At 40.0% G+C, this 72,089-nt stretch overlaps 1 pseudogene and 1 gene segment (V, D, J or C); both read left to right on the top strand.

Moving 5' to 3' along the window:
* The first annotated feature begins 2,077 nt into the window (after positions 1–2,077).
* LOC132779201 (signal peptidase complex subunit 2 pseudogene) lies at positions 2,078–2,791 on the top strand (annotated as a pseudogene).
* A 47,368-nt stretch (positions 2,792–50,159) lies between these two features.
* On the top strand, positions 50,160–70,148 carry LOC132779199 (Ig mu chain C region membrane-bound form-like). The segment is given in 7 exon segments: positions 50,160–50,250; positions 60,531–60,833; positions 61,513–61,845; positions 63,252–63,593; positions 64,542–64,874; positions 68,813–68,988; positions 69,677–70,148. Coding segments are annotated over 7 exon segments (1,572 nt in total).
* The last annotated feature ends 1,941 nt before the right edge of the window (positions 70,149–72,089 follow it).

Raw genomic sequence — 72,089 nt, 5'->3', positions numbered from 1 at the left:
TGAACCATACTGCAAACATGGTCCACCTTAAATTTACTATATTGTAAGTTCTCTTCTGTCCAGAGATGATCATTCCTTGGATTTGTTGCTTCTCAAGGAAACCGAGCCCATATTAATACTGACTTCTCTTGCGCTGCCCACTTTATGCAAAACCAAGGGCATTTTCTCATCCTACTTATTTCCTGAAAGTGTCTCTCCTCACATACATTTCTTGCTGTGGCTTCCCAAGTCCTTTCTAGATCAAACTGCATCTGCCACTATGCCCCCGTTGTGGCCAATACTTATTGCACTGGCTGCCTCTTCCTCAAGTGCGTTGGGTTGGACATTCATTTCTTCCCTTGTGAAATTTCAAGCAGTGGCTTCATGTTCTTTCTTTTGAAATCTCAATCCTTTCTCTTGTGTCTTCTCTTCCCAGGTGTTCACTCACAGGTGGTGCTAACCCAATCAGGTGAAGCATTGAAAAAACCCGGAGAATCCCATCAGATGACCTGTGGCACCAGTGGATTCACTCTCAGCAGCACCTGGATGAACTGGGTCAGACAGAAACCTGGCCAAGGACTGGAATGGCTTGTGTGGTATTATGGTACTAGTTCTGGGCAAAGCTACTATTCTTCCACAATCCAAGGTCGATTCACAGCCTCTAAAAGTGGTTCCAACTTTTTACTACATATGAACAACCTGAAAATAGAGGACACCGCTGTATATTATTGTGCAAGAGACACAGTGAGAGAGACCACACCAGACTCCAAGCAAAAACTCTTTTGTGCATTCATCTAGGAAAACATTACGTCACCAGGCATCAAAATAGACTCACAAACTGTAAACTCATACAAAAGAAGTGCTAGAAAGAAAACATTAAGGAATAGTTATCGACAGTGAACAGCTGTGGTTCATTGACCTACGACCAACTTGATGTAGGTTGTGGAAGAATTCTTCTGTTCAAAACCAGCAGGGAAGATAAGCAGTTTTCGTATTACATTCATTTTCTTATAGGATGTGTGTATTTTGAGGCATTTGAAGGCAACTCAAGGTTTAATTTCCCCATTATAGCATTATGGTTCTAGAAATATGCCTCTGTCAGTACTAGGAAATGGGGCTGATAGTTGTTATGAACCTTTTAGCTATGAGGCATATCTCCCTCTATGAGGCTTATCTCCCTCTATGTCCCACCCCGGAGTCTGAGATCATCTGGGGAGGCCCTGCTCTCGACCCCACCACTGTCACAAGTGAGGCTGGTGGGGACGAGGAGCAGGGCTTTCTCAGTGGTGGCCCCCCACCTGTGGAACTCACTCCCGGGGGAGATTAGGGCATCATCATCCCTCCTCGCCTTCAGGAGAAGGGTGAAAACCTGGTTATGGGACCAGGCCTTTGGGCACTCTGGCAATTAAATCAATCAATCAGGCAAGTAAGACCAGCAGGATGGATGAATGGAACGAAAAACTAGATCTAGGTGTTAACAAACACTGACCATGCAAGAGGAGAAACTGGGTTTGTATTTGGTTTTAAGGATTTTATTGATTTTATGGTTATATTGTATGCATGTCAACTGTGAATTGTTGTAATTTTGTGTAATTTTGTGTACGATTGTTTATGATGCAGGCATCAAATGGTGCCTTGCTCCTGTAAGCCGCCCTGAGTCCCCTTCGGGGTGAGAAGGGCGGGGTAAAAGAACCCCCAAATAAATAAATAAAAATAAATTGGATCTGAGATTCTTTTAAAATGAAGTTCATTAAATGCAGTTACAACAAAAGAGACAAATGTGCCAACAGTAACGTCATTCAGTATTCCAGAAAACAGATTATAAACTTTTGTTTCCCAATTGCATCTGTTGTGAATCTTGCAAGCCTGGTGTGGAAGTTGCATCAGCAAAAAGAGCAGCAGTAAGGACATCTGCAAACCAGGGTCCTCGACACACCTGTAAACCATATTTAGGCCAGGCACCTAGAATAGCAATGGCACCATAAAGACACTGGACTGCTGCCAGTTTGATTGACAATGATTTTGCTAATTCTCTAGAACCAAAGTGGATAGTTTGTCAGGTTCAATTTGGTTTATCAATATTTTACTTGATAAAGATATGGTTATTTTTGACATCTGCCTGACCTCTTGCAATCCTGACCTCATACAAGCATTAGGGCAGGCAGATGTCAAGGTTCTCTTGGAAAAGTACAAGTATGTGGAGAACTTCTGCCTGACTGATGGCCACCTCATCAATTGCACCATCTCCTACCTCTTTGCCATTGTGGCTTTAATATGGGATTACCTTCACCCCTTCCCTGAATCCAAGCCAGTCCTTGACATATGTGTAGTATCATATTATGGTATTATGGGGATTCTGACCATCTATACATCATATAAGAAGAAGAGCATCTTCCTGGTAGCACACAGAAGAGATCCAGCAGGATGGATCCCGATGACATCTGGCAGCTTTCCTCAAGCCTGAAAAGGTTTGATGACAAATACACCCTCAAAATTAAGTTCATCAGCAAGTGAACCAAGCAGCAGAGGAAGCCAAGTCCATCGCCAAGTTCTTTGATGAGAACGGCACCTTAGTCATGGAGGCCTTAGAGCTGAAGGTCTCCAAGCTCCACGACAGCCTTCTCATGGAAAGGAAGACCAAGTAGGCAAAGCCCAGCGTCCGCCTTGCCAAGTTTAAGCCAATAAAGCAAAATAGCAATAAGGAAAAAAAACAAGCATTAGGACAGGGAGATAGAATACCAGCAAAAGAGCCCAAACTAGCCTTTAAATGAGCTTGAATGGCCATGAGAAGCTTGAAGCCTGAAATTATTTTAATAGTTTCAGGGCACCAAGTAATGGCTTCAAAGTGCCATTTTGAACACTTCCTGCCTTATGTCATTACCTAACATATTTTTATAGCTATAGATCTCTTTATAAATATAGGACTGTGTGTTTTAATAAGCCTAAATTGTTCTATCATCTGTGATGTTGGAGTCCTGGGCTATAATTACTGGGAGAGAATTATGATGATAACTATAGGAGATATAATTGCTCTTTCCAGTAATCTCAGCCATAATCAAAATTAAAGAATATATCCTCAGTGCATCAGTGATTCAGATTGGTTTGGACCTTGGGTGAACCCATTTGAGTCTTCTCCTACACATACATGGAAGGGGTTAAGTGACTGTAGTATTGACAATTTCCAAGTCATAATGAATTCAAGCAATTTTAGCTATGAAACATTAGACAAACTGTTATCATTGGGCAGTCAAGTGAATTCTGCCTGGTAATGTTTCAATGTATGCAGTCTAAGGATTGAATAGGAGATGTGAAGGTTCCCATGAGTCACCTAAGTGCTGAGAAGGGCTGTATACAAATATAGTAAATAAATAAATGTACATATTGAATCAGTGCCCTCGACATCTCTTGTATTTGATGATTCATTCCTGATGAAAGTGTACTATTATTCAGGCATCATTCAACCCAATGAGTCAGGCTCAGTGCCACAGACCTTAGGGTGGACCATATAGCATACATGGGTCTCTTCATCTTGCAGAAGTGGAATAAGGTAAGGTGCCTTCTTCTCTCCTCCTACTATAGAATTGCAGTAACAAATACAAACAGTAAATTCTCTTCTGTTTAGAAATGATCATTCCTGGGATTTCTTGCTTCTCAAGGGAAATGAGCCCATATTAATACTGACTTCTCTTGCACTGCCCACTTTATGCAAAACCATTTTCGCGTCCTACTTATTTCCTGAAAGTGTCTCTCCTCACACACATTTCCTGCTGTGGCTCCCCAAGTCCTTTTGACATCCAACTGATTCTGCCATTATGCCCTCATTGTGGCCAATACTTATTACACTGGCAGCCTCTTCCTCAGGTGTGTTGAGTTGGACATTCATTCCTTTCCTCTTGAAATTTCAAGCCATGCCTTTGTTTTTTGAAATCCTAACCCTTTCTCTTGTGTCTCCTCTTCCCAGGTGTTCACTCTCAGGTGGTGTTGACCCAGTCAGGTGAAGGACTGAAAAAACCCGGAGAATCCCATCAGATGACCTGTGGCACCAGTGGATTCACTCTCAGCAGCACCTGGATGAACTGGTTCAGACAGAAGCCAAGCCAAGGATTGGAATGGCTTGGGTATTATTATGGTACTGCTTCTGGGCAAAGCTTCTATCCTTCCACAATCGAAGGTCGATTCACAGCCTCTAAAAGTGGCTCCAACCTTTATCTACATATGAGCAACCTAAAAATAGAGGACACCGCTGTATATTATTGTGCAAGAGACACAGTGAGAGAGACCACAACAGACTCCAGGCAAAAAGTCTTTGGTGCATTCATCTAGAAAAAACATTATGTCACCAGGCACCCCTTTTTGGGTATCAGCCAGCACGTCAATGACTTAAATCTAGAAATAGTTTTCTAAGATCTACAGAGGCACTCACTGGAACACCTCAGCAAGCGAGAGTCCAAAAGTGGCAGGCTCAAACCCAGAACCTCAACCAATGGCTGATACCAAATGAGAGACTCCCCCCTGGGCACACAGAGAACTGGGCAACTTGGAAGGTGCTGAACAGACTGCGCTCTGGCACCACGAGATGCAGAGCCAACCTTCGGAAATGGGGCTACAAAGTGGAATCCTCGACATGCGAGTGTGGAGAGGAGCAAACCACTGACCACCTGCTGCAATGCAACCTGAGCCCTGCCACATGCACAAGGGAGGACCTTCTTGCAGCAACACCAGAAGCACTCCAAGTGGCCAGATACTGGTCAAGGGACATTTGATCAACTACCAAACTCACAAGTTTTGTATTTTGTCTGTTTGTTTGCTTTGTTCTGTTAGAAATGTAATATGTGACTAGTTGTCCTGACACGACAAGTAAATAACCAGGCATCAAAATAAACTCACAAACTGTAAACTCATACAGAAGAAGTGCTAGGGGGGAAAACATTATGGAATAGTTATTGACAGTGAACAGCTGTCATTCATTGGCCTACGTCCAACTTGCTGTAGGTTGTGCGAGAATTCTTTTGTTCAAAACCAGCAGGGTAGATAAGCAGTTTTCTTATTGCATCCATTTTTTCTTATAGGATGTGTCAATTTTGAGGCATTTCAAGGCAACCCAAGGTTTAATTTCCCCATTGTAGTATTATGGTTCTAGAAATATGCCTCTGTCTGTACTTCCTTTACTTAGGCAATCCCTTGTAGCTGGTCGCAGCTGACCTCCAGTGAGAATGTTCAAGGGCCAGGGCTTCCTTGTTCTCAGTGTCTATACCACAGTTTTTAAAGTTTGCTTTAAGCCCATCTTTAAATCTCTTTTCCTGTCCACCAACATTATGTTTTCCATTCTTGATTTGAAAGTATAGTAACTGCTTTGGAAGATAGTGATCAAGCATTCAGACAACATGACCAGTCCAGTGGAGTTGATGACGGAGGAGCATTGCTTCATTGCTGGTGGTCTTTGCTTCTTCCAGCATGCTGACAATTGTCTGCCTATCTTCCCAAGAGATTTGAGGATTTTTTGGAGGTAACGCTGATGGAATCATTCTAGGAATTGAGTGTGACATCTGTAGACAATCCATGTTTCACAAGTACATAGCAGGGTTGGGAGGATAATAGCTTTATAAATAAGCACTTTGGTCTCCCTACGGATGTTCCAGCCCTCAAACATTCTCTATTTCATTCTGAAAAAATGCTGCACTCACAGAGCTCAGGTGTTTGTTTTGTTGACAATTTCCAAGTCATAATGAATTTAAGCAAATTTAACTGTGAAACATTAGACAAACTGTTATCATTGGACAACATTAGACAAACTGTTATCAAGTGAATTCTGCCTGGGAACATTTCAATTTATGCAGTCTAGGTATTGAATAGGAGATGTGAAGGTTCCCATGTACATATTGAATCAGTGCCCTAGACATCTCTTGTATTTGATGATTCCTTCCTGATGAAAGTGTAATATTATTCAGGCATTCCGTTTCTTCACATAAGCACTACATATTTATAAGGAACACTGTGAGACACACACACCGGATTCTTAATATCACTTGCCTCAGTGTGTTGGTCTAAAAAATCATGACAATTCCCACTGAAGCATAGAAACCCCAATAGTGGCCTTGGCCATATTCCATTATTTTATCTTAGACCAATAGTTCCCAACCTTTTTTTAACCAGGAACCACTTTGACCAGAGACCACCTTGACCAGGGACCACTCTCCAACATTAGTATCAAAAGGGTTATGAATCAATTTTTGGTTAACCTTAGCTAATAACCAAATAACCTTTGGTTATTTGGACTGCTGATTCAGAAAATTGCATTGGATAGACCACATCAGCTCTAGTTTCTGATACAGAACATATGCCATCCAGTATACACCATCTGCTCACCCACAGAAAACCATATTTAATGATATAGAGCTAAAGGAGCGGAAAAAAATAAATAAGAGGAAGAAGGCTCACAGACCAGATTTTTGTCCTCATGGCCCACTGGTGGTCCACAGCCCACAGGTTAAGAACCTTACTTTACTTAGGTGATCCCTCGTTGTCCAAGTAGGATTGTCTTCCAAGATTGGTGTACTGGCAGTGACTGTGGAGCCCTATTCTTGATCTGCATGTTCTCCCGCAGTGAATGCATTGGTTTCCAGATGGAAGGCGGTCTCGGTTGGGGTTGGCTTGACATGCCTTCCTCTTGGCACATTTCTCTCTTTGGCCTTCCATTTGTGCCTCTTCAAATTCTACAGCACGGCTGGTCACAGCTGACCTCCAGCTGGAGCACTCAAGGGCCAGGGTTTCCCAGTTCTCAGTGCCTATGCCAGGGTTAAGAACCAATGTCTTAGACAAAAGCAATGGAAACCTCCTGTGAATGGATGTAGCCAAGAAAACTCTATGACAGGATCCCTGTAAAGTCGAATCAGCTTGAAAGTACCCAGCAAATTCATATCCCACTCTGCAAAAAATGTATTTTCAGAATCAGAACTGAATGGGATCAGAGTGGTACAGCTCCTTGAATCACTGTCCATGAGAACACATTTCTCATTCAAATTATTTCCTGCAGTTTCTTTACTTCTGTTTCCTTTGGCATTCTAATCATAACTGTGCATGGCACCCACTTAGATATTTCTCTGAGATTTCAAAAAATATATCAGAAGCTAGGTTTCTCCTCCTTCTGGAGCCAAAGGGTACATCTACACTATGGAATTAATGCTGTTTGACACCACATAACTGCCATGGCTCAGTTCTATGGAATCATGGAAGTTTTAATTTGGTAAGACACCAGCACTTTTGACAGAGAAGGCTAAAAAACCTTGTAAAACTACAACTCCCATGATCACATAGCATTGAGACATATCAGTTAAAGTGGTGTCAAATTGCATCTATTCTGCAGTGTAGATGCACCCAAGATCTTTCCCCAAAGATGATAAATTCTCAAAAGATTATTTTACTATCCCAATGCAACCTGTTTTGTTACAACCTTGGCAATGGTCAAAATTCCTAACATCTAGAGAATTGGATCGCCTAAGAGCAGTCAAGCTCTCTTCCAGTAGGTGGAAGCAGAGCCATTATATATAAAGTTTAACATTCAGTTTCATTGATCTAGCTAGTCTCTCATTAAATCTCTCTTTTTGCTGCAGTAGCAACTAGCCAGCAAATTCTACCAGCTTAATTTCAGAGTTAATGCCTGAAGAGAAAGAAAAATAATGCAAGTCAAAGGAGAGCAAGGCTTGAACATGAATTAGACTGGACTTGACTATGGATAGCATTGACATATTATTTAAAAACCTGCTATTGCAATTGCAGTAGGAATGCTCTTGATTCCTTGAGCTGAAATCTTAGAGAAATGTCCAAATAGTCCACATAAAGTCACAAAGTCAATGTAGACACTATCAGCCCTAAGAAGAGAAACTACATGAAACCATTTGGATGAGAAATGCTTTTTTGTGGACAGTAATTCCAGAAGCTCTACCACTCTGATCCCATTTAAACACACTTATATAGAAATACATGGCCCCTCAAATAGAATTTTAGCTCAGCTCCATGAAATCATGGGACTTTACACAGGGATTAGGCCATTTCATCTTCTAGGAGATAGAATGTAATAGATGAGCATGGGTGTCAATTCCATCTCTTCTCTAATGTTCAGTTGTGTATTGAACACCAGATAAATAAATAACACTGACTGACACACATGACTGAAAGTTAAACTCGGCTTGCCCCTGAGGTCTCCATGATGGAATCCAAGTCAGTGTCCACAATTACATTAGAAATTGAAATAATTCATTGTAGTGCTTCTTCAAATTGTTTCCAAGGTGATTCTATTAAAGTACTTCCTTGGCAAGATTTATTCAACAACAGAGAGGAAACAAACAAGGACATCTCAACAAAAGTTTGCTCCAGGCACTGTCAGGCCATTATATGCTAATCAAGGTGGTCAGTTGAAACATTCACACCTAGCTCCAGCAGGCAAGAGTCCTTTGTCCCACCCTGGTCATTCCACAGATATATAAACCCTTTTTCCTAGTTCCAACAGACCTCACTACCTCTGAGGATGCTTGCCATAGATGCAGGCGAAACGTCAGGAGAGAATGCCTCTAGAACATGGCCATATAGCCCGAAAAAACCTACAACAACCCAGTTGCTTTTTACTTTTGAAAATGGAGCCCCTTTTCTACAAATAACAACAAACAGCCAGGACTTAAAAGGCTTTATTGTTGTCGAAAGTACTTTTTTTTTTCCTGGTCAATGTAATCTTTTGAAGCAAAAAGTGTCTTATGTTGTTCTTGCAGCTGGGATCCTCCAATTGTCTTGCATCTTTTGTATGATTTTGCATGTCATGTGACTCTTTGTTCAGCAAATAAAATTATCACTTTCATGGACGCTTCCACAGTTCTACCAAGCCTTGCCTTTCCTACCAACAGAGCCATTGTGTCCAGCTTCCCAACACCATGAACTCTTTTGTTTGGATTCTCTCAGTGATTATCTCCATTTCTTGTGAGTCTCTAGAATTTGTGGTGAAATCTCCATTGATATTACTGAAGGCCTTCATCCCTTCTGATTTTCATTCTCTCCTTCCTTTAGGTGCCCTTTCTAAGATCCAGATTATCCAACCAAACTCAATGGCAGTATCTCCAGGGGAAATGCTCAGTCTAAACTGTAAAGCCAAAGGCTTCTCTGTTAAAGATCGTATCTATCTGCACTTGGTCCGTCGTCCTCCAGGGAAAAGGATGGTATGGATGGGATTCGTAGATTGGACTGGTCTCGTATGGCGCAGTATCTATGCCCCATTCCTCCAGGGACGGATCACCCTCTCTGCAGATACTTCCACAAATTCCTTCTCCTTGCAGCTGAGGTTCTTGACAGCTGAAGATACTGCCATGTATTTTTGTGCAAAAGCCACAGCAAAACAGAACAGAACAAAAACCTTCCTTGACAAATATCAAACAGATGCACAAGCACATGGGTTGCAGGATTAATACAGTTTGACACTACTTTAACTGCTGTGTCTTAGTCCCTCCTCCACTGCCCCGAATTCGATAAATATGAATTGAAGTATGTAAACATTTATCTGAATGGTGATAAATTAATAGTTGTTCAGAATGGTGAAAGGAATAAATTCTTGTAAAGAAGCATTTTAGGAATAGATACACCATTTTACTTATTTTCCTTCTTTTCTCTTCCTTCCCAACAAACAGGGTCTTCATCCCAGAGTCAGTTAACAGAATCTGAAAGAGGAATGTTGAAACCTGGAGAAACACTTGAACTGACCTGTACCATTGCTGGAGCCTCTATCACTAGCAGCTATTGGTAGCATTGAGTGCAGCAGGCTTCTGGGAAAGGACTGGAATGGATGGGAGTATGGGCTGTAACTTCATAATATTCCCCAGCTTTATGCGATTGACTCACCATCTCTGTGGATCCTTCCAATACCAAGTATTTTCTCCAGCTGTCCTCTCTGGTTGCTGTCGACAGTAGCATGTACTACTGTACAGTATAAGGAAAACAGTATAAGGATTGTACAAAAATGGGAAGTGGGCTTGAACAATACTATGAGAAGAGAATAAGATTCCTGGTTCTCCTTTTAAAAAAAACAACAAAAATATTATTTGGTTCTTGAAGGCCCTCCAAGCATCCTAGAACCAATAGCATCTTGATAAGCACATACACGCATCCATTTTTATCCAACATCCCAGCATAACAGTTAACTAAACTAAGAATTCCTTTAATCAAAACCACAAACCAGGAAAATGTTACTCTATATTACAGACAGAAGGGCAAGAGATGAACCATCATTGGTAGTCAAGTGTGAACACATACTTCAAATTAGATGTGTTATAATGACACAGATTCAAGAAAGCATGATACATTGGCTCATTGCCCTAGGGTTTTTGAGGTAAGAGACATTCTGGAGTGTTTTCCATTGCCTTCTGCTGTGCACTACTAACATGAGTTAACCTAGGACCTCATCCCACTTGGAAGGGAAAGCAAAGGGAATCATCTGTTTATTGTTGTGTTTCGTCCCTTTTAATTTTTAAAATAAACGGATAATTTATTAAACCCCTTCATATGTGTTGGACTCTGTCCATTTCTAGATAAATGATCTTCTCTTTGTACTATCTCATGGGAAAGTGTAGTCTCCATCCATTCAGTTTACTTTTATTTTGTTGTAGATCAGTCACCGGGGCTGATTGACACACATGATAGAAAGTAAAACTCAGCTTGACAATGAGATCTCCATAATAGAATCCAAGTCAGGACCCACATAATTAATTAGAAATGGAAACAATTCATTGTGGTTGTTTTTCTTTGAATTGTTTCCAAGATGAGTCTATTACAGTACTTTCTTGACAATGTGCCATTGTCTTTCTGAGAATGAAGGAGCATGACTTGCCCAAGGTCATCTAAAAGGTTTCCTTCATTGATTAAGGGACAGCTTTATATGAACTAATAGGGATGGTAAATGCTAGATTCATCCTGGGATGGTTTAGACCACCATTACCCTGGCCAATGCAGAGGTGAGAGGAAGTCCTGTCCATCCAACAGTGCTGAACCTGGTTCAACATCACCAGACAACTGCCTTACAGTTCCCTTCACACAGGGTGTAGCGATTTGAATGATGAACCCCTGCTCAGCTATGGAAATCAGTTTATTTATTTTATTGTCGTGTCAGGAGTGACTCCTGGTATGAGAGAATTGGCCGTCTGCAAAGACGTTGCCCAGGGGACGTCTGGATGATTTGATGTTTTTATCATCCTTGTGGGAGGCTTCTCTCATGTCCCCGCATGAGGAGCTGGAGCTGATAGAGGGAGCTCATCCGCCTCTCCCCGGATTCGAACCTGCGACCTGTCGGTCTTCAGTCCTGCCGGCACAGAGGTTTAACACACTGCGCCACCGGGTTTTGAGTGTATTCAGAGGAAGTTTTTGATTCCAATCCTGTAAGATTAAGAGACTGTAACTTATCCAAGAAGTTACAGTCTCTTAATCTTACAGGATTGGAATCAAAAACTTCCTCTGAATACACCTTGCCCAGAAAACCTTAGGATTAAAGTCTCCAGAAGTCACAATTGATTTGAAAGATCACAATGATAGCAACAAAAACGTATTTTAGCAAAATATATCCCTAAATGCCAATAGGTTTCCATTTCAGTGGTTTCAGCTGAAAAGTCTAGAGATATTCTGTCACTTTGTGGTTTTTGGTCTATACTGTAGCAGATGTTTCCTGGTATTAATCTTGCTGTGTTAATTTGTTTCTAGGAGCCCCCCGGTGGCACAATGGGTTAAACCCTTGTACTGGGAGGACTGGCGAACAACAAATTGGAGGTTCGAATCTGGGAAAAGGATGGATGAGCTCCCTCTGTCAGCTCCAGCTCCCCATGCAGGGACATGAGAGAAGCCTCCCACAAGGATGGTAAAACATCAAAACATCCAGGCGTCTCCTGGGCAACGTCCTCACCGATGGCCAATTCTCTCACACCAGAAGCAACTTGCAGTTTCTCAAGTCACTCCTGACATGAAAAAAAATTGTTTCTTCACATCTTTCGTTTTATTTTGAGAAATGCCTGTTGTAAATCCAAAAGGTTTTGTGTGTCTGGCTGTCTTCTGAATGGATTTGGGACAGAGGGTCCAGTGGAAGACAATAGGCTTAGTAGTGTATTCTGGAGGGAAATTGGATGTATCTATGTATTTGTAGCAATCAGAATGGTCTCAATAAAGTGTGATACTTTGCCAACTCTTTGATTCTATGATTCTATGACATCCATTGTACAATTGCACAGCAGTGTCAAAATAATGAATTTATTGTTTGGATAGTTTCATGCTCAGACTGATGGTAAAGTGAAATAGTTGAAATGCTGATGGAAATTCTCAAGAGATTGCTTTCCATGTAGCCAAATTAGAAAGACATCATCAAGAACTTGAAGGTAGAAGAGAGGTTTTGTGGTGCATATGCTGAAAACTACATTGGGGTAGACTATTTACCCTCCATAGTCATATCACCTCAAGATCACACAGGACTAAACCTATTATTGGGCACTAGGACCTGAATTGTTGCTGTTTACTTTTTTATATGGAGCCCCTTTTCTACAAAGACCAACAAACAGCCAGGACTAAAAAGGCTAAAAATAAATATATATTGTTGTCGAAGGTACATTCTTTCCTGGCCATTGTAATCTTTTTGAGGCAAAAGGTGTCTTATGTTGTTATGGCAGCTGGGATTATTTATTTATTTATTTATTTATTTATTTATTTATTTATTTGCAGCATTTGTTGCCCACCTTTCTCAGCCTTACGGCGACTCAAGGCAGCTTACAGAAATTGGCACAATTTGATACCATACATTCAGAAAGTGCAAATAAAAACATTCAACCTAATATTATAAAAACCATATAAACCATTAAAACCATTAAAAACATCATCACCAGTGTCGTCCTGTTAAAATTACTGGCCAGCAGCATCGTCTAGTCATTCCATGTTCATTCCTCCTATTTCATAATTATTTATTTCGCTGCCTTTCCAAACGCTTGTTCAAAGAGCCAAGTTTTTACTCTCTTTCTGAAGGTCAAGAGGGAGGGGGGCAATTTAATATCCCTAGGGAGGGAGTTCTGCAAACGAGGGGCCACCACTGAGAAGGCCCTGCTTCTTGTCCCCGCCAGACACGCTTGCAAGGAAGGCGGGATCGAGAGCAGGGCCTCCCCAAATTATCTTAAATTCCTAGATGGTTCATAAGGAGATATATGTTCAGTCAGGTAAGCTGGGGCAGAACCATTTAGGGCTTTATAGGCTAAAGCCAGCATTTTGAATTGTGCCCCGTAGCAAACTGGCAGCCTCCAATTGTCTTGCATCTTTTGTATGATTCTGCATGTCATGTGACTCTTCATTTAGCAAATAAAATACTTGCTTTCATTGAAGCTTCCACAGTTCTACCAAACCTTGCCTTTCCTACCAACAGAGCCATTGTGTCCAGCTTCCCAACACCATGAACTCTTTTGTTTGGATTCTCTCAGTGATGGTCCTCATTTCTTGTGAGTATCTAGAATTTGTGGTGGAATCTCCATTGATATTCCTGAAGGCCTTCATCCCTTCTGATCTTCATTCTCTCCTTCCTCTAGGTGCCCTTTCTGAGATCCAACTTATCCAACCAAACTCCATGGCAGTGTCTCCAGGTGAAATGCTCACCTTAAACTGTAAAGCCCAAGGCTTCTCTGTTTCAGGTGGTTCGTATTTGAACTGGGTCCGTCGCCCTCCAGGGAAAAAGATGGTATCGATGGGATTCATAGACTGGACTGGTCTCATATGGCGCAAAATGTATGCCCCATTCCTCCAGGGACGGATCACCTTCTCAGCAGATACTTCCACAAATTCCTACTCCTTGCAGCTGAGGTTCTTGACAGCTGAAGATTCTGCCACATATTATTGTGCAAAAGGCACAGCAAAACAGAGCAGAACAAAAACCTTCCTTGACAAATGTCAAACAGATGCACAAGCACATGGGTTGTGGAGAACAAACCCTACGAGGAGCAGCTTAGGGAACTTGGCATGTTTAGCCTGAAGAAGAGAAGGCTGAGAGGGGATATGATAGCCATGTATAAATATGTGAGAGGAAGCCACAGGGAGGAGGGAGCAAGCTTGTTTTCTGCTTCCTTGCAGACTACGACGCGGAACAATGGCTTCAAACTACAAGAGAGGAGATTCCATCTGAACATTAGGAAGAACTTCCTGACTGTGAGAGCCATTCGGCAGTGGAACTCTCTGCCCTGGAGTGTGGTGGGGGCTCCTTCTTTGGAAGCTTTTAAGCAGAGGCTGGATGGCCATCTGTCAGGGGTGATTTGAATGCAATATTCCTGCTTCTTGGCAGGGGGTTGGACTGGATGGCCCATGAGGTCTCTTCCAACTCTTTGATTCTATGATTCTATGATTCTATCTACACTGCAGAATTAACACAGTTTGACTACTTTAACTGCTGTGTCTTAATCCCATAATTCCTCTCATTTTCTGGATGGGAAATAAGACAGACAGCTACAAACTAGAAACATCTTAGACTGAAAATATACTAGAGAATACACGAGAAATGATAAGAAATGCCAATCAGTTTTCCAATATTTAGTGTTTACATTTCTATCCCTAATCTACTTACATTAAACCCTAAAATACATGGAATTTATATATGAAATGTGAATTCGAAGTATTTTGAGGGATTCCAAGGTTTAGAAACCTAGAAGAAGCCTTCATCAATATCAGATACAAACAGTGTAATAATAAGTAAACATGTGCTGTATACTTGAGTATAAGCCTAGTTTTTCAGACTTTTTTTAGGCTGAAAAAGTCCCCCCTTTTTATTATTTTACTCTGTTATAAATATGAGAGGTAGATCATGTTTTCTGCTGCCCGGGAGACTAGGACGTGGAGCAATTGCTTCAAACTACAGGAAAGGATATTCCACCTGAACATTAGGAAAAACTTCCTAACTGTGAGAGCTATTCAGCAGTGGAACTCTCTGCCTCAGAGTGTGGTGGAGGCTCCTTCTTTGGAGGCTTTTAATCAGAGGCTGGATGGCCACCTGTCAGGGATGCTTTGGATGCAATTTTTCTGCTTCTTGGCAGAGAGTTGGACTGGCCCACGAGGTCTCTTACAACTCTAGGATTCTATGTATGAGATTGTGAGCTATTGTTGGGTTTTATCTCTTAATAGCTTGGGGCATGAAAATCACAGAGGAAAGTAGACCAGAAGCAAGATGTACATGGCATCATTCAATAGGGACCATTGCCTCTATGATGCCACTTTATTTGCCCCATGCAATAAAATTCTTAAAATGTGTTCTACATTACTAAATCTGCAACAGTCCTCCCTGTTTGGCTTTATTACATCAAACTTCTCATTCGTTATCCTCCCCATGCACATTATTTCACTGTCTTCATGGCCCTGACCGTTTGCAAGCCTACACTTCAGTAAAGTCTAAGAATAGGAAGAACTGGTGCTGAAATTGAGCAATGTGTCCCCCTCAATTGGCTTTTTCACATAACTTTTTAGCAAAGCAAACTTTATGCAAATTTTCTCTTAGTCTTCCAGTTCAAATAGTGGCCCCAGCCAATGGGGAAAAGTTTAGTTTGAGACTTAAGGGTTCAGTTGAAAAGCAATATTAAAATTTCCAGTCTTTTCATTCTATTCTCTCCCTTCTAGAGTTGAAAAAATATGACTTTTCTTTTCATTCCCTTTTTCCTCCTGACTCTGTTCACAGGTATGTGACTTTATTATTCTCTTAGTTCCTCCTTAGTTCCAATTCATATTCACTCAAAATAGATGAATATAAATTGAAATATGTAAACATGTATCTGAATGGTGCTAAAATAATATTTAACAAGAATGGAGAATGGATACAATTCTTTTAAATAAGCATTTTAGGAATATATGCACCATTTTACCCATTTTCTTTTGTTTTTTCCTCCTTCCCAACCAAATAGGGTCTTCATCGCAGATCCAGTTAACAGAATCTGGAAGGGGACTGTTGAAACCTGGAGAAACACTTGAACTGACCTGTACGGTTTCTGGAACCTCTATCACTAGCAGCTACTGGTGGAATTGGGTGCGGCAAGTTTCTGGGAAAGGACTGGAATGGATGGGAGGATGGACTGCAACCTCATACTATTCTACAGCTTTGCGTGATCGACTCACAATTTCTGTGGATTCTTCCAACACCAAGTACTTTGTCCGACTATCCTCTGTGTTTGCTGCCGACAGTGGCATGTACTACTGTGCAAGGGGCACAGAGAGACAGACTTAAGCAAGGATTGTACAAAAATGGGAAGTGGGCTTGAGCAATACTATGAGAAAAGAATAAGATTCCTGGTTCTCCTTTAAAAAAAACAAAAATAATATTTTTTGTTGCTTCTCTACTTGATCTTGAAGGCCCTCATAGTATCCTAGAACCAATAGTTTCTGGATAAGCACAGACACACAACCATTATTATCCAAGTTCCCAGCAGGACATTGAACTGAACTAATAATTCCTTTAATCAAAACCACAAATCAGGGAAATATTACTCTATATTACACACAGAAAGTCAAGAGATAGGCCATCATTAGTAGTCAAGTATGAACATGTAACACAAATGTTATAATGACACAGAATCAAGTAAACATGATACATTGGCTCATTGCCCTAGAGTTTTTGAGGTACATTCTGGAGTATTTTCCATTGCCATCTGCTCTACACTACTAGCAAGTGTTAACTTAGCACGCCATCACACTTGGGAGGGAAAGCAAGAGGAATCATCTTTTTATTGTTGCATTTTGTGCCTTTCCATTTTAAAGATAAATGGATAATCTGTTCAGTACCATCATATGTGTTGGAATCTGTCCATTTCTAGATAAGTGATCTGCTTTCTGTACTATCACATGGGAAAGTGTAGCCTCCGGTGTCCATTTCATTTTCTTTAATTTTTTTAATATTCCATCTTTAAAGTGTTTACAAAGGGGGTCCTAGATTGTCACTCCGTCATTGTCTTTGAAATGTCTTCCACCAATACTAACCCTAGAAGCCATCTGAAATTTTTAAGACTAAATCCTATTGTTAATCTTGAAACTGATATATTATTTAAGCAGTCTGGAAAATCTCATACTTAAAGGATTGTTTTAAAACATCCTCAAAGCTGGACATTGCACAATAAATATATAATCTAGTAACTAATTTATAACCAAGTTCATGCAAAACTATAGCATAGCTGATGTCACCTTTCAGGGGGTACATTTTTAGTGAGATTGTTATCTTTTAAATGCTCTACTCAGACATTTTTATCCATTCAGGCACTCTAGATACTCTTTGTTTTATGTTATTATTGCTCCTTAATGTTGTTTTTTTGCTTGTTATTTTTATAACTGCTAACTTTGAATAGGTTTGAGGAAGGAGATACAGAAAAATCTAGGAGACCAAACTGGCATTTCCTCTAGCTCAGTGTTTCTCAACCTGGGGGTCGGGACTCCTTGGGGGGGGGGGTCACGAGGAAGTGTTAGAGGGGTCACCAAAGACCATCAGAAAACACAGTATTTTCTGTTGGTTATGGGGGTTCTGTGTAGGAAGTTTTGCCCAATTCTATTGTTGGTGGCGTTCAGAATGCTCTTTGATTGTAAGTGAACTATAAATCTCAACAACTACAACTCCCAAATTTCAAGATCTATTTTCCCCCAAACTCCACCAGTATTCACATTGGGGCATATTTAGTATTTGTGCCAAGTTTGGTCCAGATCCACCATTGTTTGAGTCCACAGTGGTCTCTGGATTTAAGTGAACTACAACTCCAAAAGTCAAGGTCAATGCCCAACAAACCTTTTCAGTATTTTCTGTTGGCCATGGGAATTCTGTGTGCCAAGTTTGGTTCAATTCCATCATTGGTGAGTTTCAGAATGCTCTTTGATTGTAAGTGAACTATAAATCCCAGCAACTACAACTCCCAAAAGACAAAATCAATTCCCCCCCCCCCCCCGAAATCCCAACAATATTCAAATTTGGGCGCATCAGGTATTTATGCCAAATTTGGTCCAGTGAATGAAGATGCATCCTGCATATCAGATTTTTACATTACGATTCATAACAGTAGCAAAATTACAGTTATGAAGTAGCAATGAAAATAATATTATGATTTGGGGTCACCACAACATAAGAACCTGCATTAAGGGGTCGCAGCTTTAGGAAGGTTGAGGCACACTGCTCTAGCTTGAGAACATCATAACCTTACAGAAGACTTCAGCTTTAAAGCAGTACTGTCTTTTCTGTCCTTAAATATTTTTCCTTCTTAAACATGATGCTAGATCGGGGGTTTTTTATGCAAATCTGCCACTCAAACTCCTTCCCTTTAAAGAGGATTATCTCATATTGCTTCATTATGTGGTTGAGTTCTATTTATTCTGTGTGAAAGAAAGGAAGAGGAACAAAGGAGGAAAAAGAAGGAAAAGATGAAATTCATAATGATTTCCTTGCTTTTCTTAAGCATCTCACCAGGTGAGAATCAGATGGATTGCGTAATAGCTTGAAAAAAACAAGGATAGCTTTGTGTAAGCAGATTTATGAGAAGAATGTTTTCTGTCCCAAACTTCTTTCTCCTTTGTAGGTACCTTCAATCCCTATTTCTTAAAGCCATCCTGAAGTGTCAGGGAACTACAGTGACACTTTAGGGATTTGGGAGACTAAAGGAGGTCCCAAACACCCTAGTTTTGGACCACCACTCAAATCAGGTAGAGGTCCAAAACTTTGGATCAGTGTTCTGCCTTAGCCCCAGCAATATTATATAGGTTAAGCAGCACTCCCCCCCCCCCCTCCACCATAAACTTTCTTGATTTGTTTCCTCCTGGGATCCAAGCTCATGAATCTGACAAAAAGGGACTCTGATGTGGAACTCTAATTTCTGTCTTTTTTTTTTTTTTTGAAGGTGTTTCCTCTGCTCAGCAATTGACCCAGTCTGGGTCACTCGTAGTAAATCCTGGAGAGTTATTCAAGCTAACCTGCATTGTTTCTGGTGTTGAAATAAGCGGCTGGTTTTGGGGCTGGAGCCGACAATCTCCAGGGAAAAAGATGGAATGGATGGGCGGAATTAGTAGTACTGCAGCAGAAGCCAAAACCTACTACAATACAGAATTCAGCCATCGAATCCGCATCACCAGAGACACGTCTAAAAATGAATTTTATCTTCAGTTGAGTTGCCTGAACACTGCAGATACTGCGGTTTATTATTGTGCAAGAGAAAGAAAAGGACACGATGAACTGGAGCAATGAAGCATCTGGACAAAAACCACAAGGAAGTTCAGACATTTGCAAACTTATCATATTTTATGGTTGGTGGCCCATTGTCAAACATTTCTTCACTGTTTCTCTGCCAATGAAGCCAAAACAATTTGAAAGAGATAGACACTGAGTAAATCAGTTTATGAATATGAAAGCCGGGCTGTAGCACAGCTGGTTAATCACCAGCTGAAATAGATCACTGCCGACTGGAAGGTGATAGGTTGGAAGCCCAAGTTGGCTTGAGTACCTGACTGTTAAGCCTAGCTTACTGTCCACCTAAACAGTTCAAAAACAACTGAGCTGTGAGTAGAGAAATTAGGAACCACTTAAAGCAGGGAGGTATTTTACGACACCATAAACATGCCAGCAGTCAAAAAGCAAGGAGGAAATACAATCAAATGACTCGGTGTCATAGTGGATGAAGCGACAGCTCCTCACTGTGGCCAGAATCAAGTATAACCTCCTGGCACCAGGCACCAAAGTGGAAATGGCAAAAATTCCTCTATCTGTCTGTATGTATGTCTAGAAAACAGCATTGAATGTTTACCGTGTATGTGTGCATCGTGATCTGTCCTGAGTCCCCTTCGGAGTAAGAAGGAAAGAATATAAATACTGTAAATAAATACTGTAATTAAAAGCAACCTACATCTTGTTAGTCCAGACTGGAATAATCAATGAATCTGCTGAACTTGCTTATGTGTTGACTCACTATGCATTCATTGATTCAGTGGAACCGGATTAACTGTACTCTGCTTTGCTCTGCTTTACTTCAATTCATTGTAATATGCTCTAGTTGGGACTGAACAACAGGATCCCAGCTGATGATATGAATTTACTTATTTACAACCCATTTTTCCCTGACCCCATCCCCAACTTGCCTTACTGGGCAGCAACTGCCTTCACACTGCCTGTTGTCTTATGGTGAACCCATTAATTTCACAGAGTTTTCTTTGACAAAGAATACTCAAAGGTAGTTTTGCCATTTCCTTCATCTAAAATAGAGTCTACAGGACTTGAAGTTGTCTCCCATCCAAGTAATAACCAGTGCTGATTCTGATAAGCTTTTAAGATCAGATAGGATTGGGTGCCATTAGGGTATTTAGGGTATCTGGGACACGTATGTGTTAATGAGAAGTGTGTTGAAAGAAATCCATGTCAATGACATGTCATATGGTATGGGAAGCAGTGAATGATGGCCTTCAATGTTTCAGATAACTTGAAGATGGCACCAGACAGCAATAGAATGCCCCTCAGCAGTCACTTTTCTTACAGCCTCCTGACAAACTTCATCACACTTAGCAATGTATTTGTCCTAGGCTGCTTGCTCATCACACAATCCATCACACAATGTCCCTCAACTTCTGGCAAAGGCCCCGAGCCAACTGGCACGGTAGCATCCTAGACCACTTCCTCGTCAACACGGGAAGGCTCTCATGTTGGCTGCCTCCAATCGAGCCAACACACTTGTGCTGGTACAGCTGTACCAGGAGCTCCAATTTCATTTGCTTTGTATTAAATGTTTGCTTGCAGTCCAAGGTTTCAGGAATTCTGCAGAAAGGTGGCTTCCTTTGGTTGCAGTCGTAGGGCAAGTCACCTATCCATCATCGTTAAGTTTTGATTCCGCCCCTTCTTCAGGGCAATTGGGAAGGGAAGAGATCCATTTTTAGTTAGTCTCTCATAAGAATGCTAAACTATAGGACGTAGACCAGCTCGTCCCGTAGAGAAGCTTCTTTTCTCAAGAACACCTGGGGAAACAGAAACAGAAATTCCAGGGGAAAGGTCCCAAGGCTCTGGCTGAGAGCTCACAGCCTCTTAGCCTCACAGCAATCAGAGGGAAAACAACCCTGAGGTTTTCAAAGAATTCTCTGAGGGAGGACAGCACTACAGATCCACGGAACTCCATCTGAAATGTCTACAAGCCTCGGCTGGTAGGTCTACTCGATACCCAGACATATTTGGAATGGGTAGTAGGACGCACACCGATGAGGCATAGATAGTAAACATAGATAGGAAAAATAGGGGGTTTTTTTTCCTACAGAGAAAGTACAGTTAATTAAAGTCAGATACCAGTCCATTGAGGACTAGACTAAGAAAGCCTTGAAGTGTTGTTTGAAGATTTGTTGTTTGTTCCATAATAAAGACTTTGTTGCATCATTAAAGACTCTAAAGACCATCACTTCAGAAAAATCCCTGAGAACCTCTCTTTGAGGCGCCCTGGCTTCCCGTTGGGCTTAAAGTATACGTCCTATAGAAAAGTACAGCTGTTACAGGCCCAGCACTCGACAGAACAACACTTCTTCCCTGGTTAGGTGATGCTTCCCCGTGTGATAAGGAAGCATCGCGGTACAGAGCACCGAGTCACCCCACGCACCTGCCATTTTGCCACATTTGCCGGCAAAATGACACCGGAGGCATGTAACAAGGTCCTAAGAATGTGTTATGTGCCCCTGCTATGTGCGTATGTGCCCCTGCAAGGAAGAACAAACGATTTAATAAGTTTTCACTCTACCACCCAAAACCTTCTAAATATAGGAAGTCTTTGAGGCCATGTCATGTAAAAAGAAAGTCTCCTGCAGTAGGGGGGCATCATAGTATTGGAAGAGACCACAAGGGATGTCCAGTCTAACCCTCTGCCAAGAAAAGACACAATCAAAGTACTCCTGACAGATGGCCATCCAGTCTCTGCTTCTCGGCTGTCTTTCCTCATCATTAACCCTAATCAGGAATGGGAAGACAGGTATGGATTTTAGAGGGTATAACCTTCCAGTTACTCAGCTGCCTTTCTCTCATATCATGAAGACCACAGTTATGAGTGCATAATATAGAGTGATTTGTATTCACAACCCCACATCTTAAATAGTGTAGGGAACATTTAGCAGTGTAAAAATTTGCCAGTTCTAGTTTATCAGGTATCAGTCACTGTGAGCAATGGTTCTGTTAATCTGGATGCAACAGACTGCTTGTTCCACTTGTACTCGTGTCAGCAATCTCTGAAATGAGGCATAATTGCAATAAGGGACTTGATTCTGATTGTGACACCAGAGGCCACTTATAGAAGCGGGGTGGGAACATCAGTCCACTACGCCCCACTCACTAAGAGAATATATCTCCATTACTCAAATGATATCTGGCTATTTGGAATGAAGTGGGGAGCAGTTAGGCTAGAAGGTACAACTTAATGAAGTTGTTGAGGAGAGTCAGAACAGGTGCATTTTTAAGTGTAACTCCAACTCTCTCTCTCTCTCTCTCTCTCTCTGTCTATCTCTATGTATATCTATCTATTTGCATGCATGCTTTGAATAGCATAGAGAAGGGTTAACAGAATTGTGTCTGTCTTTGCTCCTGTCTGTCCCCTCGCTTTCAGTTCCGGTGATTATTGGATTTGGGGGGGGGGGTGGCTTGTAATGGAAAGAAAGGATTGGTGATAAAGCTTCAGTGGAGATACATTTTCCCCATGATAATGCTTTCGTGGGGATTTTCCCTACTTTTGCTTCCTGTTGACTCACCCTGTTCTTAACTATGAGTCATTTGTAAGTCAGCTGTTTGTAACTCAGGGACTGCCTTACATAGCGTTACATTGTATTATCCATTTTTACTCTTTCTAATTTGCTGAATTGTTTTTTTTTTTCCCTGAATTTTCAAAGTACTACTTGCACAACCTGAACTGAGCGTGGACTCCTTTCATAAAGGAATTTATACATATGTAAGACACCAAGTACATTCTGAGTGGTCGTTTCTGGTCTCTGGCACCATGAGATGCAGAGCCAACCTTGGAAAATGGGGCTACAAAGTGGAGTGGACAACATGCGAGTGTGGAGAAGAGCAAACCACAGACCACCTACTACAATGCAACCTGAGCCCTTCTTATAGCAACACCAGAGGCACTCCAAGTGGCCAGCTACTGGTCAAAGGGCATTTAATAGAATAACAAATTTGCAAACTTTGTATTTTTTTAAAAAAAATACAATACAACTGTTTGGTTCGCTCCTGACACAATAAATAAATAAATAAGCCATCCCTGACAGCAAAACAATAACCCAATCCCACTTATATACTTTCTTCTTCACCTTCTATGCAAACTGAGAGTAGACATTTAAGGCTTCCTGAATGCAAATTTCAGAATCCTCCTGCTTAAATGGACTCACCAAATGTTGCACCATGAGCTAGTCATTTTCTATCTATTCTGTATCACATTTGGGTGCAGGAGGTGGGAAGAACACTGTATAGAAATGAGATTCATCCTGCATTTTCTTCTTCTGCAATGCATCTCACCTGGTGAGAATTCATACTGGGAGAGGGGAGAAAAGTGTTGGACATAACACCAAGAACAAAAGAATGATGTCTCTACTTCTTTCTTTTTTGTAGGTGTCCTTTCCAGTCCACAGCTCACCCAGTCTGGCCCAGAACTGGTGATACCTGGAGGGTCTTTCAAACTGACCTGCACCATAACTGGTGTCCAAGTTAGTGGCTATTATTGGGGCTGGATCCGACAGACTGTAGGAAAGAGTCTAGAATGGCTGGGCAACATTCGGAGTACAGCAGCTGGAGGAACTTCCTACTACAACACAGTCTTTGGTAGTAGAATCACCATTACCAGAGACACCTCAAAAAATGAAGTATACCTTCAGCTGAACTCTCTGACAGCTGCAGACACTGCTGTGTATTATTGTGCAAGAGACACAGTGAACCAAACCAAAGGAGCACCCATGCAAAAATCTCACGTAGCTGGATCATAAATACTGTAGAGTACATGTAGTCTTATAAAAAAATGCCAATCCTAATGTATCAAGGATTGGTGCCTGTGAGCAATAGTTTGATTGATCCAGATGCAATAGACAATTCCATCCCTCCTTTATCAGCAATCTCCACTGTGAGGAGGAATTGCAACAGGGATCTTGATTTTGGTAGTCACATCAGAGATTATTCAAAGAAGGAGGGTAGAAACATCAGCGTGCTGTGTCCGAATCAACCTGAAAACAGACCTCTACCACTCACAGCAATTGATATATTATAAGTTAAAATGTGGTGGGGGGAGGAGCGGGTTGCAGTCAGGCTATTTACTAGACTAGTACACAGTTAAAGGTAAAGGTAAAGGATTTCCTGACATGAAGTCCAGTCGTGTCTGACTCAGAGGTATGGTGCTCATCTCCATTTCTAAGCCGAAGAGCCGACGTTGTCCATAGACACCTCCAAGGTCATGTGGCCAGCATGACTGCATGGAATGCCGTTACCTTCCTGCCAGAGCCGTACCTATTGATCTACTTACATAGGGTAGTATAGATCCAGCCTAAGTTTGAATCAAGAGCAATGAATCCAAAGAGCCATTCAAGCTAATCTGTGTGCTTTCTGGGGCTGAAGTGAGCTTGTGGTATTGAGAATGGAACCAACAGTCTCTAGAAGGAAAGCTGGAATGAATGGATGACATTGGGACTACTGCAGCAGGAGACAAACCATATTCTAAGTAATTGCTTGATAGTCAGATCACCCCCAACAGGGACAAGTCAAAACTGAATTCTACTTTCAGTTGCAGTCCCTGCAAAATATGGAGGCAACGGGGCCACATTGAGACAAAGCAATTAATAACCATAAAAAGCATTTGGAAACTATTTGCTGGCTTTTCATATTATACCATTCTATGTTCTTTCAGGGGAAATTATTACTATGGATACTTAGATAACAGCTAAGATAACCTTGACAGCCACCTCTCCACAAAAGGCAAAATTGACACTGAAATACAACACTGCCTGAGCTCTGCAATTGCAGCATTTTTCCAAATGAAGCAGAGAGTGTTTGAGGACCAGGACATCTGTAGGGAGACAAAGGTGCTTGTTTATAAAGCTATTGTCCTCCCAACCCTGCTATATGCCTGCAAAACATGGACTATCTACAGACATCACATGCAACTCCTGGAACGATTCCATCATCATTGCCTCCGAAAAATCCTGCAAATCTCTTGGGAAGACAAGTGGACAAATGTCAGCATGCTGGAATTAACAAAGACCACCAGCATTGAAGTGATGCCCCTCCATTAACTCCGCTGGACCGATCACATTGTCTGAATGCCCGCTCACCATCTCCCAAAGCAGTTGCTCTTCTCCAAAGTCAAGAACAGAAAACGGAATGTTGGAGCAAAATAAAATAATCAGTGCTCATATATGTATAAATCAGAACTTCCCTTTATCAAATACAAGGATAACTTTCTTTAACAAGACTTTCATAATATTGCACTAATTTTTATTCCAGTTGTGCATAGTTCGGCAGTGGCACATTTTATTTTACTGGGATAAGGCTGCCATCTGCTGGACTAGTTAAATATCAAACATGTTTATTCACCAGGTACCAAATAAGCAAGATCCGCATAGTCAAAGCAATGGTATTTCTCATAGTCACCTATGGATGTGAGTGCTGGACCATAGGGAAGGTTGAGCGAAGGAAGAGAGATGCTTTTGAACTGTGGTGCTGGAGGAAAGTTCTGAGAGTGCCTTGGACTGCCAGAAGATCCAACCAGTCCATATTTCAGGAAATAAAGCCCGGCTGCTCTTTGGAGGGAAGGATAGTAGAAGCCAAGATGAAGTACTTTGGCCACATCATGAGAAGAAAGGAAAGCTTAGAGAAGACAATGATGCTGGGGAAAATGGAAGGAAAAAGGAAGAGGGGCCGTCCGGGGGCAAGACGGATGGATGGGATCCTTGAAGTGACTGGCTTGACCTTGAAGGATCTGGGGGTAGTGACGGCCGACATGGAGCTCTGGTGTGGGCTGGTCCATGAGGTCACAAAGAGTTGGAAACGACTGAACAAATGAACAACAACACCAAATAAGCAAAGTCCTGGAAGAGTGAAGCCAAGCCTCCAAACTCAGAGACACTATACACAGGGTTTAGAAGTACAAATCATATGGTTTCTTTTAATACATTTATTTTGGGGATAATAATGCCATTAAAACTTCCTATTAGCCAAATGATGACTGATAACTGTTATTTATTTTGTTTATCGTATCAGAAGTGATCAGAGCATACAGTTGTAAGGTATTTAAAAAGCACAAAGTTTTAAAACTTGGCATTATTAAACATCCTTTGACCAGTGTCTGGCCACTTGGAATGTCTCTGGTGTTGCTATAAGAAGGTCCTCCATTGTGCATGTGGCAGGGCTCAGGCTGCATTGTAATAGGTGGTCTGTGGTTTGCTCTTCTCCACACACACATGTCATGGACTCCACTTTGTATCCCCATTTCTTAAGGTTAGCTCTGCATCTCGTGGTGCCCGAGCACAGTCTGTTCAGAGTGCCTTCCAAGTCGCCCAGTCTGTCCAGGAGGGAGTCTCTCATCTGGTCTCAGCCACCAATTGAGGTTCCAGGTTTTAGCCTGCCACTTTTGGCTCTTGCTTGCGGAGGTGTTCCTGCAAATATCTCTGTAGATCTTAGAAAAACTGATAACAGTTACTTTTCATAATATTTAGGATAGAAAAATCCTTATTTCAGAAGTTAATTGTTGGAAGAGGGGGCTTATTTTCTCAGTATTTCAAAAAGAAAATTGATGTAGCAAGCAATACACATGCTGGTGTTATCCAGCTTCCATTTATGTGACCCTATGAATGAGAAAACTCCCAGTCCCCTATCCTCAACAGTTCTGCTCATGTCCTGCAAACCCAGATTAGCTGATGGGGACTATACACCCTTAATGGGGTCTTTCTTTTTTCATACAACCTTTTTACCTTAACAAGCATTATTGTCTTATCTAATAAGTCATGTATAATTAATTTATTAGCAAAAATATTTATACATATGAGTTATAACAATGTGCTGAGAACTTTGCCCAACCAGGGCCTCAATCATATGAAGAACATGCATACTTCCTGATGGTAAGAGCTGTTCAGAAGTGGAATATGCTGCTAATTTGGGCTGTGGTGGAGTATACTTGTTTCCCTTTGTTTTCAAGTGCAGTTTTGGGTGCAACTACATTGTATAATTAACGCAGTTTGACACAATTGAAGTGGAATGACTCGAAGCTATGGACTCCTAGGAGTTGTAGTTTCACAAGGTCTTTAGGCTCCTTTGCCAAATATCGCTGGAGTCCCACCAACTGTATTTTTATTTTTTTATTTTTTTACTTTATTTGTATACCGCTCTCTCTCAGCCTTTTCTAGGCGACTCAGAGCGGTGAACAACCCATCAAAATACAAAATACAAAGTACAACAACAGCATATAAAAACCATGAAAACTGCATCCTTTCATTTTGGGGTTCGGTCTTATGACTAATCCCAACAGTAATGGATTAACTGAATCAATGAGACTGACATAAGTGTTAATTCACCAGGTCTAATATAGCTGAAAGCCCCGGTACAATGCAGACTTATTTGTACCTGCTCTTTAGTATGATTTCTAAATATGCATAACTAGATTATTGGAGATCAATCTTGCTTTTCACTTTGTGTTGGCTAAATTTAGAATCCCAGTTTTTAAAATAATCCATGTTTTTGTAAGAGAATGAATCACAGTGGATACTGGAGTAGCGGCAGCACAGTGATTAATGCCCGTACAAAATCATCTGTGCTTCAAACAAAACGCCATTTCAGAAACAAGGAAAGATAACCAGCTGTGTGATTATTTTTAAAAGCAGCTATGTTGTTCATAAATAAATATTAGCAATCCATGTTGAATAACCCCTTCATTAAGACCACTCAAAATTTTACAACAGTGACAAAAAAGTAGTCTGAACTAGATCTAGAAGATCAAAAGCCAAGAGTTAATCTGCAGTATAGAATGAATGCAGCTTGATACCACTTTAACGGCCATCCTTCAATGCTATAAAATGATTGGAGCTGTGGTTTAACAAGGTGTTTTGCCTTCTCTTCCAAAAAATGCTAGTGCCTCACCAAACTACAAATCCTGGTTTCTATAGCACTGAACAATGACATCTAAAGTGGTGCCAAACTTCATTAATTCTGCAGTTTAGATGCATCTTAAAGAAGTGAGATAAAGATACGAATAAATAAAACCAGGAACACTGGTCCCATGAATATAGGTGTTGCACTGTGTGTGCTTCTTTGTTTTGCTGGTTGATATCTTGCCTCTCTCCACCACCACACTCCATATTACACTCAAGGAAGCATACAATAAGGAAGACTTTTTAAAATACAATGAAAATACACAAGTTTAGAGCAAGGTATCTTATCCCTGATCCAATTGACTTCTTACACTTCTTAAAAGATGATCCAAGAAATTACTTTGGTTTTTGTTACATGAAACACCACAGTAGATGACACCTGGGACTCATAGTAACAATCTGAGAGCTCTTGTATACGAGCAAGTAGCAATACTGCAGATTCTGAATATTGGGGCAGACATAGTGCATTTCTAACAAACAGAGAGAAAAGGAAGTTTTTTCCTAGCTGCAACTCACTGTGGGATGGCACAGTGTCAAACATCCTGGCCAACACCCCCCCCCCCCCCCCCCGCCAAAGACAATTCACAGGCAGGCCCGTAGCCAGAATTTCGATTCAGGGGGAGCTGAGTTTGATTTGGGGGGGCTGAGTCTGGGTGAAAGAGGGTCTACCCTAGCAAACCTTTTGTTTTGTTACCCCAATACCCCCATACATATGAGATATATTGAGCATAGTGATCAGATCATGATATGAATAAACATAACAGTTAAAATAGTGTACCAGTAAGGCCTTTTCGCGGACCAGCATGAGAATTCCGGGGGGGGGGGGGGGGGGCTCAATATGGGAAATATGAATAAATGAAATCCTTTGAAGAGCAACAAAAAGTTTTGCTAATGTAGGTACTGGAATTGTGGCGCAGCTGGCTGAGTGTCAGCTGCATTAAGATCACTCTGACCAAAAGGTCATGAGTTCAAAGCCAGCCCGGGTTGGAGTGGGTTTCCAACCAATTATGTGTAGCCTGTTGTCGACCTTTGCAACCCGAAAGACAGTTGCATCTGTCAAGTAGGAAAATAAGGTACCACCTTAAAGTGTGGGGAGGCTTAATTAACTGATTTATGAGGCCATAAAGAAGACTCCAGCAAAGCATTCCAGCGGGGAAGCATGCGGAAGTGCTTCATCAGCATCGCAGATGGACGATGAAAGCGACAGCTCCCCTGAAGGCCAGAAAAAGTTCAATAGCCTCTGTGCAGGTCTCTAAATGTTTGTCAAAAATTGGCATATAAAAGCTGTAAATAATAATCAATAATAATAATTCTTCTTTCTTCTCACAACCTTCCACGAGTCCCCAAATCGATCCCAGAACTTTGAGGGATACCCTGAGATGGATTCAGAGGAGAGAAAAGAGGAGAGAAAACAGAGAAGAAATCCATGCTTGTAACATTGGCTTTAGGGCATGCAGTTACTATCCAAGGTGGAGCTACTGGTGGAAACTACTGGTTAAAGTTGGTCAACAGCCTGAGTTCAATTGACTGGCCACTAGTTGCTAAGGAATACTCTGTACAAGTGTGGGAAATGGGTAGCCCTGTGCCATAGGATTTTGCACAGCTTTGCAGCACTGTGTAAGATGGAGCGGTAGCTCCCACAGTGAAAGAAACCCTATCAAAAACATGCCCACACCTGAGGGTTAAGCTTGCATTTACAGTCTTAAATGCCACAAACCCACAAATATCATTCCAGAAAATGTATCAGCTTACTGCTAAGACATTGAGGTGTTGGGAAATTTGAGATTAAACTTCAAAATGCAACTTTGAAAGAATCTTAAAGTTTAAAAAGCTAAATTTTAGCAATGAACCAAAGTACTACAGTCAGCCCTCCACATTCATTGGATGTTAGAGATACTGAAATCCTGTGAAAGGATAGACTCCCTTACAACCTCGTCATACGGGCTAGATTCGACAGCAAACGCTAATCTATCCCTGGTAACCTACGGAGCCAGCCAGTTCCCACCAAACAACATTGTGCAGAGGGGCGGAACTGGCATGCTTCTGCTGCCTTGGCAACACAGGAGGCTTCCCGTGTTGCCCAATCTATGGGGGAAAGCCACATGCACCACACGCACTCCATGCTCCCCCCCCCCATGTGATCGCCCTCCCAGCAATACAGGCAATGTGGATGATGCAAGGCATGGGATGCCAGATTCCCCATGCCTCATGGCAAAGCGGACTGCCACCTCCACCTGCCACCAGCCATCTGATGAGGTAGTAGGAAGACCTAGAGATGCCTAGAGAGGTGTCTTGAAATCCCTAGGTCCTCCAGCATGACTGGGTTTTACGATGACTTCAGATGGCATCATCATACACATCCTAGATCTAGTTTTTCCACCACTGTCTCAATCTTTTTCTTTATCCCATAAAATCTGTTAAAAACAATAGCAACAAGAAATGTTGTTGCTATTTGTTAGCCTCAATCTGGAATGAATGTTCACCTCTTTATCTTTAGTTTTTCAATTTTTAGAGACGTCATCTGGGTTTATTGTTGCCCCTTATCTCCACACAACACCCAAAATTAGTCTAGGTCAGGAAGCCGATTCTATTTCTGTTTCCTCCCACAGTTTGGGTAGTAAACTGGCAACGGTTCTAGTGGTTATGGTCACAAGCATTTCAGTTAAGGCATACTCAGCCTGTACTGGCTAGTATAAGTCACTGTATGTTTTATCACAGCAGTACATATCTGGAGGACTGGGTTGTCCATATCTCCTTTACAGAAAACCAGTTTCCAAAAGCACACTGGAAAGGACGTTTTTGTCATGGTTCCTATCATTGTGCAACTGGGGGCTGGGCACAGTGATACAGTTTCGTTCAAATACTTTGGAGACAAAGGGAAAGAAGTGTGCTTCTTTGATTAATTACATCTGAGCTTGCAAAAATCAACAACCGAAAACCAATAGTGTTGTTCTTTCAGTTTTGGTCGCAAGTAGTTTTAGGTGGCCAAAGATATTCTGCTGTGAGAAAAGGAGACCAAATATTCTCACGTAGCCTCAACTTGCTGCACTAACCAGACACCAGCTCCTACCTTTCTCTTCATCATGTGGGTATTATGATGAGATATCTTAGATATGAGACCCAACTCTAAATACAAATGTCATTTATGCTTCATATGTACCTTATACATATAGCCTGAATGTAATTCCATACAACATTTTAAATAATTTTGTTCATAAAGCAAAGTTTGTGCACATTGAAACAGCCACCCATCTCAGCCACCCATGTGGACAATTTTGTACATCGGAGGATTTTGAGTTTTGGAATTTCAAATAAAGGATGCTCAACCTGCATTTAATCCAGGAACGGATAACAATTAACAGACACATGTCCTTTGAAGATAACAGGGGCAACATACATTCTTGTCATTGCCTACATTTGTATACTGGAATGTATCACTGTGGCAATATGGCTACCACAGTAAAATATGTCATGTCAAAAACTCAAAATCCACACTCCAAATATGCTATACATTCAAGTTCATAAATGGAGAAATTAAATCAAATGCAGAGGACCTAAAAAAGAAATTAAATCAAATGCAGAGGATCTAAAATAATCAGTAAGAATCAATGAAACACATGTACATGGAAACATTTATATGTGCTAAAAAGGGACCCTCTATTTCTATTTCTGTTTCCTACTACAGTATGGGTAGGAAGCTGGCAACCATTCTAGCGGTTGGCTGAGGTGATGGATGATATGAAGTGAAGGAAATTAAGAGTCAAGGTAGGAATCATAGAGGTTTTCTCGTGATATTCACTCTTTACAACATAGTACACATTGAGCATCCCTCATCCAGAATTCCAAAATCCAAAATACTCCAAAATTGTCCACATTGGCTGAGATAGGAACACCATTGTTTTCTGATGATTCCATGCTCCCAAAGTTAAATATCATTCACAAAAATATTTAAAATGTTCCATAGAAAATTGTGTTAGGGCTATGTGTGGAAGACATACATAAATATAAATGAATTTTGTTTTTCAATTTGGTCCCATCTACAAGATAACTCATCATGTTCTCACAGTACACAAAATTTACAAGACACAGTTAGCTACCTTGACTCAACATGTTTTCCAAAATACAAACAAAATCCAAAGTACTTATTATTCTAAGCATCTCAGGTAAGGGATACTCAATCTGTACACACTAGTACACGCCCCTTTGTGTTCTACACAGCAGTGCATATTTGGAGGACTCGGTTGTTCACCTCTTCTTCACAGTTTCCAAATACACAGTTGAAAGGAAGTTTTTGTCAAGGTTCCTTTCATTGTGTACCCGGGCCACAGTGATACAATCCCATTCAAATACTCTTTGGCAACAAAGGGAAGGAAATGTACTTATTTGTTTAATTACATTTGAACTCGAAGCAAGAAACCACAACCAAAAAAGAATGGCATTGTTCATACTGTTTTGGAGGTGGACACAAGACATGACAGGTGGTTGAAGATATTCTGTGGGAAAGGGAGACCTAGCCCAACTTACAGCACTAACCAAACACCAACGCCTAACTCTGTCATCATCATATAAGTACTTAATGATACATCTTGGAGATGGGCCCCAAGACTAAACACAAAAGTCATTTATGTTTTATAGAAAACTTATACACATAGTCTGAAGGTGATTCCATACAATATTTTTAATAATTTGGGACATGAAACAAAGTTTGTGCACATTGAACACACAGAGATCAAAGATGTCACTATCTCAACTACCCATGGAGACAAACTTGGATTTTAGAATATGCTGAGTTTAAGCATTTTAGATAAGGATGTTCAACCTACATTTAAATCCAGGAATAGATGGCAATTAGCTACATGTAAGCTTGGAAGATTTTGTGTGAGAGAGTCAGGAGCAACTTGAGAAACTGCAAGTTGCTTCTGGTGTGAGAGAATTGGCCATCTGCGAGGACATTGCCCAGGGGACATCCATATGCTTCATTATCTTGTGGGAGGCTTCTCACATGTCCCTGCATGAATAATTGGAGCTGACAGATGGGCGCTCACCCCGCTCCCTGGATTCGAACTACTAACCTTTCGGTCAGCAGTCCTGTCGGCCCAAGGGTTTAACCCATTGCACCATCCGGGGATTCCTAGCTTGGAACTAGTGCGATATTAATGTAATTCATTCCAGTGCCTTACCAACATTTGTGTACTAGAATGTATCACTGTGTTACTATAACTACCACAGCAAAACATGTCATATCAAAAACCCTAATCACACACATCGGAATATCCTGTGCACCCATGGCCATAAGTGGAGAGTTTAAATAATGCAGCAGATCTTTAAAAATCAGCAAACACATCTACTTGGAAATACTTTATATATTGGTTGAACTCAAACCATACTAAACGAGTGATTTCACAATTATTATTCTAAACTTCCCTCTGAGTGCAGCAAGTATGGCAAGGCTGTGGTACCATGGACAAAAACATCAGCGAATGACTTGTAATACTTTGGCTTGGCCAATAGTCTTGAATTCTCCAGATTTTGTGAAGCTATGAATCATGGTGAATATTCTAGCTGGAGCTCCCACAGTGATGGATACTTTATCAAAAACCTGTTCACATTATCAGTGGGCAATATGAAGTATGGTCAGCCTGGTATACTTGGACGGGAGACCACCAACAAAAGTCAACCACTATAGGCTATACTTCAGTGGAAGTCAATAGCAAAACCAATTATGAATATTGATTAGCTAAAGGAACCCCATGAAATTTAAGGGATACACATAAATCGACAATCAACTTGAAGGTACACATACAGATACACATGTCAGAATATGAGACCATACATGTCAGAATATGAGACCATACATACAAGATATGTATGTATTAAATGTCAGATATGTATTAAATGTCAGAATATGAGACCATACATACAAGAGAGAGATGCCTGAGACAAGGTCTCACTGCACAATCTGGAAAAAAAACTTCAGCAATCCTAACTAAACACAGTGGTCACAATAAATTAGTAATTTTTTATATTATTTCTATCTCAGAAAAGGAATGTTTAATGCTACCAAGAAAAATAAAATACAAATTGCCTAATGGATTGATTGACTTATTGATTATGATTAGCTACATATGAGTTCAAAAAATAACCGGTTTAAAGCCTTTTTTTGGCCAGGGGCCACTTTGACCAGGGACCACTCTCCAACATTAGTACAAAAAGGGTTACGAATCCGTTTTTGGTCAACTTTAGATTTGGTTTGGTTATTTGGGGTGCTGATTCGGAAAATTGCATTGCACAGACCACATCAGCTCTAGTTTCTGGTACAGAACATATGCCATCCAATAGATACCATCTGCTCACCCACAGAAAACCATCTTTAATAATCTAAAGCTGATGTAGTAGCAGTAAACGTCAAGCAGTATCTTGATGTTCAGAAAGCAGGTGAAAACTTGTCTATGGAAACGGGCATTCGACGAATGAGTCAACATCCTGTGATATGGATAGATGATGATGAACAATGATTTTAGGATGACGACTGACCACTGTAATTATGACTATACTTTGCTATTTTAATGTTTTAGTGTAATTTGGATTATGATGTTTTAATGATTGTTTGTAATATTGTTTGTTGGAAACCGGCCTGAGTCCCTCGATGGAGGTGAGAAGACCGGTATACAAAACTGCTAAATAAATAAATAAATAAACTTTCATGGGTAGTCAGCCTCACCCCTCCCTACATCTCCATTGCCTTCCCACTATTAGAGGGTTTCATGAAACCAGTTGCTCTCTTTGCTGCATGGTTTTGAGTCAATGGTGTAGTAATGGTGAGGCCATGGAACATATTTTCGTTCTTGCAGACCACCGGTGGTCCACAGACCACAGGTTGGGAACCATTAGTTTACAGTTATCTGGAGTGACTAAGGAATCAAATATGTCTACAAAACATTTATCTAACTAAATCTTGATCCATGATTGGATGGGTTAAACTTGATCAGCCACTAAAATCCACTAGGTGATTCTGGACAAGTCATGGTTTTTTAGAACGTCATCATATGCTGGCCTTTCCCCATTTCTATACACTTGGAAGACATTGTAAAGACAGGAGTCTCACGAAGGCCATCAAATGACACAAGAGTACTTCTGCCAGTTTCCATGGAACTCCATTTCTGAAGTGTGTAGAAAGAATGGTTTTGGAGTCAGGGAGAAATTGACTTCAGAGTCAACCATTCGCATAAAAACAGCTAAAGGCGCTAACTTTAAAGTGGGATGACAACTGTCAGATTTCTCCATTTTAGATCATTTTAGTGATGTAGAAATGTGGGCGTTCTCGTGGAAGGTCTGCTAATGTACCTTCTATTTCCATTAGTGAATGGTGTGGGTCCCACTAAAAGAAGTGTCTCAAAAGGAGTGCTGTGTCTCTTTTAGTGTAAGGGGCTTAAGGGCAAATGATCCCATGGAAAGTGGTGCCTAATAGAAAGGCAGTGATAACCCTCCTTTGAATAAATCTTATCCAGAAAATGAAATGACAAAGTTACAATAATTTATAATTCACTTGAAGGCAAATAACTACAACTGATTAGGCCTTATAAATACCAATAAATGAACATGAGTCCTTGGTTTTATTATCTAAACACTCTTTAAATCTTTGAGTTTTTAAAAAGAAACCCCAGAAAAGCAATAGAGACATTATTATGACTATTTACCAGTTCAATAATTTATCTACTAAATCTGAATGTTTCCAGGGCAGTGACAGTGGCATGGTAACACTGTAATTGTGAAGTGTGAAAGTATCCCACATGCTCACATGTTTCAGTTCTTCTTGGGGCCACTTCATTGCTCCCGAGTCCCCACCCTTCATTATGATGATTTGCAATACAGATATTTTAAAGTATCTAGTTACCAAGGTAACATTTTCAGGACTAGTATAGGTAAAGGTTTTCCCCTGACATTAAGTCCAGTTGTGTCCGACTCTGGGAGTTGGTGCTCCTCTCAATTTCTAAGCCGAAGAGTTGTCCGTAGACACCTCCGAGGTCATGTGGCCAGCATGACTGCATGGAGCACCATTACCTTCCCACCGGAACGGTTCCTATTGATCTCTTCACATTTGCATGTTTTTGAACTGCTAGGTTGGCAGAAGCTGGGGCTAACAGCGGGAGCTCACACTGCTCCCCGGAATTCAACCTGCAACCCTTCAGTCAACAAATTTAGCATCTTAGCAGTTTAACCCACTGCGCCAGCGGGGACTCCTTTTCAGAACTGAGTCTTAATTCTGGGATCATCATCCTGCCTTTCTCCCAGGTTGGGATGGCATGCATATTGAAATGATTATAATATAGTTGAAAACACACAAAAACATAAAACATAAATACAGAGTTCAGGTCTTAAAACAAGTTAACGGTGTATACTTGAATTTAGGAAGGACTCGATTTGGAATTGAGAGCCAGCATGATATAATAATTTAAGTGTTGGCCTATAAGTCTGGAGAGCAAGAGTTTATTCTCTTCTCATCTATGGTTCTCCACTGGTGATCTTGACTTAGTCCTTCTCACTCAGCCATTGTGTTTGAGTAGGGTAGTGTATCACTGTGCCACAATATGGCAGCTACCACAGTCTCAAACACCATGACAAAAACTGTTCTCTCTCCAACCAATCACCCCACAAATCTTTGAACGCAGAGTTTGAACCCAGTCTGGCAGAACTCAAAGAATCAACATGAATCAGTGAAATACAGAAAGATGCAAACATAAAATACCTTTTTACAAAGCTTACCAGTGCTCCACCATCTCCAGGAGGGAAAAAACTACAAGAATCTTTAAGCCATCATCCGCTTTAAATGCCAATTAGACTCCTCTAGTATTACAGCAGACGCTCAAAGTTTTTTGTACAACGATGTTTCACTGTGACAACTGGGGCAACCACAGTGACTGATACCCTTACAAAAATCTTCCATTCTCAGAAAAAAAGGAAACCAGTAAAGCAGGAAATGATAAATAACAACATGATCAGAATCATAGAGCTTGGAGAGACCAAAAGAACAATGCAATCCAACCCCTGCCGTGTAGAAATACACAATTAAATGGCTCCCTACAGAGGTAAAAACCTCAGAGATGGAGGTCCCATCATCTTTTGAAGAGGCATATTCCGATATTGAATAGCTCTTACCGTTGGGAAATTCTCCCTAATTTCTAGCAGCAGTCTCTTTTACTGCAGTGTGAATCTATTGTATATTGAATCAAATACATTTTCCTCAAATTTGAGAAGTAGCTCTGTGTTTGTAAAGCCAGCTTTTGACCAAGATGCCAAAATGCCTTGTCTTTAACTCAGTGCTTCTTTTTCCAAGTATACACATTTACTCTTGGACTGGAGGACTGTCTTACTACCTCATCAATTTCGAGCAGTGGTTCCCAACCTTCCTAATGCTGCGACCCCTTAACACAGTTCCTCATGTTGTGGTGACCCCCAACCATAAATTTATTTTCATTCCTACTTCATAACTGTGATTTTGCTACTGTTATGAATTGTAATGTAAATATCTAATATGCAGGATGTATTTTCATTTACTGGACCAAATTTGGCACAAATGCCCGATATGCCCAAATTTGAATACAGGTGAGGTTGGGGAAAATAGACCTTGATATTTGGGAGTTGTAATTTCTGGGATTTATAGTTCACTTACAATCCAAGAGCATTCTAAACTCCACTAATGATGAAATTGAACCAAACTTGGCACACAGAACTCCCATGACCAACAGAAAATACTAGAAGGGTTTTCTGGGCTTTGACCTTGAGTTTTGGAGTTGTGGTTCACCTACATCCAGAGAGCACTGTGGACTCAAACAATGATAGATCTGGACCAAACTTGGCACAAATACTCAATATGCCCAAATGTGAATACTGGTGGAGTTTGGGGAAAATAGACCTTGACATTTGGGCGTTGTAGTTGCTAGGTTTTATAGTTCACCTACAATCAAAGAGCATTGTGAACCCCACCAACAATAGAATTGGGCCAAACTTTCCACACAGAACCTCCATGACCAACAGAAAATACTGTGTTTTCTTATGGCCTTTAGCGACCCCTCTGACACCCCCCACATGACCCCTTCCCCAGGGATCCCGACCCTCAGGTTGGGAAACACTGCACTAGAGAATGAATTCACTTTAAATCCGGTTTCTACCTCCTGCAGAATTCTGGGGTTTGTAGTTTAGTGGGGCTGTTAAAGGCTCCTCCCTCAATAACAAACCCCAGAATTCTGCAGGAGGCAGCAACCAGATTTAAAGTGGATTCATTCTCTCATGTGATGAAGTAGTGAGTTCTATTTCCTCCTACAATTGAAAAAGAAAGTTGACAAAAACCCTGTGGTTGAGAAAAGAAAAGACCTGAATAATTCAAGAATAAAACCAGATCCTGGATTAAAGAGCAGCAGAGAAAGAGCTATTGTCTTTTCTGGTTCATCGGGACTGCTACCATGCTCTTTCCACAACCCAGGGTCCATTTACATTGTATAATTTACATTACAGTTAAAGTTTGACATCACTTTAACTGTAATGGGTGAAAGTAGATTTGTAATCTGGAGATTTGAAGCTTGGTGAGGCATCAGAACTCTTTTGCAGAGAGTGCAAAAGACCTTGTGAAAGCATTGAGCCAGTGAAAGTGGGGTCAAACTGTACTAATTCTATAGTGAGAATGTACACCCAGATTAAATCATGCATGTTCTCAAACTGCCAAAGGGATACATCCCATTTTTTAAAAATTGAAATTTTCTCAAAGTCCTATCTCAAATTCTATATTTTTTGGCAACCTGGACAACATACATATCTGCTCTCATTTTAAGCCAGGAAAAGAACTGAAAGAAAACAGTCCAATCATTTCCTGTCTCAAATGTCGAGCAGTTTTAGAACTAGCTAAAATCATCGTGTGGTACTATAGCGGCAGCCACAGTGGTGCATCTCCATACAAAAACTGCTTAGTGGAATGTACAGAAAGTGTTCCCTTAAATGGCTGCAACCTTCTCCAAACTGGCAAATAATGTTTGATTCTAGAGCCAGTCTTAGTGAGGAAAACTTAGAGGATGTGGACAAGCTTCACCTGCAGAAAAGCTTCATTTCTCAAGACATTCTGGGGGGAAATTCCCAAAGCTCTGGCTGGGAGTTTGCAGCCTCTCAGTCTTACAGCATCTGAGGGAAACAGCCCTAAAGTCTTTAAAAAAATTCCAGAGGGAAACAGCTTTACAGACCCAAAGAACTCCAGCTGGAGAATCTACAAGCTCTGTCTGGTAGGTTTACTCGGTATCAAGACGCAGTTTGGAATCGGTAGTAGATCCCACACCAACAAAACTTAGATAACAGACAGCCTGGAAGAGGTTAAAAAAAAGGGCTTCCTCTCAAAGTATAAGAACAATTAACGAAGACAGTTGCCTGTCCCTTGTGGACAAGATTAAGGAAACCACGAGTTGATTTAAAGCCTTGAAGCATTTGTTTGACTCATTGAAGATTTGAGAAATATCTGTTTAATTTGTTCAATAATAAAGGACTTTGTTTAACCTTTCAAGCCATCTAAAGACAATTTCTTCAAGAAAATCCTTGAGGGCCACTTTCGTGGCGCCCTGGCTTCTCACTGGGCACAAGGTGCACATCCTATTTCAAAATACAATTATTACAGGCCCAGTGCGTGACAGAACAAACATGTTTTTGGAGACCAGGGTTCAAATTCCTGCTCAGTCACGAAAGCCCACCTTGGACAGATTACACCCTTTCAGCCTCAGAACGTCTTCTGGCAAATCTCTTCTGAACAAATCCTGACAAGAAAACTCTGTGATAGGTTCACTTTAGCATCAACGTAGGTGGGGCACAACATAAAGGCACACACAGCAACATCTCCTAGAGCAGTGGTTCTCAACCTGTGGGTCCTCTGGTGTTTTGGCCTACAACTCCCAGAAATCCCACCCAGTTTACCAGCTGTTGAAGGCCAAAACAACTGAGGACCCACAGGTTGAGAACCACTGTCTTCGACTTTTGAAATCTACCCTTTGATATCAGAGGAACACATATTCTACTGCAGCAACTCAAAGGGGTCTGCTATAAATGAGCCAATTCAAATAGTCGATTAGCAAGACTCAGCAAGACTGCCTAAAAGTATCAAGAAATTTCCAATTCATTTTGATTGGATTTTTCCTGTATATTTTAGGTTTTATTGCACCTACATTCAATCCTTTTTTTAAAAAGAAAAATGTCTCATGTTTTATTTCATCTCTTGTATCTTTCCCACTTGTATCCTTCCCACTGATCATGTGGTGCATCCAGTATCATGTAACATTTCATAAATAGAATTTAACCAATGTCTACCAAAATGTTTAGTATTATTAATTATTTACTTCATTTATATACCGCTTTTCTCACCCCTGGGGGGACTCAAAGAAGTTTACAATATATTCATGGCACAATTCAATGCCTTACAAAACATGAAAACCTAACATAAAACAACAGTAATGTAAAACTATCAATTAAATCATAAACATTTAAATTGCATGATCCAAAAGCATGGTCCAGGCTGTCCCAGTATAAAATAACAACGGTGCATAATCCCTGTTCATTTCTTGTACTTCTTACTACCTGAATTATTCGTTCCACAGCCATGTTTTTGCTTTTTTTCCCTGAAGGCCAATAAGGAGTACACTGATCTAACTTCATTGGGGAGGGAGTTCCATAGCCAAGGGGCCACCACTGAGAAGGCCCTGTCTCTTGCCCCCACCAGTCGGATCTGCGAAGGAGGCAGGACCGAGAGCAGGGCCTCCCCAGACAATCTTAGCCTCCAAGGAAGGTATTAGTTCACTTATTATGAAGGCATTACTTCACTTACCAGATAAAGTCAGAACATAGTCCTAAAACTCTTTTCTTGCTGCTATCCCATTGCAATGTGACAAATAGGGATAGTGACTACTATCCATCATGATAGAAAATATCACTCAGCTGAGGGTGTCTTGCAATTGTGATGTCTCAACTGTACAAAGCCTTAGCTGGATAGTGTAATCTGCTACACTGCTTTCCATGATGATGACAATGATGATGATGATGATGATTAGGATGATGATGATTATTATTATTATTATTATTGCAGGTATTTCACAGTCACTTTTTTCAAAGTGCTAGATACAAATTAAAAATATATATTTTCCATCAAAAGGAACATGGAAAATGCGGCCACAGAAATACCCTAGACTCATCTTGGGGAGGTAGTTGACTGGCGACAACTATTGAATGATGCCGGCTGTGACGATTCACCATTTTCCACACCATAAAGTCCCAAAATCATTAACTGCCTAGCTCACATGTTACTAATTCAAGGCAGTAGCTTCTTTAATTCAAGCAATAAACCTATAATGTGTTCTTCCTCATTTACTTCTTCATTCCACTTTGCCACGCATTATTGTCTTTTCCTGTGAAAAGCTACATTGCTTTCAATAAATAGCTTCCCATGTCATTCTCTATCAATCCCTTTCTTCTCTGTGTCTCTCTCTGCCCCGGAGTGTGGTGGAGGCTCCTTCTTTGGAAGCTTTTAAACAGAGGCTGGATGGCCATCTGTCAGGGGTGATTTGAATGCAATATTCCTGCTTCTTGGCAGAATGGGGTTGGACTGGATGAGGTCTCTTCCAACAGTTTGATTCTATGATTCTATTTTTCTAATGCCTCATCTCAATATATACCACCTTCTCTCTTGGTTGCTTTATTTACGTGAGGAAGACGCTGAAATAAAATTTGCATTTTTCTCTGTATTGTCGAAGACTTTCATGGCTGGAATCACTGGGTTGTTGTAGGTTCTAGAACATGGCTATATATCCCAAAAAAAAACCTAAAAAATACATTTTTCTCCTTTCTGCTCTTCATTCATAATATCCAAAATTCATCTTGAGCAGGAAGCCTGTTCTATTTCTGTTCATGCACACGTGTACATCATTTAAGAAGGAAGCTAGCAAAACCACGAAAGATGGGATGAAGAAATCAAAAAATGAAAATAGTGTTGGGGGGAGGGGGTGGCAGAAATGGAACCAGTTATCTTTGTGGCATTGTCAACATTAACTAAATATTTCAGACTCTGGAATTTGCAGGATTGAAGCCGGGCAATTTACCCAACCATATTTAAAATTGAGTAATCAACGTTTCTTTTCCTGCTTTTGATGAACATCTCATAAGGGAAATGGGTTTAATTGGAGTGTTATAGAGCTGACTGGACATTAGGACTCAAAGACACCACCCCATTCCAATATCAGTTCTCTTCATTCTCTTTCATACTCCTCAGTAGTTGCACTTTCATACCCCATTAACTACCATTGCTCATCCCATGGAAAACTGTGATTTGTAGTTTTATCCTGTACTTAAAATTCGCTCAACAAAGCATTCTAGAACCCTACCAAAATACAAATCCCAGTGAGTTTCATCAAAGCATTATAATTGTGTAATGTGAAAGAGACAGTTCAATGCTATGGAATCCTAGAATTTGTAGTTGGATGAGGAATGAACACCTTTCGGTTGAGGAGACAAGAGACCCTGTAAAATGACAACTTCCATAGCATTTAACAGTAGCATTTAAAGCAGTGCTGAACTACATTAATTCTCATGTGGATGTACCTGTAGAGTGACAATAAGTCAGGTCAAACAGCCATAAAACGTAGTCAATTCAATGTCAGTTCTATATAGAATGCCTTGCAATCGACCAATCAGATGTTTGGATGACTAAGACCAAATGATTTCTGTCCAAAAAAGTTAACAATGGTTAGGAAATACAAGGGAAACCCTAGGAACAAAGCTTGACATAGGAAAAAGGGGGATGAACTAATACACAAAACAACTAAAACACAAAATTATCCAACTCAAGAACCCTCTCTGCCCACAGTGTCTCCGACTTGTTGGGTTTCATTTTCAATGTATAGGTTTTGCTCCATCCCATTCTCCCACTGGGAACTCTTCCAAACAGGCTCTATATCCTAGGATTTGATTCCAGGTTTTCTCCCTTAAACTGGATCATATGAGTCTGCACTGCCAGATAGTCTGGAATAAAACGAAAACCTGGGATCAGATCCTGGGATATAGGACCTGTCTGGAAGCAGTATCTTCACAACCAAGGTGGTATCAAAGATAATTTAATCAAGATTGATGCCTCACTTCATTTCCCCAAATAGGTTCATGTTAGATGTGAAACATTCTGGAAGGTAAGATGACACCATGAACACAGCACAAATGTCATGGAGTTGAACAGAACCTTTGTCTCACAATGTTGTCTTCTGGAATCAAATAGTTGATTCCATATAGTTGATTCCAGGTTGAAAACTGCTGAGTTGAAGAGGTCTAAATAAGTACTCTGTGGGAAAAGCTTTTCTCATCACATCTCTTTTAGCCATGAGATACGAGGTACAGTAACTGTAGGGTTATGAAGAGGGTTTTGCAAGACCAGTCACTCTCATTGCAACAGTGTAGAAATGTTGAGGCTGCAAACCATATTTTAGTTCTTGTGGACCACTGGTGGACCACTGGTGGTTCACAGACCACTGGTTTACAGGAACTCTTTTGCTGATTCAAATAGTCCAGAAATAAAACTAGACCTATAGATCAGATCACTTTGAGATCAAATTAAGTATCTTTGGCTGACTAAATCTCATAAGCTAAGTCCAGTTTACTTATCATAATTTCTCAAACTCAAGAAAATAATATCCATGATCTCAGTTGAGAGGATGAATAAATGTGATATGATGACCAGATGGGACTAGATAATTTAAATCACAAGAATGCTATTTTTCAATGAAAAGTTAGACTTTAGAGGCACAGCTATTGTGCCAACCAAATATATAATTCTATGGAAAACATATTTGTGCCTCTCCTCTGCAGAACTAATGCAGTTTGAGACCACAATAGTCTTACAACTTCTTTAGGTTTTTTTCTGCCAAATAATTCTGGTAACTCACCAACCCACAACTTCCAGAATTCCATAGCATTGAGCCATGGCAGTTAGAGTAGTGTCAAACTGCATTAATTCTACATTGGAGGTGCATCCCATGCGCCCTTCCACACAACCATATAACCCAGAATATCAAAGCGGGAAATCCCACAATATCTGCTTTGAACTGGAATATATGGCAGTGTGGACTCAGATAACCCAGTTCAAACCAGATATTGTGGGATTTTCTGCCTTGATATTATGGGTTATATGGCTGTGTGGAAGGGCCCCTTGTTGCTTGATGGTAGACTATATAGAACTCTTTATAGAATCATAGAATCATAGAGTTGGAAGAGACCTCATGGGCCATCCAGTCCAACCCCATTCTGCCAAGAAGCAGGAATATTTTATTCAAAGCACCCCTGACAGATGGCCATCCAGCCTCTGTTTAAAAGCTTCCAAAGAAGGAGCCTCCACCACACTCCGGGGCAGAGAGCTCCACTGCTGAACGGCTCTAACAGTCAGGAAGTTCTTCCTAATGTTCAGATGGTATCTCCTTTCTTGTAGTTTGACCACTTCAATGGGCCACTACATTTTTTTAAAAGATTGGCATGTTTTAAAATTTCAACCATCAATTAGATAATGAAGGAAATTGGTTAGAAAACCATTTTCATCCATTACTCATTCAAGACAGCTCTGTGCATTTGCAGTAAGGTTCATCCAGGGAAACAAAGTATTTGTAAAGAACAAAATAGGAGAGATATCGCTGTGCTACTACGGCTATGCTTTTGATTACTGGGGCAAGGGGACATTCGTTACCGTCACATCAGGTAAAGATTTAAGATTTCTTTCTTTCCTGTTCCTTGTTTCAGCTTTATTGGTTCTTGCATACATGTTTTTTGCAAAAAGAAAGGATTCTGTATTTATTCCTAAAGATATGAGGATCTTCTAGGGACCCTTCATCCCTCATCTGTGTATATTTTGTTTTTAGATATCATTATCGCCTAGAATAGATATTTTCAAGGAAAATCAGATACTGTAGGAAAAAATCCAGCCTGTGCTCAAGTCCAATAACAAGGCTGAATAGGGCAATGACCACAAAATAGGGGAATGACCACGAAACAGATAAAGGTTTGGTCAATGTAGCCATGGGTACTTTTGTACAAAACATTGGGTAAGGAAGATTTACTGTGTGGCTGGGGTGATTTTGCTTATTGGGGTCAAGGCACTCCAGTTACCATTACGTCAGGTAAATATCTTACTTCCTAATTAAGTTCTTATTTTTATTAAAGAGATTAATGCAGATTTTACAGAATAAAATAACCATGGAGTTTTAAATAAAATTTGATATGGAGTATTAGTTAGGGAGGCATTTGTTGTCACTGTTGATGGTGATTCCTTTAAAATGTGTTTTCGCTGCAGTCACTAACTAGTGTTCAAAACATTATGTTCTTATGTAAAAACTCAGATATTTGGGGATTTTTTCCTCCTGAGATATGTTTTCTCATTGCCTTTCATCTTGACTTGTAATCTTTATTTCCGTTAGAAAAATCAAACTGCTTGAACAGTAATGTATAACCTGGGTAGAGCAGGATGGATTATTAAAACCTAGACTTTTTAGGATAGAAAAGAGCTCTGCTTATATGAGGGCTCTTCCTCAGTCAGTTGCATTGTCACAAGTTTTAAGATCTAAATCTCTGGGATTTTAGCATAGGTTTTTGTGTCAATTTCATGAAAAGATAGCATGGCAGAAATGTACATATGTACCTCTGCCTTTGGTCCATAATATGTAAAGCACCGATCTGTGCTTCATATGTGTTTCTAAACCTAGCCAGGACCTGAGCATTAAAATCTCAGCTGAAAATAGTATCTGTGGTAGATGATAGATTTGACTGAGAGTGCTCTACAATTAATCAATTTACAAAACTGCTGGGTAAGAAAACAAACAATGAAGGAATTAGTTATCATTAGATTTTTTTCAACATATCAGGTGTGTGTGTTTGTCAGGAGCGTCTTGACAAACTGCAAGTCGCTTCTGGTGTGAGAGAATTTGCCGTCTGCAAGGACGTTGCCCAGATTATGCCCAGATGTTTTGATGTTTTACCATCTTTGTGGGAAGCTTCTCTCATGTCCCCGCATGGGGAGCTGGAGCTGACAGAGGGAGCTCATCCATGCTCTCTCTGGATTCGAACCTCTGACCTGCCAGTCTTCAGTTATCTCAGTGATAATACTAGATAAATGTTCAGTGTTCTGGGTACAATTACCTCACTTATTTGTTAAATTCAGTAATTTTGTATATTTGTTGAAATTGATAGTAAAGTTTTGCAGAGAAACACTTCATAATGCAAGAGAGAAGATAGATTAGATAGATAGATAGATAGATAGATAGATAGATAGATAGATAGATAGACAGATTGATAATAGAAAACAACTGTATGAAGAAGTGACATTGCACAGAGAAAATGTACAACTACACTAAAGTGCAACTCTCCCAAGTAAAGGAGTAATTGAACCTTTGAGACCCTAACATTAAGTAAGAATTCCCAATCTATTCTGTTTAATTGTGAGAGATTGTGTCCCATGTGGGATGCCTTTTGAAATGGTAATCACAAACCCAATAGCGCATTAGTGGCCAAAAATGGCTGAGCATCTACACTGTAGAATTAATGCAGTTTAATCCTACTTTAACTGCCTTGGCTTAATGCTACAGAATCCTGGAAGTTGTAGTTGGATGAGGCACCAGCATTTTTTTGGCAGAGAAAACTAAAGACCTTGCAAACTGCAACTCCCAGGATTTTATAGTATTAAACAATGGTAAAGTTCTGTCAAGCTGCATTATTTCTACAATATAGATGCAACCCAAGACTAACACCTCAAAATGTGTTTAGATGTCACCTAAAATACAAGTCTCGTTCAATGCTTAGCACCTATTTCTTCAGAAACACCCCCTAATATTATTTCACAAATAAAATAGGCAAGTATTTTAACCATCCTAAAGTGACATTTGCACATGTTACACGGACTGGGTCATATCTGTGACTGGGGGAAGGGGACCTGTTGAATAATGTTTTTGTGCCATGTTCTTAATCTGAAATACCTCTGTGCAACTGGTACTTCGATTACTGGGGGAAAGGAACCATGCTGACCGTTACTTCAGGTAATAATTTTTATTCTGCAAATGTTGTCAATGTTTGTCCTTAATTAAACTAGTCAATGTGATTTGTTCAGAATCTTACCCCCAAAGTCTACTTTAGGGAGTCTTTTATAATTCACAATCAACTGATGTTTGATTTAGGGCTTGAAATCAGTTTCCAAGATCTGTCTGAATTAATGTTATAAACAAAAGCTGAATTTTTGTTCATCATCTACAGTTCTCAATTTGTCGAGTATCTGCGTAATGTGAATAAGTACCAGAGTAAATGGGTGGGTAGACTTTGGACCCAAGTGGGTAAAATCAAAGAATGTATTCATGAGAATTGGACTGCCGCTGGATCAAATGATAACAGAAAGTTTGGTTGAAAAGTATCTTCAGAGCATAAACCTTAAAGCTCAATATAGTTTCTTATCAGTAAATTCTCCAAAAGCCATGCAATCTATCTGTGGTAGTAGAAACTCCTCTCTGCTTGAAAGGGCCCCAATTTGCTCCAAAAACTGCGGGTCACGTTTTTGGACATCTTCAAAAAGAGATCTAATCAGTGTGATTACGGAGTATTCGACTACTGGGGAAAGGGAACCCAAGTCCTTGTCAGCTCAGGTAAATATATATACAATATTCTTAATTATTTCTCTCAGTAAAAGGTTGCTTTGAATTTGGACCTGTTTTAGCACTGGATGTTTGGGAGATTACATATAGTCCAATTTCTTTCTATCTATCACTTAATTCTGTTGAGAGAGTTCCAAGAGCATTGCTTTTTGCCTTCATCACGAAGGAACTGTTACCTTAATCCCCCTTGGTTTATTGAGGCCCCTTCCTCACAGCTAAATAAAATTCCAAAACTGGAATATATGGCAGTGTGGACTCAGATATCCCAGTTCTAAGCAGAATTTGTGGGATTTTCTGCCTTGATATTCTGGGTTATATGACTGTATGGAAAGGCCCCTGAGCAAACCCTATTTTCTTTTGTATGCTAATCAATACTTCCTACGGGTTAACTCTGGATCAATCACTTTGAAAATAGCTAATAATTAATCTATTACTTTATTTATTCGGATCTCTTTGAATCTAGAAATTTATTTCACAAGCACAACAGATAAAGAAAGGAAAAAATATCTCCTACATAGTAAAGGAATAGTTTCTTTATCCATGTCTAGTTAGGATTTTGTACACTACTCAATAGCGAATTGAGTGGTGTGTTACTACGCTTACTTCGACTATTGGGGGAAAGGGACCCAAGTAATTGTCAGTCCAGGTAAGAAGACTACTACTTATTTCCACCTGTGAAAATATTGCTTAAAATGCTCTTTCTTCTAAAAGTTAGGTTTTTTGTTGCTATTAAGAAAGATGTTTTGTTTTTGCTCCAGCATGGCTTGGAATCATATTAAACTATTCATGCGTTTTTTTTCAGTGTTATGATAGAATTTCACTGAACACATTCATAGATAGAAAAATATGAAGTCTCATAGAAAACAGAAATTAATCTATTGTATAAACTCCGAGGTGATTGAATCCACAGCCTCATACTTCACAAACCTATGTTTCAGTGCAAAATTGAGAGATTAAAAAAAAACAAAGGTAATCTAGTGATATACTTAGATTTAATCCAAATGGTTTTTGTTATCCTGGCACTGGTAAATTGGTCAGTGTGATTACTACGATGCTTTTGATGTCTGGGGCCAAGGAACACCTGTGACTGTAACTTCAGGTAAAGATTTCCCATTCTTTGTTTTCTATTGATTTGAGGATTTAATCCAGATCTTTTCAAATATTTGCCAGGAGGTTTTGATGTTTTTGTTTCTTGTTTTAGTGGCCAAAATACAAGGTTGAGATAGTGACTTGGATCTCTTTTATGTGGAGGTAAAAGTGGGAAAACGGGGTGCATTTACACTGTAGAATTAATGCAGTTAGATGTCAATTTAACTGCCAAGGCTCAATGGTACAGAATCTTGGAAGTTGTAGTTTTGCAAGGTCTTTTGCCTTCTCTGTCACTGAGCTACAGCACTCAACATACTGCAAATCCCAAAATTGCATCGCATTGAACCATGGCATTTAATGTGATGCCGAATTGTATTATTTCTACCGTATAGATGGACTCACAGTCTTAATGAATGGAAAAAAACATTTAGTTGTCTGTGAAGCCATAATATTGAATGAAAAGACAGCACAGCAGATCTCACATCTATAGTGTTTTAAGCTCTGGGATTTCTTTTCCAAGCAACCCTTAGGGCCCTTCCACACAGCCATATAACCCAGAATATCAAGTCAGAAAATCCCACAATATCTGCTTTGAACCGGGTTATCTGAGTCCACACGGCCATATATTCCAGTTCAAAGCAGATATTGTGGGATTTTATTCAGATGTATGGAAGAGGCCTCAGAATTACCCTAATTTCAAGATCGTAGGCCTCTTGTATCTTTGGGTTTGAGGATAATATGTTCTAGTCACCTAAGGTAGAAATTATGACCACTGTGTGACTTTTACTACTGGGGCCAAGGAACCATGGTCACAGTAAGCAGTGGTAAGTTCCATCTACTTCTTCATTCTGTCTACAATTTTCTGTGATTTTTAAAAAAGAAACAAATGAATTTTTGATGAAATTAATGCTTGGTAGTCACATTGGCTACAGAAATATGAAACTTTAAAAATCTGAACAATGTATGACTCCAAACCATAACCCAAGAAGGGCATTTGATCAAGAGAAGAGAGTTCCTAAAAGTAGATGTTTCTTTCCATTGATTCCCCAAAATTTTAATTATAAGACTCAAATCCCAAAAGAACTACCGTTTTATCCTGTCGCACCAAAAAAGCTACAGAATCTTCTGGCAATTGAAAGGTTAAGATTTTCCTGTGGCTTAAGCCACAAAGTCTATATAAGCTTTTGCTGCAAAAACTTGGGTTTCCCAGCCTTTACTCGGTCAGAAAGAGCTTTGTAGTTTCAAAAATGATTGTATAAGGGATGGTTACAACTTCTGCAGACAAAAGTGTTTTTGTGCATGGTCTTGAAAGAATTGAGGCAATGTGGCGAGTTTGACTATTGGGGGAATGGGACCCCACTCCTCGTTTCTTCAGGTATGTTTTCAATTCCTTTAAAACCTGTTTGTGTGATTTTAAGTGAAATTTCGGGGAAAAGTTGGCCTTGTGAATTACGAATTTTCAGGAGTCTTTACCTGGAATCTAGAATTACAATTGGGGGAACAAAGGAAGAGTCACAGTATTACTACAACTCTCCAAGAAGGAAAAAAATGTATTAGGAATACGTCAATGTTATTGAATGCATAGTCTCATTTTTCAAAAAGCTATGTTTCAGTGCAAAACGGAGAGATTAAAATTGCAAAAGTAATTCAGTGATATACTTGGATTTAAACCCAGAGCTTTTTGTTCTTATGGTGCCAGCAAATTTGTCACTGTGACTACTATGGCTTTGATTACTGGGGCCCAGGAACATTTGTGGCTGTAACTTCAGGTAAAGATTTTTCCATTCTTTGTTTTCCGTTGATTTGGGGATTTAATCAAGACCTTTTTCCATATTTGTCATGAGGTATTGTTGTTGTTGTTTGTTGTTGTATATATGTTTCTTCTTTTAATTGTCCAAACACAAGATGCGGATAGGGTCTTGCCGTGGGGAAATACAGTAGACTTAATTAATACCACAGCTCAATACTATGAAATCTTGAGATTTGTAGTTTTGCACATTCTTTCTCCTTCTTTGCCAATGAAAAATACACTACTCTCCAAACTGCAAATTCCTAGGTTCCATAGCATTGAGCCATGGCAATTAAGTGTAGTTGCTCCAAAAAGTATTGCAGAAGGGTCTTCAGTAGTTAAAGGTGTTCCGTATGAGGTTTTTGTGCATGGCCTCAAAAGATCTGAGTCAATGTGACTACTTCGATTACTGGGGGAATGGGACCCCAGTCCTCGTAACTGCAGGTATGTTTTCAGTTCCTTTTAAACCTGTTTATTATTCTGTTTTTATGGATTTTTTTTAGTGAAATTTCTGAAAAATTGAACCTTGCCTATTGGGAATTTTCTGGACTCCAGCATTCCCACTGGAGGACTATGTTCTAGAGAAATAGGGCATGTTATAGTATTACTATGAGAGAGTCCCATTTTCTTCCTTTAGTCTCCTATTTAAGTTTAAGGTTTGGACACTTTCAGGAGTCAAAATTTCATACTGGGACATTTATTCTGATCCTGAAAGACAACTGAGATGTTCTTTAAGACTCATAAAAATCACAAACTCAATTTTGCTTGAAAAATAGTTGGTATTGAAGTCCATTATGTTGGCTTGAGATTGTGATCTGAAGCTGGTATAGACTTTTTTTTTAACCTACCCAATCAGTGAAACAGTCTTAAACTGCAAAGTAAATTGTTTTTGATCAGAGTTATCACGTCTGTTTCCATGGAAATCAATACTAGGGAATTCCTTCTAAGTAAATGTGCTTAAAAATGAGGAAAAACGAAGTGATAGGATTCCACAAGGTTCTTGCAATATGTCCCTATAAAAAAAGTCCACTGTGATAACTGGTTTGACGTCTGGGGAGGTGGCACCTTGGTCACCATTTCTGCAGGTAAAAAATCTTCTTTCTCTTGAATTAAGGCATAATTTTAAATTACTCTGAATGTTCGTTTAAAACCTATTGTTATCATTATTTGGATCTGTTATGTTTTCTGTTTGCAAGAATCCGGAAAGATCGTTGTTTACAAAATATAATTAAGTTGTATTCTGCAGAAAGAATTGGGCGCCTTAGTGGAAAATATACATAAATTTGGAATTTTATTATATAGATCCTATGAGAACCTAAAGGGAGATAAAGTACTTTTATTGAGGGAACAGAGAAAGAAGATAATCTAAATTATAGGTTTTTCTTGATATTATTGATGTCCCTGGTAACTATAGAGAATGCTCTGTAGTATGAGTATAGCAATTGCGTTTGTGTGTGACAACGGCTTTCGCAACTGGGGAAAAGGAACCATGGTTATCATTACTTCAGGTAAATCAGTATTCTTCCCATTCAGAACCAATTTCAACTGCAACTGAGTAAATGGAGTTTGTTTCAGGAGGGATACAGTCTCCCGCAAACAAATCCATTCTCCCAGTGTTTTGGTTTTAGCAATCTTCAAATTATGTTATTTACCATGGGGAAAGGGGTCTTGTACTCTTTTCTTGACTTCTTAGTCTTTGTTGCTATTGTTCGCTGATTGAAAATCTATGCACTGAAATCAAACAGCGTTTTTAGAGTAACCAACGTTCAGAAAACATATTTGAAAATGAAATTTTGTCTTTCTATCCTCTGCTTGTTTTTCGTAAACTTTTCATGTGTTCTGCAATCTTTTTATTGAGTTCTACCAATCTGGACATTAATTCTAAGTTTCCTTCTTAATGCTGAATTGCTTTAATAGTCTATCATAAAACTAACTGTATTAGTTTATACTGACAGATCCAGGGTTGGATCCTGATTGAATCATACTTAAGAGTAAATTAAAATAAACCAATGAGGATTTAATTTGTCCAATCAGTTTAAATAAGTTTACTTGAAATAAATAGGTTTTTAATGGGTTTAAACTGTTTATTTTTAATACTGTTAATATTTAATTCTATTTTAATTTATGTATATTGTTAGGTTTTAAATTCTACTGTAAGCCGCTTTGAATCTCTTTTGTAGAGGAAAAGTGAGGTAGAAGCAAAAATCATCATCAAAAATACAGATATAAATTGGGCCAGCCAAGATTATTGTGACCTCATAAAGCTTTATGGACTAACCTTTGTAAGAAAAAGGCTACTTTATCAAATGAATGAAGTCTTCATATGCATTGGGTGAAGTAGGTTCTTTCCTAAAACTCATATAACCTTAACTTTAATGAATTCTTTGAAAAATACATCTTCTTTTATTCTTTCTGTCTTAGATCTTAACATTTTAATTGGGATTTTTCATTCATAAGGGAATGTTTAAAGTCTTCTTTTTTCATCATGGAGTGAATGCTATCATTGAAATAGATTTTGGGGACTCACAGCACAGATTAAGCCTTTTGGTGATAGAATCATACATTTGAAACACATCCAAAAAGTCTTATTCAAAGCAATAAATTATTTTTATTATTATTTATTAATAGTATAGTGATAATAATTATTAATAATTATTAATAGCATAATGATCTTATTTTCTGTGTACTAATTTTGTTGTAATAATAATAATAATAATAATAACTTTATTTATATTCCTCCCTATCTCCCTGGAGGGACTCGGGGCAGATTTCAAACACAAAAGGCAAACATTCAATGCCTAATCATAATAACAATACACCCATAATAACAAAAATTGACAAACTAACATCTAAAAGCAAATTATAACTTAACAACTAAAATTAAATGAAAAATGCAACCTATTATCAGACATGAAAAAAAACATCAAAGTGCCAAAGCGCTAATTAATATGCATCTAAATATAAAATCAGTATAGACATTAATAAAATATTTTAATGGGCATTGGGTTATTTTCTCCCTTTTGTTAAAACTAAAATGGCTGATTAGAAAACAGGGATATTCCAGGGCAAATGAAATAACAGGTGTCTGTAGTTTCATTTCTCAGTTTCGGGTTTATTTTAGAACGCCTTGTTCTGCTCGACAGCTTTTCTAGTATCTAGAGTCATTTTTGCATGGTTGAGCGTAGCCCTGAATGTTTCGAAAACAACACCGTAACACCTGTCTTTGTAAGATTTCTGTTTTTCATTCCCAAAATAACCAATTTAAATCATATTTTGGCTTGAAGAAGAAAAACTATAGTTTCTGTTCCTCGGGTCTGGTGCTCTAGCGGTTTGGCATAATTTCATCTAAAAATCATATGTCTCACTGGTAAGGGAAGATGATTGTTCCTCTTCTAATGTTGCTTAATATGTGTATTCATTGTTTACCACAATTTAGAAAATGACAAGTTTTATTACTTTCCTTGTTGAATGTATTGCATGAAATTAGATAGCATTATTTGAGTAATATTTTCCACTAGTACTTCTTAACAGTGATTGGTTTGTGAATTGAGGAAACCCAGATCGTAAGAGCAAATGAATTTGTGGTGACAGATTTTAACTTCTTGTGAAGAGGTTTCCCCTAGATAACCAAAGATTTTATTTCGAAGTTTCCTCAACTGAGCGGGTGAAATGTCATGCTTTCTTTTTCCATTTGAACTGTGGATTCCTTTTTTATTCTCTTTTTGGCAAGTCCTTTCTTTTGGATGAAATGTCCCACTTTCTTTGTTGTTTAATGTATTTATTTATTACATTTCTATCCCGCCCTTCTCCCCACATTGATCACTTTGGACTAGCAATAGATTTCATAAAACAGAAAAGGGGGGAATTATTGCTAATTATCTGAATTTATTTCAAAGCGGCTTAAGGAAACAATGGTTTTGTTGTGCAATTGCTTGTTGATTAATTTGTTGGTCAATTCATTCAATAATTAATATGTTTTTATGGTATGGATATTATGATTAGTTCCAAATGCGATATTTAAGATGAGTGGCAGTTATTTAGCAGGGATTGCTAGATAGATGGGTGGGATGCTAACTAATCCCCTTCACAAGCTGGCATTCAAAGCTCTGACCCAACTGAATATTACCTCTGAAAGTGATCAATTAGATCTACTTAGCATTACCAGCTTGGCAAGAGTAGAGCCTCCCTCTTCAGCTCCTTGTTTAGGAGCATGTGCATCTTTTTTGGCTGAGGTTCAGTTGAGATCCACCTAAGCCTTTCAGACCTTTAGAAGCTTTGGACCTAGATCTATAGCAGGGAGAGATCCCAGGACATCTCTAAAACCCCTATGCCCTGTTCAGGAAGAGACGTAGCATTTTCTGCTCAGTTGTAGCTTTGAGATTAAGGTGGAAAGGTCCTCATCTTCTCTGAGCTTATCAAAAGCCCAGCACAGAGCTGGGATACAGCCATGCCTTTCAGATCTATGGCAGTAATTGCTAAGCTTGGGGCAATCCCAAAGCACTCCACAGCTGAGCTTTTAGCTCAGGGAAGCTGAAGGGAGCCCTGCTGGGTTCATGGCCCAGCAGGGATCCCTTCAGCTTCCCCGAGCTAAAATCTCACCTAGGGAGAGCACCATGCTGTCATCTACCCCACCTATCCTTGATGTTTACCACTGCAAAGGGCTAAGGAGGTTGATCTGGCCTCTTCCCAGCTTGCCAGAATCCCACAGCTCAGCTACAGCATTTATGGGGGAGGTCAGCAAGCACCCAAAGCTGCCTCAGCTAATGAAAAGCTGGGGGACTACAGAGCTGGGCTTTTGGAAACCATTGGGTTCGCAGCCTCTCCCTAGCTTCTCAGAAGCTCTCACCATTCAGCTGTGGGACTCGCAACCCCTTCTATTCCATAGTTGGGCAAAGTGAGCTTCTCAGAGCTGATGCTGAGCTAAGGAAAAGCTGGAGGGTTCCCTGCTGAAGTGAGGCTCAAGAAAGAAAGGTTGCAAGCTTAGCCCATATCTTTAGCTCACCCGAACACCCACGGTAAGCAGAGATGGGTTGACCAGCTGACCCTGTTCTGAATCCTAGTAGTAATAGCTAGAGCCGAGAGAGAGCATCCAGGGCCTCTGTAGTGCCTGGAAGGCTCCCTGCTCAGCTGCTGGTTTCAGAAGGAACAAGGAAAGGTTTCTGGTATCTTTGTAGCTTCTCAAAAGCCAGCAGCTCAGCTGTTATAAGCTGCAGTTCTTTCACGTTTAGTTTAGCTATAGCCAGGTCCTGAGCACCTCAATAGCAAGGGTTTCTCAATGCATTGTGGTTGTGAGAAGAACAGGGAGATTTCTTCAGCTTAGCACTAGCGGGTTTTTTTAAAGCCTGTAAGTATGCAACAGTAAGCAATAGAGCCTCACCACCCTGTCCCTGTTCTTGTTCTGTAACAGCAACAGCTAGGACAGGGATCATCTCTCCAGCTGCAGTTCAGCTGGGAGAATGCTGCAGTTTTGGAAACAAAAGGGAAGGCTTCTTGGGCACTTCCTAGCTTGCCAGAAGCTTATTACTCTGCTATCCTGCCAGGAAACTTTTTGGGCTGATATAGCGGGTGTAGCTGAGTATCCAGTAACCCACCTAGTCAAAATCTGGAGGCTATGGCATTCCCTTACCTTACAAAGCCTCTCCAAAGCAACAGTAAGCAATAGAGCCTCAGTAAGCAATAGAGCAACAGTAAGCAATAGAGCCTCACCATCCTGCCCCAAAGCCTCTCCAACCTCCCCTCATTTTAGTTGTTTATCCACAACAGCTAGGGCAGGAAGAGTACTCTGAATTTCTGTAAAGTCAGCTAGGGGAAGCTGTTGAGGGATCTTGTCTGTGCCGTTAGCTTTAGAAACAAGAAAGAATGATTCCTAGCATCTTCCTAGCTTGTCAAAAGCCCACCAGTTCATTTCGAGACCTGCCAAGCATTCAGATTTAGGGCATCTGGGGATGGCAAGGAACCGGAGCTTCCTCAAAGCCAGTGCTCAGTGAGAGAAAAGCTGTAGGGTTCTTGGCTGAATTGTGGCTTCAAGAAATATGGGGAGAAGGTTCAGGCAGAAATCTCCCAGAAATCCCAGCCTGTTTACCAGCTGTGAGGATTACTGGGAGTTGAAGGGACCCACAGGTTGAGAACCACTGCAATAGAGCCTCACCATCCTTTCCCTGTTCTAGTTCTATAACAGCTAGCCCAGGGATCATCTCGCCAGCTGCAGTTTAGCTGGAAGAATGCTGCACTTTTGGAAACAATAGGGAAAGTTTCTTGGGTACTTCCTAGCTTGTCAGAAGCCCATTACTCTGCTGCCCTACCAGGAATTATTTTGGACTGATAGCAGGTGTAGCTGAGTAGCCAGAAGCCCAGCAAGTTAAAATCTAGAGGTTATGGCTTTCCCATACCTTACACAAAGCACGGATGCCCCCAAAGCCTCTCCAACCTTCCCTCCAACATGGGGAGAAGGTTCAGGGATCTCTATGGATATCTAAAGCCCAGTGTTGAACAGGGATGCAAGTGAGCCTTTTTCACCCTCTTGTATTCTATAGTAACAATAACCAGCACTGGAGAGCATTGGCAACACCTCTTTAGCTAGAGCAGTGGTTCTCAACCTGTGAGTCCCCAGGTGTTTTGGCCTACAACTCCCAGAAATCCCAGCCAGTTTACCAGCTGTTAGGATTTCTGGGAGTTGAAGGCCAAAAACAGCTGGGGACCACAGGTTGAGAACCACTGAGCTAGAGGGATACTGGGGGGTTCCCAAAGGCCTGTAAGCCTTTGTGGGACAACAGGGGAGGGCTGCTGGTAACTTCTTAGGTTGTGAGAAGCCCACTACTCAGCTGCAGGGCTTGGAAATCACTTAGATCTAGAGCAGTGATAGTTGGGGCTGGCAATCAACTGTAGTGCTTACATAGCCATCCCCGATCATGGTGGGTAAAACAAAAGTAGCTGTGAAATCGGTTGTGAAATCGATGCTGTGAAATCAGTTACACACAGAATCTTTTTAGAACTAGAATCCTTGTAGCTGGAGCAGACATGCCATCAGAGGGTCTCCAAAGCTTGGGGCTTCAATGGTTGGAGGATTGTGGAGGAATCTGCAGGCAACTCCAAGAGTACTTAGTAGCCCAAATTTGTGCTGAGATGCATGCAAAAATCTTAGTTCTATAGCATATAGAGCCGTGGTAAAGATCGCCTGGATCTTGTTGAAACCTAGTGCTTAGTTTGAGGAAAGTTGCATTATTTCATTTGTGCTTAGTTTGAGGAAAGTTGCATTATTTCATTTGGTGTTTTGACAAGTGGTGCTATAAGGGAAGCTTTTATCTTGGATGCAGTGCAGTGTTCAGCTAGGGGAGAAATGCATGCCTTCTACTTTATCGGTTGCTTTGGGAACTATGAGGAAACCTCTGGTTTCCTTCTGGATTATCTAAAACCTAGCACAAAGCTAGGGTGCACCCCTGTGTTTCAGGTCTGTGGGAACAGCCACTATGCCTAGGTAGAAATCTCAGTCAGTCCAAAACTATGCTTTGAGCAAGGGAAAGGTTCCTGGGTACAATGGTAGGGGGAGAGGTAGCTCTATCACCTCCATAGCTTGTCAGAAACTCGGTGCTCAAGTGTGGAGACTGCAAACTATTCATATCTATAAAAGCTAGTACTAAGGTCAGCAAACCGCCCATAATGGTGGGAAAGCTCAGATTTTTGCCAGCCTCAGTGCTAGCTCTACCTATGGATGCGCACAAGCCTCACAAATCTTTATCAGGTCTATAGAAAGGTCAAAGAAAGCAACAAAAGCACAACTGAAAGCTGAGGCTCTGGGTTTCAGATGAACTTGTTGGCTCATGCCTTGCTCCTCTCCGGCTTTGAGAATGGTTGTAGCAAACATCTCATCACCTCCTTGAAACCCAAAGCTTAGCTTGGAGGCCTCTAAACCTTTCCCGTGTATTGACAGTATAGCTGGAGTAAAGCTGCAAATGGGGGGGGGGGGGTCTGAAACCAAGAAATATTGTCAAATCCTTTTGTTGAGCTATTTGCTTTTTGCCCAGATACTTAAGTGAGAAAATAGTAAGGCTTTCTAGAACTGTAAAAGCAAAGTCAGAGGGATCTAGAACTTCTCTGAAGCAAGGGAGAAGACAGATGATTCCCTGTTTGGGTATAATTTTGAGGTGCTCCTAAACCCCAATGGCTAGTTGAGTGGTCAAGAAAGAGTCACAATGCATGCTGGATGTGCAAATCTATGGCCATCTCAGCTGAGTTAGGATTGTGCTCAGAATCTTTCTGAAAAGTGGTTTTCAGTGAGAGAAACGCTGGAGGGCTCCTTGTTCAGTTGTGGCCCTGTCAATCAGGTCCTAAAGGAACAATTAGTTCCTAACAGAGCACTTAATAGGATGACTCCTACTTATAGAGGAGGATTTAAGAGTACAAACCAAAGTATAGGTTGACTGTCTTAGTCTTTGAGTCTATTAAGGCTTGAACACTGATAACCAGTTTCTCAAGTAATATTTCTCTATCATTGAGGATATTTGTGATTTTAGTGTCAGAAATAACTGGCAACGTAATGCAGGGCAACAAGAGTAGCTTTCAAGCTTTTAAATGACTTTTGTTTCTGTAAAAAAAAAAATAGCCAAGGAGTTTCTAGGCTCTGATAACCATAGGCTGGCAAAAGGTGATTCATTGCAATTCTAACATCTCTAAAATGTGTTTTTCTACCCGTCTCTTTAAAAAATAGTGTTTACTCCATATTTACATCTCATATATATATATTTCATACACATGAAAACATTGCTAGTTCAGAGAAACAACTGTCTTTTCAAAAGTATAGCTATGCAACGTATCATATCTACCTATAAACTGTACAGAAACGATAATGGCACAATGTTTCTCTTCTCTTCTTTGCTCATTCCTTTTTTTAACGTCCTATACTCACTATGAATTCTGACTCGATAGATTTCTGGGTAAACGACACATAACCAAGTTGCTTCTCAAGTGGTCTTAACTTCAGAGTAAATCAATATTTTCCTCAATATATGTTTTAAGAAAGTTTGACCTAGGGTCTTTTCAGAAATTTGACTACTAGTCAGTAGCAATGGCACAAGATCTTCATGTCAAACACCCTGTGAATTTTTCTCATTGAGATTCTCATATTGTATCTATTTTCTTTATCTGAATATCCTGGAAAATCCTTATTACTATCTTGTAATTCAGACCAATGTTTTGTAATTCCTGCATTAGAGGAACAAGCCTGAGAAAGAAGAGACGAAGACCAAGTTGGTACACCAGCTTCAATTCCAAAACTGACCAACTCAGAGGTTATAGTTCAAACTCCAATACTAGGCTGATTCATTAGACGTGTCATATTTGTTCCCAACATATAAGTGAAAAACACCTATATTTGTTTGACATATAAGTGAAAAACAAATCACAAGAGTTACACACAAATGTAGAACATAGGACTGAAACAAAATCACATATACAAAATCACAAAATACACAATGAACCTTTCTCTAGATAGGAGACATTTCTCTTAAATGAGGATAATAATATATGTCGGGCAAATGTAGTGATGGACTTTCCTTAATTTGGAGCTCTTAAGTTCCAAGCTCATATACTCATTGCTCATGGATGCTTCCGCTGTGAAGAATTAGATGGTCTTTGATGTCCCTTCTAATTCAATGACTGTGTGATTCTATAATGCATCGAAATGTGTAATCAGTGGTAGCATTAAGCTATCAAAACTACATATTTTCGTTTTGATAGCCATGCCTTTCTTTCCTTCCAAAGCAATGGTCCTGTTCTTTTCCGCTCTTAAGCCCTGGCTGAATCTATTAACACTTCTGGAGGGAAAAAACCATCCAGACACCCTCCATCCTTTTCTTTTTCTACTCCCTCAGCTTCCCCAAGTGCCCCTGTTCTTTTCCCCCTCATTCCAACTGGGAGTGGAGATGGTGGAACGATTGCAATTGGGTGTTTGGCCAAAGATTTCCTGCCTGACAAGATCACTTTCGCCTGGAACGATCAGAAAAATGCCACCATAGATGCCAGCAACATCAAGAGTTTTCCTTCCATTGCTGATGCTTCTGGGACCTTCATGGCAAGCTCTCAGACTGAAGTCTCTGTCGAAGACTGGAAAAAACGTTCTGCATTCTACTGCAAGGCTGAGCACTCATCTGGAAATAGAGAGATTCCAGTCCGTGGTAAGTGAATTTATTTGTTTCCTTCAATCAGAAACACTCCCAACAGACCATAACAAGAAAAATCAATTTCAGAAGCCAGCTGTCATTTAGCAAGCACCATTGTAGTAGCCTTAGATACTATACTTTGAAACTCTATACAAAACATTCCCATTCAAGATTGAATACTTATATTCCACACAATAACTAGCTAATTACTAAAGCTCTGGGATTAATTTTATTTTAACATAATGAACAATTACTACTTCAAACTTAAGTATTTTCCTATAAAAAAACTTTTGAAAGGAAATGATATCTGAGCCCAAAACTATTAGAAAGTATCTCCTCTATCCTAGAGGTCAAAATATGAGTGAATTGGCCTTTCCTATGAAGGGAGGATTGTGCTTTGCCCATGCTCAGTGAAGTCTCTTCCATTTATCCTCAGCCTCAAATCTGGGACTTCTGCTGGGCCTTTGGTCAAAGGATGTCCTGCTTCGTGGATGCAAAAGCATTTCTCTATTTTAAATCAGGCACCCAAACTACATAAACTAGAGGACTGATTAATAAAGATTTCTATACTGATCTGAAACTCCACATAAATATAATTTCAGAGCCTTCATTTACATTTTGGCCTTTGAAGTGTTGTATCTGCCTGCCTTAATTTTTCCCCTTTCTTTCACTTTTCCTTTCTGCTCGACCTCAGCCTGTAATGGAGGAGGATGTCCCACAGACATGGCTGTCCGTGCACCACCTGTTAAAGCATTCTCAAGCGCCTACCTAAATGCCACCATCACCTGCGAAGCTCTCGCACTTGACACACAGCGAACCACTCTCAATTGGTACAGGAATGGAGAGTTGCTGAAATCAGGTTTCCAAACCACCAAACCAACCATCAACAGCCAGGGCTGCTACGACATGAAAAGTAAACTGATCGTCATCAAAGAGGACTGGCTTTCCGACGTGAAATTTTCCTGCGAAGTCCAAAATTCCAAGTACAACAACACTTTAGATATCAGCTTGAGTACCCTCTGTTTAGGTAAATTGAAATATTCCTTTGATGTGGAAGAGAAATTAAGGCTCTTCAAGTTATTTGAAGGGGGTGTGGGTAAGCAGAAGGTCTTCCAGCAATATCACAATGAGAGATGAAATAGCCTGCTTCCTGCAGAGTACCAAAGTAGACTTCTTCTCTCATTTCTGATCTATGATACAATACAAATCTATTCTGTTCAATGTAGTTTTACTGGCCTAAATCCAGTTGTTTTTTCTGGAGTAGATTTGTTAAATCAATGGGATTTATATAAGGGGTAACATATCAGTCATCATTCATAATTTTATTCAATGTGTCCATTGTATTTGGGGTCATTGTTTTTGGGACCAGCCCATCACATTTTAACAACATAGATTTGAGAAATGAAGATTGGAAAAACAAACCTGAAGTTTTACAAATTTCTGTGTCAAAAAATGAATTCCACAAACAATGGCTTAATACAGTGGTTCGCAACCTGGGGTCCCCAGATGTTTTTAGCCTTCAACTTCAACCAGAAACTTCAACCTTCAACCAGAAATCCTAACAGCTGGTAAACTGGCTGGGATTTCTGGGAGTTGTAGGCCAAAAACATCTGGGGACCCCAGGTTGAGAACCACTGGCTTAATACAATTTCTTTGAAATCCATGAGCACAAATGTTCAAGAAATGTGGACTCATGAGCTAATTTGCTGCTTAAATCGAAAATGAAATAAACACAAAGAAACAGAATTATGCATTTTAAAAACTCTATACCAGTGGTTCTCAACCTGGGGTCCCCAGATGTTTTTGGCCTACAACTCCCAGAAATCTCAGCCAGTTTACCAGCTGTTAGGATTTCTGGGAGTTGAATGCCAAAAACATCTGGGGACCCCAGGTTGAGAACCTCTGCTCTATACTATTAGTGTTTAAAAACCCAGAACAAACTCAGTTGATGTTTTATGGTTTTGAAATATTAACAAGCTAAGACTGTAATGATTCTCCAGTGGGGAAACTTGCATAATTCTCAAGTGCCCACTTTCCACTTTTGAACATAAAGTTCAGGTAGAAAGAGAACTTTCTAAATTAACAAGACACAATACATTGAGCAAGTCCTTAGCAAACATTAGGGGCCCTTCCCTATATTGCAGAATATCGAGGCAGAAAATCCCACAATATCTGCCTTGAACTGGGTTATCTGAGCCCACACTCAGATAATGTGGGATTTTCTGCCTCGATATTCTGTAATATAGGGATATGTGGAAGGGTCCTAACTCTTAATACATTTGGTTGGCCATAAGCCAGGAACTTCTTAAGTTTATTAGGCAGTGGAGACTACCATAAGGTTAAGTATCAGCAATATGTGAAGAGCTAGTATGTTCAATTGCCAATTTATAACTGATCTGAATATTTCTTCTGACCTCTTCAATTGTTCAATAGGAGTTGGAGAATGTAATGATGAAATCCGTGTAGATACTATTGCCCCAACCTATGATGATATTTACCAGACCAGCACAGCTAAGCTGACCTGCAGAATCTCCAACATCCCCTACGCTCAGGACTTTTCAGGACTGAATGCCACCTGGACACAGGAACCAGGTCGCAAAACCCTGAGCACTGAATTTGGTAAACCTACAGACCAGGGAAATGGCATGCAATACATTGATGCTACAGCCACCGTTTGTGCAACTGAATGGCGCAGTGGACAGACTTTCAATTGCAAAGTTAATTTTCCAGGCGCACTTCCCAAGCCTGTGGAAAAACAGCTGAGAAAGACTATAAGTAAGTGCCTGCTTATATCATTCCTGTATAAAACGATTCAGCATTGGTGTCTCTAGGTATGATAGTTGACAGAGTAAGTTTTATCCTACCTCAGTATAATGAATGCCTCCTGAATCAAAAGAATTTTGATTCCAGACCTCTTTCCATATGCCATGGTTCTCAACCTGTGGGTCCCCAGATGTTTTGGCCTTCAACTCCCAGAAATCCTAACAGCTGGTAAACCGGCTGGGATTTCTGAGATTTGTAGGCCAAAACACCTGGGGACCCACAGGTTGAGAACTACTGCTATATGCCAGTACACCAAAAGCTGATAAGACATATATACTGCAGTCCTGAAACCATTTAGACAATTACACTACCTAGGCAAGCATGTTCTTCTCACAATAGCACAACAGGAAAGAATGAGTCCAACAGAATCTCTTCCATGCTTACTTAAATTTTGATAACTGCTTTGGAGCATTAGACTTTGCGTAGACCAAACTGAGAAATGTTGATGTCATGAAGGCCAACCACTGAGCCCCAATGAGTATGAACACAGGCTCCCTATCTCCAAACCAAGCACATTAGTTTTCACCACTCAACCTGTGGTTTCCGGTCACTTGTTTATGAGCTCACACTGGTTCAGAGACACATTTTTCCCATCCCCAATCCTCCACTGTGGAAGATAAATTATTGATTTACAAGTGAAACCAGATCCCCAGCAATATTCATTTTTATTCTCAACATGTTATCTGACCCTTAGAGAATATTATGCAACCTCAGCATTGAAGCTCAGATATGTTCAATATTGTCATCTCACTCATTTTTCATTGACCAGTTCAACTACCCATAATCTGCCTCTATAATTATGGTAGTCCATATCTACATCAGATTAAAAAAACCTATATTTTATAATTATAAGGAATGTGTGTTTGATATTCTACTCATCATTTTCCTTTCACCATTCAGGTGGCATCCCTCACACCCCGTCTGTCTACATCCTTCCTCCTCCATCAGATCAACTCACATTACGGGAATCTGCCACCCTTACTTGCTTGATGAAACATTTCAACCCACCTGACTTCTTTGTGAAATGGCTCCATAATGATGAGCCAGTGAGCAGTCAACATTACTTCACCAGTGAACCCAAACAGGAGTTGAAGCAGTCTGAGGGGTACTTCGCCTATAGTATGCTGAACATCAATGAGCAGGATTGGATTTCTGGAGACACTTACACTTGCGTGGTGGGACATGAGACACTGCCTTTCAACACAACACAGAAGACCATAGACAAGAACATGGGTAAACCGAGCATTGTCAACGTCTCCTTAATGCTCTCCGATACTGGCAGCAGTTGCTACTAACCATCGCCGTAATTCCTTCACCCATCCCCATTTCCACCAGCATCTGTTCCCTTGTTTTGTCTCTTCCTGCTTTATTGTTGTCGTTGTTGTTTTTCCCCAGTGGAAAGTTGGGGTGATGGCAAATACTGAAGAAAGATGTGTCAAATGTCACTAGCCACATCTTTTAGAAGGAAACAAATAGATTGCAATAAAGTCTGTTTTTCAAACCCAACAAAAGAAATCCTGGCTTGCTGTGAGAATAATATTGATATGAAAACTATGATCAATTTTCAGTGACATCTGCATCAAATGAGATACCTTTCATCCCCATTCAAAAGAAAATACATCTTCTAAAATTCCAACATAGACATTTTTGTCTACTATCACCTTTGTCTACTGCTAAACATCCAAGGATGTTTAAAACGTGAAATGTCCAGAGTTAAAGTTTCCACTTCAAGTATTGCCTTCCTTATTGCACACTTTCTTCCTTTCTGTTCCCTGGTCATTTCTTTCACAGCTTTCCTTTCATTTCTGATCAACCCAAACACATGATACATACAGTAGTGTGAGGGTGTAGAGATCTGAGTGTTGAATTACACCTCTGGGAGACAAGGGCTCAAATCCCTGCTTGGCCATTGAAACCCACTGGGTGACCTCAGGCATATCACATCGTCTCAGCAGGGTCACTTCACAGTCACAATAAATCAGAAACAACTTGATGGTACATAAAAATAAAATAATGCAATGGTCTTTGTTCTAAACAGTTATGTTCCTGGAATGGAAAAGAATTTTTTTAGGAAGCTAGTTGGCACATTTCATTTTGCATTCTCTTGAGGATCTTCTGATCCCAACATCTTTGTCTAATTTTAAGAGCCATCCCACCAGAGGAACCTAAAAACTACACTTTATCCATTCAGAGCCTGGCTTCATGAAACACCATGTAACAGCAGCTTAAATTATTTTATGATCGAGATGATGTCTCATTCTCTGTATGGACACAAAGGGTGGGCTATGATGCCTTTTCCAATGTCAAGGATGTTGCTATGAGATATTTCTGAGAGAACCTGAAACACATGCAAACTGGTGCATGAAAGATTTGATGAGAGCAAAATTCTTTTCATCATAATGCACAGCCACACAAATAAATAGATATCTGAGGGTATGCACAATATAACATAGATTGCATTAGCACAAGGATGACCTCTTGACAAGTTGGTCCAACTCAACTGGATTTTTCTTTTTCAAGCTAAAGCCAAGACAAATGACAGCAATAAAACAGAATCCACAATTAAGGTTTATCTTGATGACAAATCTCTCAAGTACAGGAATGTTAATCTATAATGTTGAAGAAAGTAGCTTTGAAAAGAACAAATTGTTTTGTCCATCATTAAAGTTCAAATTAAAGCTGGGGAAAAACTAGATGCCCAGTGAAAAGGTGAACTTGTCTATTAGTCCATGGTAAAGCATGATGGTTGAGGGAAGGGAAATCCATATGACTGATCTTGAGATATTTTTTTAAAAAGCCATTCACACAAATTTATGCACATACATATTCAGGCTGTATTTCAGTCTCCTTTGATAAAACTGATCTGATCAACTTTTCCACATCTTTACAAAAAGTATGTAATTCCCCAAAACACATGGAAAACTAAAAGACCTAATGCTGCTATAAGACTAAATATCCAGTTCTAAAAACATCATTGAAGTAATGTTTATTCAAGAATTTATTTGCAATAGTTATGAGTGTGAAGTGATAATGTAGGAAAGACATATACTTCCATTGTCTCTACTCCCGTGGGAACCAAATTAAACAGATGGAGATGGATTTGGAGGCATTATTCACCTATATCTTGTCTATACAGTCTTCTTTGTTGCCCAGACGTAGAGAAGAATGCTCAACAATAACAATACTAAGCAAATCTTCATTTGTGTTTAATTAGTTAACCAAAAGAAAATCATCTTCATTGTACAACTGTTGTCCTTTTCCATCCATTCTGTTATCACTTTCTTCCCAGACAAGCTATTATGACCTCAGATACACTTACCTATGTGAAATACAGAGCAAAGCAAGTGAGATGGTTCATAATTCCAGACTGCTTTGATAGTAGCTTACTATGAGATCTTGATAAATATTTTAATAAATATTACATGTCTCTTTATGATAGTAAAATTCAGGGACTTTAGATTGGTCATAGATTAATTCACTGGATTGTTGTTGAACTATAACCTAATAAGTTTTGCTCAACTTCTTTCTTTGTGACTTGATTTCTACTCATACCCCATTCCATATCTGGAAATCTAATTGGGTTGGTTAATTATTGTAGAGTGGCCATTGTTGTCTTCTGCAGTTCATGGCTTTATTTATTATTAATTGCCATCACAATGACTTCGACTTTTGGGAATCCCATGAATGGGAGACCTCCAGGTCACCCTCTGATCACCAGCACTTCTCAGGTCACATAGAGTCAGGGTCATGGCGTTCTTGATTGTAAATACTTGGAATACAGTCTTCCTCATTTCCTATTGCCTTCTACTTTAGCAAGCATCATTGTCTTTTCAAGAAAGATATGTCCAGATTTGGCCAAAGCATGAAAGATGTGCCATGATTTGGCCAAAGCTTTATTGCCTTGCATAAACTACCTAGAGTGATTTGTTTTACACAAATCTTAATGAAACTTTCAGACCATCTTGAAGCAAGATTTGGGTTATATCTGTCTATAAAGAAAGATACAATTCCATAAGGAAAATAAAAAGAAAGTGAGAGAAAGATAGACAGGTTTAACCATACCACCACACACAAACCCATACCCAAAATAATATGTCAGTATGATGAAAAGAATGTAATGCTCTTCCTTAACAGGCCATATCTGTAATTCTTTTGTCTATAGTTCTCAATGATAGTTTGGAACAAACTACGTCCTGCAATTGTGATTTTTTAAAAGTTCTTTCTGATGCTGTTTCTATGTTCAAAAGTAATAACTACAATGGCAAATTCTTCATATTTACTGAAGATAAACAATGACCTTCCAAGGAAAATAATTTCCTGGACAATCTCACACAAAACCAATATGTGACACGTAAAAGAAATCCGTCACTTAAGAGCACCATCAAAAAATGGGATATCTCCTCCATCACTATCTGTTTCCAAAGCTTCCATCAGACAAAAGGTCATGACTCTAAATTATAACAGACAATTTTTGCAGATTGCAAGGTAGTACAATTTCATAAAGGAATTTTCAAAGCCACAGAAAGAAGCAAAAGCAAAACTTATTATGATATTCTTGAGCCCTGTGCATGGTTGAACGACAGGATCTAGCTTTCCTCTACAATCTCTGCCATGCCAATTTCTAACATGACTTTCCAACATCAGCTAAATTCTTTAAAAGACTTGACTCTCAGCTGTAGTCAATGCAGCACCGCATTGTCAACACATTCGATGGTGGCAACATGACTCCTCAGTTTTGCCCCTCAATACAACATTAAGTTCTCTGCAGCCTTCAATCCAATTAATTCATTCTTTACTCACACCACAGTTGTAGAATGATTTAGTCCACCTGAGTTAGCAACAATTCACTCTTTTGATATAGTTAAGTAGTAGGTACCATCTATCTTTCTTAAGTAGAGTGAATGTTCCAATTTCTCCTTTGAGAGTGTTCAGAAATGCCATCATCTACCACTATTCCAAGGCTTCCCTAAATCAGCTCACCTCCCTTTTCTCTTCTCAGCTTCTCATTTCACTTGTCAGCATTAAGCCTCGTTTGTTGCTTGTCTGAAAAATGAAATTCTGTTGCTTCCTGAACTGCTTCTTTCCCATTCTTTCCTTGCTATCCCAGTCCCCACCCTCTTCATGCTACCTTCTTTTTCTGATGCGTTATGTGCCTACGTTGGAACTTTCAGCTTCTTTCCGAACTCCAGAAGAAACTGAATCCAATGTATTGTCCAAAGCTTACCTAGATGGGATCGTGGACACTGAAGAGGATGAGGAATTCCAAAACATCTCATCAGTCCTTTCCACTTTCATCATCCTCTTCCTTGTGAGCCTTTTCTACAGTGCCACCGTGACTGTCATCAAGGTACGTTAAGTGGGCCAGGAAGGGAGGATACCAATATCCAAGGTTTTTGGTCATGCTTTCTAGGCTGAGAAACAGTTCTATGTCACTGGTAGAAGAACTCAGAAATGAGGAGAGGACTACAGTGGCAGTTGTCCCATCATAATAGGCCACTAAGTCCAGGCCAAGCTTTGAAGACAGGCAACATTTAGTAAATTGTGTTTTCCATGTTGTCTTCAGTAGTCCTCCAATTACTGGTCTTCACTCTTCCTCTGATTCCTTCCTTTCCAACTTGGTCCACTCTTTGGTTATTTTTTCCTGTCTTCACTCCATTGCCTTCTCTGCTAATTCAGTCTTTCCACCTTCCATTCTATGATTATATAGAAGTAAGTATTAATCCATAATGACAATCTAGATGCAAAAGAGTAGAGAGCTGAATGTCAGTTCCATCTGAACATTAGGAAGAACTTCCTGACTGTGAGAGCTGTTCAGCAGTGGAACTCTCTGCCCCAGAGTGTGGTGGAGGCTCCTTCTTTGGAGACTTTTAAACAGAGGCTGGATGGCCATCTGTTGGGGGTGCTTTGAATTCAATTTTGGCAGAAAGGGGTTGGACTGGATGGCCCACGAGGTCTCTTCCAACTCTATGATTCTATGAATGATGCTATATCTCCACACAACATTAATTCTTCTTCTTCTTCTTCTCCAATTCCAGGTGAAATAGCAATGAAAGGAGTCATCTGACACTGAACAGTAGATTGCCACAAAGAGTCCATATCTTTTCACTTTCTTTGAACACTCTCATACTCAAGAAATTGACCTCTGTGTTTTATTTTTCATTCTATTACATTGTTCTCTTCCTTTGTATTGTAGTCTTAAAAATCCATTTGGACTGAATAAGATTTGAGCCAGCTGTTTACATTTTAAATTGATGGTGCAATTTTCTTCATTTATCTCCATAACTGTGTATATATATGTGTGTGTCTGTGTGTACAATTTTTCTGTTGTTGTTATTGTTGCTGCTATTGTTACATCGGCCATAGTCTTGTTTCTTCAGCAAAATATTTTAAACCTAGTCTACTCCACAAAGAAGAGCTTACACTTTTAACTTCAAGTGCAATCATCAAAATAATTATTTTACAGTATGTACCCTAGCTATAATGTTTGTAATTTCTATTCTCCAATAAATATATTATTATTCGTTAAAACATTGCCTTCCCTCTCATTTGTTGTTATTACTATGGTTTTTGCATATCATTGTGATTTAATCCCAAGTAGCTGCTTCATCAGAGAAAGAGAAATATTCTTATTGTGTTAGTTCTCTGGACCTCTCAGTGGCCTTCGATACTGTCGACCACGGTATCCTTCTGGGATGCCTCACGGGAATGGGGTACTGTTCTGCAGTGGCTCCGGTCCTTCCTAGAGGGCCGATCTCAGAAGGTGTTATTGGGAGACACCTGTTCAACCCCACAACCATTGTCTTGTGGGGTTCCACAGGGCTCAATACTGTCTCCCATGTTGTTTAACATCTACATGAAGCCGCTGGGGGAGATCATCCGGAGTTTCAGGGTATGATGTCATCTGTATGCGGATGATGTCCAACTCTGTCACTCCTTTCCACCTGCTACTAAGGAGGCTGTTCAGGTCCTGAACCGGTGCTTGGCCGCTGTAACGGTCTGGATGAGGGCGAACAAATAGAAATTGAATCCAGGCAAGACAGAGGTACTCCTGGTCAGTCGCAAGGCCAAACAGGGCATAGGGTTACAGCCTGTGTTGGATGGGGTGACACTCCCCCTGAAGACGCAGATTCGCAGCTTGGGTGTGATCTTGGACTCATCGCTGAGCCTGGAACCTCAGATTTCAGCGTGTGACCAGGGGAGCATTTGCACAGTTAAAACTTGTGTGTCAGCTGCGCCCGTACCTTCGGAAGTCTGACTTGGCCACGGTAGTCCACGCTCTGGTTACATCCCATATAGACTACTGCAATGCTCTCTACATGGGGTTGCCTTTGAAGACTGCTTGGAAGCTTCAAATGGTCCAACGCTCCGCAGCCAGGATACTAACAGGAGCAGCACTCAGGGAGCATACAACTCCTCTGTTGCGCCAGCTCCACTGGCTGCCAGTTTGCTACAGGGCACAAATCAAAGTGCTGGCGTTAGCCTAAACGGTTCTGGCCCAACTTACCTGTCCGGACGCATCTCCTCCTATGAACCAGCTAGGACATTAAGATCATCCAGGGAGTCCCTGCTCTCAGTCCCGCCTGCTTCACAGGCATGCCTGGCAGGGACGAGAGACAGGGCCTTCTCAGGGGTGGCCCCTCGGCTGTGGAACACCCTTCCTACAGATATTAGATCGGCCCCCTCCCTATTGGCATTTCGGAGGAAAGTGGAGACCTGGTTGTTTGAGCAGGCATTTGATTAGGCAGTGTAATGAACAAAGGAACACGAAATAATGGATGGTGAGATTGGATTTTGATTCTACTGATGAGACACTAATGATTTGTCATATTGATGCTTAACTGTTTATTATGCTACTGTTTTAATTATCCCTAAATTGTTTTTATGATGTTTAGCATTGAATTTTTGCTATTGTTAACCGTTTTGAATCGCCTAAGGGCTGAGAAAAGCGGTATATAAATGAAGTAAATAAATAAAAATCCAGCTGGGTGAAAAGTTATCTAGTGGCACCATTACATCTAATTTATTTTAGCATGAGCTTTCGTGAGTTTTCAGATACATTGATGGAGAACAATGCCAACACAATTATATAGTAAAATTTAACAAATCAATAACAAAATTCCTACATTTTAAGGTGGGAGTGCTTTCTTCAGATGTTACAGAGTATGATATTCTCACCCTTAGAAGATTATTCTTACCAAGAGAACTTGCAATGTTGCTTTTAAATTGTAGCCTGTTAAAGAAATTACCGAAGTTACTATTATAGCTGAAATTCTATAAACAAATGTCTTGTGTATCTAAATAGTGGTTTCCACATGAGATTCCTAGAAACTTTGGATTTTCTTAAACATTTATCATAGATTTCTTAACACAAGGCCAATAATAGTGGACATGATCTCCTGAAAAAACTATTTTTCGCACCATGACTATGTGGCCAGGGGAGCATTCACA

Source organism: Anolis sagrei, chromosome 6 (assembly GCF_037176765.1).
Source record: "Anolis sagrei isolate rAnoSag1 chromosome 6, rAnoSag1.mat, whole genome shotgun sequence".
NCBI lineage: Eukaryota > Metazoa > Chordata > Lepidosauria > Squamata > Dactyloidae > Anolis > Anolis sagrei.
This window is presented reverse-complemented; position numbering and strand designations above follow the sequence as displayed.